This window comes from Phyllobates terribilis, unplaced genomic scaffold (assembly GCF_046119375.1).
Source record: "Phyllobates terribilis strain yellow unplaced genomic scaffold, ASM4611937v1 Scaffold_10__3_contigs__length_209671492, whole genome shotgun sequence".
NCBI classification, from domain to species: Eukaryota; Metazoa; Chordata; class Amphibia; order Anura; family Dendrobatidae; genus Phyllobates; species Phyllobates terribilis.
In genome coordinates this window covers 15881407-15953495 of record NW_027362770.1, presented here as the reverse complement: position 1 = coordinate 15953495, position 72089 = coordinate 15881407, and positions in this window count along the sequence as shown.

The following is a 72089-nucleotide window of genomic DNA, read 5'->3' as shown; positions in this document are numbered from 1 at the left end:
AAATATTTGGCCTTCTAGCAGTGTGTGGGACTTTCTCTATTAGTCCATCTATACTGACCTCCATCAGGTTGCAAATTAAAAATAATTTTTATCTGCATCTACCTCTGAAAAAATATTTGGGCTTCTAGCTGTGTGTGGGACTTGTTCTATTAGTCCATCTATACTGACCTCCATCATGTTGCAAATTGAATATAATTTTTTTCTGCATCTAGCTCTGAAAAAATATTTGGCCTTCTAGCAGGGTGTGGGACTTGTTCTATTAGTCCATCTATACTGACCTCCATCACGTTGCAAATTCAAAATAATTTTTTGTCTGCATCTAGCTCTGAAACAATATTTGGCCTTCTAGCAGTGTGTGGGACTTTCTCTATTAGTCCTTTTATACTGACCTCCATCAGGTTGCAAATTAAAAATAATTTTTATCTGCATCTACCTCTGAAAAAATATTTGGGCTTCTAGCTGTGTGTGGGACTTGTTCTATTAGTCCATCTATACTGACCTCCATCAGGTTGCAAACTGAATATAATTTTTTTCTGCATCTAGCTCTGAAAAAATATTTGGCCTTCTAGCAGTGTGTGGGACTTGTTCTATTAGTCCATCTATACTGACATCCATCAGGTTGCAAATTAAAAATAATTTTTATCTGCATCTACCTCTGAAAAAATATTTGGGCTTCTAGCTGTGTGTGGGACATGTTCTATTAGTCCATCTATACTGACCTCCATCAGGTTGCAAACAGAATATAATTTTTTGTCTGCATCTAGCTCTGAAAAAATATTTGGCCTTCTAGCTGTGTGTGGGACTTTCTCTATTAGTCCATCTATACTGACCTCCATCAGGTTGCAAGCTGAATTTATTTTTTTTCTGCATCTAACTCTGAAAAAATATTTGGGCTTCTAGCAGGGTGTGGGACTTGTTCTATTAGTCCATCTATACTGACCTCCATCAGGTTGCAAATTCAAAATAATTTTTTGTCTGCATCTAGCTCTGAAAAAATATTTGGCCTTCTAGCAGTGTGTGGGACTTTCTCTATTAATCCATCTATACTGACCTCCATCAGGTTGCAAATTAAAAATAATTTTTATCTGCATCTACCTCTGAAAAAATATTTGGGCTTCTAGCTGTGTGTGGGACTTGTTCTATTAGTCCATCTATACTGACCTCCATCAAGTTGCAAACTGAATATAATTTTTTTCTGCATCTAGCTCTGAAAAAATATTTGGCTTTCTAGCAGTGTGTGGGACTTTCTCTATTAGTCCATCTATACTGACCTCCATCAGGTTGCAAATTAAAACTAATTTTTATCTGCATCTAGCTCTGAAAAAATATTTGGCCTTCTAGCAGTGTGTGGGACTTGTTCTATTAGTCCATCTATACTGACCTCCATCACGTTGCAAATTCAAAATAATTTTTTGTCTGCATCTAGCTCTGAAAAAATATTTGGCCTTCTAGCACTGTGTGGGACTTTCTCTATTAGTCCATCTATACTGACCTCCATCATGTTGCAAATTGAATATAATTTTTTTCTGCATCTAGCTCTGAAAAAATATTTGGGCTTCTAGCAGTGTGTGGGACTTGTTCTATTAGTCCATCTATACTGACCTCCATCAGGTTGCAAACTGAATATAATTTTTTTCTGCATCTAGCTCTGAAAAAATATTTGGCCTTCTAGCAGGGTGTGGGACTTGTTCTATTAGTCCATCTATACTGACCTCCATCATGTTGCAAATTCAAAATAATTTTTTGTCTGCATCTAGCTCTGAAAAAATATTTGGCCTTCTAGCAGTGCGTGGGACTTTCTCTATTAGTCCATCTATACTGACCTCCATCACGTTGCAAATTCAAAATAATTTTTTGTCTGCATCTAGCTCTGAAAAAATATTTGGCCTTCTAGCAGTGTGTGGGACTTTCTCTATTAGTCCATCTATACTGACCTCCATCAGGTTGCAAATTAAAAATAATTTTTATCTGCATCTAGCTCTGAAAAAATATTTGGCCTTCTAGCAGTGTGTGGGACTTTCTCTATTAGTCCATCTATACTGACCTCCATCAGGTTGCAAACTGAATACAATTTTTTTCTGCATCTACCTCTGAAAAAATATTTGGGCTTCTAGCTGTGTGTGGGACTTGATCTATTAGTCCATCTATACTGACCTCCATCAGGTTGCAAATTGAATATAATTTTTTTCTGCATCTAACCCAGCCAATAGTTTTGGCCTAATACCACAGTTTGGCCACTCAGCTCTGCTCGTTTCCCATCCATTGTTTTTTTGTGCAAACAACTCCAGAGTTGTGAATTAGTTAACCACCAAAATGAGTGGAAAAAGGCCTGCTGCTGGTGGAAAGGGGAATAGGCGTGTTGGGAAGGGGAAAAAAGGTTGTGTCCGTGGGGTAGGTGTTAAAGCAACAGTAACATCTGCAGAAGAAAGACCATCTTCCAGCCAAACTAAAATGTCTACTTCTTTTAGCGGACAATGTGATAAGATCCCTTTCTTACGGCCACGCCAATCGCTACAAATTCCAGGTGAGGCACAAAAACAGCAGGTGCTTCAACGGATATCAAGTGTTCATTTAAGTGGGCTCTCCTCCACATCAACTTTAACATCACAAATACTCCAGTCCTCAAAGGTGTCACCCCAATCGCACTTGCTTCCTCACAGCTCCCAAATCTCCAGCTGCCCGTCTGAGTATGAGGTAGAACAGATGGTTGAGTCTGCAGAGCTGTTTACTCATACTATAGCCTGGGAATCAGAGGTCGACTCCAGCGCTTCTGTGAATCCAGACGAGGAAATGATCTGCACTGATGCCCAGAATCTTTATGAGTCGGATCCAGGACCAGACGCAGAAGGTTCTGACCATAATGTAGACCCTCATTCCCAAACTGTAACTCCTGTTGGTGGAGACAATGAGGAAGACGATGATGAGACTCAAATACCTGATTGGAGCGACAACTTTAGTTTTTTGTCAGGGCAGGAACAGGTTGGCTCTGAGGACGACGGGTGTGATAACGCACAGGGTGATGATGATGAGGTTGGAGATCCCACTTACTGTCAACCCACAGTCAGCCAAGAGATGAGGTCAGCAGAGGAGGTGGAGGAGGATGCTAGTGACGACAAGGTCAGGTTGCGCCTTCCTGGACAGAGACGTAGTACTGGAAGCACATCAACAACTGCATCCGCAAACACAACTCTGCCTCTCACCACAAGTCGTGGTGGCTCTTCAGGTCGCATGGGTGCTAAGCCTTGCATAGCCTGGGCATTTTTTCAGATCGATAAAGATGACCCAACTCGTGTTATCTGTAACATTTGTCAGCAAAAGCTAAGTAGAGGCCAAAAAATACATAGTTTGAGTACTTCATGCATGAACCGGCACATGGACATGAAGCATAAGTTGCAGTGGGAAGCTCACTGTGCTACAATGTGGCCTAGCCGGCCGGGCCAACCGCCGTCTGCCATATCTTGTGCATCCTCGGCCTCTTCATCCTCTGTGACTGGGGGGACAGCAGTCACACCTGTTTTGGGACGCAGACCTGCCACCTCTTTACGCGCAACAGCCAGCGTGATTGGCAGGTCATCGTTTTCTTTGGAGGTGGTAACACCAGCTGGTGTTGAGCGCTGTCCGACATCGATAGCACCACCTTTGGATCAAGGCAACCTAACATGTCCGCCTGCATCTTCCTCACAGACCGGCAGTTTGCCGGGGACACCCTTATCAACCCCGTCTAAGCACAATAGCCAGCCCTCGGTCCCTCAGATGTGGACAAGTAAAAGACCATTTCCTCCTAGCCATGAGAAAGCTAAGAGGTTGAATTTCACCATCTGCAAGCTCTTGGCTACAGAAATGCGGCCTTTCCGCCTGGTGGACACAGAGGATTTTCGAGACCTTATGTCCGTCGCAGTGCCCCAGTACCAGATGCACAGTCGGCACTACTTCTCAAAGAAAGGTGTGCCTGCGCTCCACCAGCATGTCGCACACAACATCACCGCTTCTTTGAGAAACTCTGTGTGTGACAGGGTGCATTTCACCACAGACACTTGGACGAGTAGGCATGGACAGGGGCGTTACATGTCGCTGACTGGGCACTGGGTAACTATGGTGACAGCAGGACAAGGGGCTGCTGTCCAAGTCTTGCCGTCCCCACGAGTTGTGCGTCAATCCTCTTTATCTCAAAGTTTCTCCACTGCTTCTGCCTCCTCAACCTCCTCTCGGTCCTCCACCTGCACCCAAAGCATGCCTGGTCATGCCACAAGCTTTCTAACTGCGCAGAAGGGATCCTGCTCACCTCCTTACTATGCTGGCAGTAGGGCTCAACGTCATCAGGTGGTTTTTACTTTGAAATGTCTGGGAAATGTGAGTCACACAGCTGAGGAGTTGTGGTCAGCTCTGGAGAACCAATTTCATGAATGGTTGTCTCCACTGGACCTGAAACCAGGGAAGGCCGTGTGCGACAATGCTGCAAACCTGGGTGCCAGGGCAATGTCACACACGTGCCTTGTATGGCTCACGTGTTGAACCTGCTTGTCCAGCAATTTTTAGCCCACTATCCTGGACTAGATGGCCTTCTGCAGAGGGCACGGTCGCTGTGTGCTCACTTCCGCCATTCGCATCCCGCAGCTCAGCGACTTACATCTCTACAGAAGTCGTTGGGCCTGCCACTTCACCGGCTAAAATGCGATGTGCCTACCCGGTGGAATTCAACTCTGCACATGTTGCAGCGACTGTGGCAGCACCGACAAGCCCTGGTGCAATACGTTCTGATGTATAGCCTGGGCCAACGAGATCCAGAGGTGGGGCAAATCACGCTGGAGGAGTGGTCTCAGATCAGGGACCTATGCACCCTTCTGCACAGTTTTGAAATGGCGACGAACATGTTTAGTGCTGACGATGCCATTATCAGCATGACTATTCTGGTGATTTACATGCTGGAGCACATGTTAAACAGAATTCGGAGTCAGGTGGTGGCACAAGAGGAGGTGGCGGAAGTAGAGGAGGAGGAGTTGTATGCGGAAGGGCTAACATCTGCAAGGTCCAGACGGTCGGCAGCACCAAGGCGGCAGGCATGTGAGGGTGGGGGAGATGGTTTTACCAGTGCGCATGGTAGCAGCCAAACTAGTGAGGAAGGTGCAGGAGCCCAGGAAGAAGTGGAGGACGAACTGATGGAAGACTCATCAGATGAGGGAGACCTTGATCACATTTCTGTTGTGCGAGGTTGGGGGGAGAGGACAGAGGAAGGAAGCATGATTGTTACCTCGCCACCAACACAACAGGGACTTGGTGCTCCTGGATGCGCAACACACATGAGTGCCTTCTTGCTGCACTACCTGCAACATGAACCTCGAATTGTGAGAATTAGAAATAATCCTGACTACTGGGTTGCCACACTGTTAGATCCCCGGTACAAAAGTAAATTTGCAGAAATTATTCCTGCCATAGAAAGGGATGCACGCATGCAGGAGTATCAGCAGAGACTGTTGCAGAATCTTACATGTGCTTTTCCACAAAACACCAGTGGTGCACGTAGTGAATCTCACAGTTCCAACTTGCCAACCGTGGGACCGTCGAGTGTTCAGCACTCAAACCGTAACAGAAACACAGTATCTGCTGCTAACATCAATTTTGCGGAATAATTTCACCACTTTTTTAGCCCATCCTTTGCAAGGCCACAGGAGACAAGAAGTCTGACACATAGTCAACGCCTAGAGACGATGCTACAGGAGTTTCTCCAAGTGAACATTGAAGCCATGACTGTGTCACTGGACCCTTGCTCTTTTTGGGCTTCCAATCTGGATAAATGGCCGGAGCTAGCCACTTACGCCTTGGAGATCTTGTCATGCCCCGCAGCCAGCGTTCTGTCTGAACGTGTGTTCAGCGCTGCTGGTGGTGTGCTGACAGATAAGCGCATTCGGCTCCCACTGATAATGTAGACAGACTCACGTTCATAAAGATGAACAAATCATGGATCCAAAACGACTTTTCTACCCCTGTGTCATCCTGGGGAGAGTAAAAGCTTGATGATTGGTTAAAATCACCTCACCAACCGTTTTAAGCTTTCAAATTACTAATCATGTTTATCTGTATCTTGGCTGGAAAATAATTTGGGCTTTGTAGCAGTGTGCAGCACTGATTCTATTAGGCCATCTATACTAAGCTCCACCAGATTTAAAATTACTAATCATGTTTATCTGTATCTTGGCTGGAAAATAATTTGGGCTTTGTAGCAGTGTGCAGTACTGATTCTATTAGGCCATCTATACTAAGCTCCACCAGATTTAAAATTAATAATAATTTTTAGCTGCATCTAGCCTGGAAAATAATTTTGGGGCTCCGAGATGCGCAAGACGTATAAGTGCCTTCTTGCTGCACTACCTGCAACATGACCCTCATATTGTCAGAATTCGAAGTAATCCTGACTACTGGGTTGCCACACTCTTGGATCCCCCAAACTTTTCGATCAACCTTTTCATTTTAATAAAGACCAAAAAAATGGTCATTTTTGAAATTATAAGCATTAGCAGGTTATTAGAAACTGAAATCAAACAGTTTTCAACTCAAAACTTTATTCTAGGTGATGTTACATTTTCACATAGGACCTCTAGTTCGAAAGGAGCTTCTGAACTCTCTCATCTATTGAATTTGTCAGGTTTTGGATGGTTTCTGCTTCAATTGTTTTGCATGAGGACAGAATACCCTCCCAGAGCTGTTGCTTAGATGTGAACTGCCTCCCGCCATCATAGACACTCCTTTTGATGATGCTCCAGAGGTTCTGAATGGGGTAGAGGTCATGGGAGCATGGGGGTCACACCATAAGTTTGTCCTCTTTTATGCCCATATCAGCCAGAGATGCAGATGTTTTATGTGCAGCATGAGATGGTGCATTATCATGCATAAAAATGATCTTGCTGTGGAATACACGGTTCTTCTTCTTGAACCATGGCAGGAAGTGCTGTTTGAGAAACTCCATATACATTAAGGAGTTCATCTTTACCCCTTCAGGGATCCTAAAGGGGCCGACAATCTCTCTCCCCATGATTCCAGCCCAAAACATTACTCCACCTCCTCCTTGTTGGCGCTGTAGCCGTGTTTGCGTGGGGTGTCCATCAACCTGCCATCCTCCACTCCATCCATCTGGACCATCGAGCGTTGCACGGCAGTCATCCGTGAACAAAACAGTTTGGAAATCAGTCTTCATGTAATGTTTGGCCCACTGGAGCCGTTTCTGCTTGTGTGAAGTGGATAGAGGAGGTCGACAGGATGGCGTATGCACAGCTGCAAACCTCTGAAGGACCCTGCATCTTGTTGTTCAGGGCACGTTGGAGGCACCAGCAGCTTCAAAAACTTGTCTGCTGCTATGACAAGGCTTTTTTGACGCTGCTCTTTTAACCTGACGTAATTGCCTGTAGTAAAGAGTCCTCAATTTGCCCTTATCAGCACGCACACGTGTGTACTGTGAATCAGCTACATACTTCTTGATTGCCAAGACACTTCATCCTGATCATCGCACAATGTTGATTGTAGCCATGCCTTGACCTAAACACTCCACAATTTGTTGCTTCTCAGGAGCCGAGACATCCTTTTTCTTTCCCATTTTGGCAGAAAATGTAGGCTGCTTAATAATGTGGGACAGCCTTCTTAAGTAGTCTTGCCTTTCATTGGACACACCTGCCAAACTAATTAGCACAGGTGTCTGCAATTGCTTAAAGTGATATAAAGAGCCCTGACATACATCACCATCAATGAGTTTAACTGACAAACAAACAAATTCTTCCCTTATCACTCCTAAACACTTTTTGCATAATAATTTGGAACACAGTGTACATGTGCTTTTCCACAAAACACCAGTGGTTCACGTAGTGAATCTTACAGTTCTAACTTGCCAACCGTGGTCTGTATTTAGTTGTTCAATAAAGGGCCCAAAATTAAGATAACATAGATGGGAGAGGTCTCTATGAATAGGAATTCCTAAGTATTTGATACCCTGTGAGGGCCAGGCAAAGGGAAAGTTGGACTGGATGGAATCCTGTATGGATTTGGGGAGGGAGACATCGAGGGCCTCAGACTTCGCTGCATTGATTTTAAAATTTGACCATGTAACAAAGTGATCTATTTCAGCCATAACAGCAGGGATGGATATATGTGATTGAGTGATATATACTAGGACATCATCAGCAAATGCAGAGCACTTGTACTCGGTGCCTCCCACCTCAATCCACCTAATATTGGGGTTATGGCGAATTGATGAGAGCAGGTGCTCCGTCACTAGGATGTATAAGAGAGGGGACAGAGGACATCCCTGCCTTGTCCCATTGGTGATTGTGAAAAGTGATGAAAATGTTCTGATGCACCCCCTGGGCCTTGGGACACCCAGAGCCGGACCCATTTTGGTGGATGCTGGTGGTTGTAGTCTCCGTGGCGGCGACCTGGTTCCGTGGCTCAGGGCGGTCAAACCAGTGGCGGAACTATTTATGTGGTTTTGATGTTTAAATGTCCGACTACGCCACCCGTGGATTGCGGTCAGAGTGAACCGCCGCTGCAGGGCAGACCGCTGAGGCTGGTGTTGTGGGTGCAGCAGAGCGTAGCATAACTTCCCACGGGAGGAGTACAGCCTCAGGGCAGTGTATGCGGAGGATGGGGGTGATGGTGCAGGGCAGCAGCAGTAACTACACGGAGTCAGTGATGCAGTCCAGGGAATTTACTCACAGTTCTTATTATCCAGACCACGTCTGCAGGTAACGGCTGCCCACGTCGTACTGTGCTCACCAGGTGAGGGGCTCAGACAACTCCCAGATAACTTTGGAGCGCTTCACAGGACCCCCTTTGTGTGTCCTTTGTCTGGCCTTTCTTACCAACCCTTCTGTCCGGCTGCCTCGGGCCTCCTCTTGGTAAACTTGGCGCCAGTTTCCCTGACCCTATGTGGTGCCTTCCTAGCGGGTGTAGCGAGGGGCTGCGCCACATAAAATGTCACAGCCTCCAGTTTCTAGCTGAGGGTCGTTTCCTGCCTCCACTAGTTTCGGGGACCGGTCTCCCCCTTTGGCCTGACCCCTCCACGCAGGTGGATTCCGGCGTGCGGTGGCGACTCGCCCGTCCGCACCCCTGGGATCCCTTCGTTCCTCGTTCCTGGAGCCTTCTCCGCTCCTCTTCCTTCCTTCTCCCTCTTCCAGGCCTGGGCCTCTGTTACTAGGCCCGCCTCCGGAGCAGAGCTCATGCAGAGCCCCTGCTCCCTGTCACTTCTGCTCAGACTTCTCTGCACTGAACTAAGATGGTCCCCACCTTTTATACTCCCTTCTCAATGCACCCAGGAACTGCTTCCTCCCTGCTCCTGCACTACAGGGTTCCCCTTCCTCAGTGTTCCCTCCCCCCACTCCAGCCAGGGACAGGGACTGTCGTGCCCATCTCAGGGGCATATTGGTCGCCCTGCCCCACGGCAATGTGGTGTAATGTATGCAGGTGTCGGGTCCCGATCCACACTCCATCCTTACCTGAGAGTGAGATATCACACCTCTGGGTGAGGTGCAATACCTCTGTAGCAACCGAGCCCTCAGGGTGCTACAGTTCCATTTATCTTCAGCCTAGGTGACGTATTGCAATACAGGGCCGTGATTTTGGCTATAAAAGGGTCCCCTAGACCCCTACCCCAAGCTTTTTAAGAGAATCATATATGGCGTGCCAGGAGACTCTATGGAATGCTTTCTCAGCATCCAACGAGAGTATCTAGTTACAAATGTTTAACTGCATCTAGCCCAGGAAATAAATTGTGCCTAGTAGCAGTGTCTGCTAGTCAGCGGATTATCCCGGCTGTTAAGCAAGGTACACCACCTGTAGTTTGGAAACTTAATTTTTTCAAAGGAAATGCTTCGGGACCACGGGATACTCAGTGAAGAGCATCACGAGGCACCCCAAGGCATAGGGGCTGGGACTGGCAGTAGGATGCCTTGCGGTGGACTGCCGAGCTCGATCCTTATAAAAGCTTTTTAACTGCAGCAGCTTTAGTGGACGCTACTGGAGCTGGAATTACGCGGCTGCTGGCATGAGACTTGCCCTCCAATAAATCCTTGTAAATGGATTTAAAGTGTATTCATTCAAATTAGAGAGACAATTTAAGTTCAAAAGCTTAGAGCTGCCTCCACCACAGGGGGGCTCGCTCGACCCACCAGCAGACAGGCACCAGTATTGGGAGAGGGGGGCTGGCCGTCAGGGTTCACCGCGGCTCTGGCACAAACCCGGCGACGCGGAGGTGGCACGGGCAGGAGCGGACTGGCCGTGTCGGCTTCTCACTTTTTGGATTTTAGAAGGGCATGACATGCCTATATCTGTGTCTCCCCCTCCTTTTACTCCTCCACCTCTTTTCTTTTCGCATGACTATATGTACTTGTCACTTTTCCATGTGTTAGTTGTGTCTTCTGAGCAGTTTGTCAGCTTTTGGACACCTTTGAAGGTGTTTTCTATGTGTTTCTATGTGTTTTTGTTTGCCTGCCATTGGTTTTAACGGTGTTCGAAGGTGTTCGACGAACAGTTCGACGAACAGTTCGGCGAACACACGGTTGTTCGACGAGCCGAACCGAACTCGAACACTACGGGGGTGGCTCAACACTAGTTACAACATGCAGTGTAAAAACTTGCGTGTTGTGTTGTCTAGTCCTTGGTGGCTCAAGTTTAAAAGAACAGACAAAAATAGGGGAACAGGACAATACTATTTGACTATTACACCAACAAACTACCAGGCAATTAAACATGACTGATTGCTGGATCTGCTCACATGTCCCTAAAAATCACAAAGGGATTCCTTTGATAGGGATCCCGTTGTCAATGAGTGACCTAAACCTCACTGATTATAGTTATACCATGAAATTAGAGAGAGAACATATCGAGCAAAATGCTATTTCAGTTGAGGGAGCCTTTCTGGGGATAGTTGGTATTTCAACAACACCTTCTGTATGTTTGGGACTAATGTACACTCGACCCTCAGACCATGGCAATTCCTACGCTCCTTTTCCCTCGGTGCTCCTGGGAGTGGCGGACTGTAAGAATGCTACTATATCCTTCAATATGGAACAGGAGGTAAATGCCCGTGGATCATGTGATAAGGTAAATGGGAGCTGTAACCAAAGATGTTGTTGTGCAACAATGAAAGCCAGATGTACTCCAAACTGTGCTTGCCCTAGCCAGAGTGATTCTGAATTGGAGAGTAAATCTGAAATGGACACTAATATGCGATGGTTACAACAATGGTTAGTCAGCCACGGAGGCATAGTTCCTAGAACATTAAAGCGAGGAATATATTACTTATGTGGAAATAGAGCCTACTCCTGGGTCCTTATGGGAGGATGGGGTAATTGTACCATTGGAAGGATAGTACCAGCAGTCTGGGAACGTTATGTCATTATGCCTGAGGAGATTGTTAGGAAAAAATCTGAAAAAACCCTATATTTAGAGAAAAGAGAATTATTCACAACTTCAGATAAGGCTTGGATGTGGTTTCCCACCGGGACAGGATGGGGAATTTCCCTAGCTAACAAACTAAATGAATACTCCAACATTATGGATGGGATCGTCAATGAAACAACTGGTTCTATTCATGAACTAAATAGTGAAGTAGCACAGATAAGAAAGGTGGCATTACAAAATCGAATGGCCCTTGACTATCTGCTAGCTGTAAAAGGTGGAACCTGTGCCATAATTGGAGAAGAATGTTGTAGTTGGAAAGAATATGCACATGACCCCATAGAGGCTCATATGCAGAAGGTAAAAGAACTACAGAGACAAGCTAGAGAGCTAACAAAGGATGATAGGAACCCTTTTTCTTGGATGGGATCCATAGGTAAAAGGCTGAATGATATAATCTCGAGCCTAATGAAACCTTTGTTGGCTATCATAGCATTGCTTCTGGGCTTCTTAATAATTTGGACATTAATAAAATGTTGTACCACTCGACTAAGAAAAGCATAATATCCTGTTTGTGTGTGTTATACATTATGTACTAATGTGTGGTTTCTTTAAGATATAGAGAGAAGTTGAAATCAGATGAAATCATCCTTCAGGTCTCACCTCTTGGAGCTGGATTGGGGGATGGAGGTGCCGCAGAATGCTCCAGTCTGATAACATGCAATCAGGCTGAATGAAGACCAATCTCCCTCTTGTCATTAGGATGCGGGATAGCACCCATAGAGCTCTTCTAAATTCAAGCAAGAGGAGGGAATGTGAAGGAAAAAATTATATTCTTATATTAATTGTGTGATGTGTTTGAATTATATAAGACTTTGTGCCCTGGATTAAGAAGAAATTCTGCTGCGACACACAGATATTCAAGATGGCGACTGAGAGCTTCATATAACTCTGAGGAAAACAACGATGACTTTGGATATAGTGAACTAGAGATGAAAATGGCTGCCTGCCAAAATAGTCTTATGTGTGATGCTGATAAGTAATAGATGTAATGAATCTATGGTTTTGCATAATTGAGTGTAACCAATTGAGTAAGACTAAATGGATGAATTAGGCAATTAAGTGTCTTTATAGAGGGGCCCCAATTCTGGAAACCCCCTTAGAAAACCTATAAAATACATGCTTGACCTACCCACGGGGGATACTGTTGCTGAGCATCACCAGGTTGTGGTCTCCTTTATTCCCTCACGTTGCGACGCCTGGGCGCACTGGCACCCCCTGCTGTTGGCAGATTGCCATAACAACAGCGTGAGACATGTATTGACTGACAGTCTGCTCTCCACTTGTATATGCCTCACATTGGTAATGCCCTCCTTAATTTAAAATAAGCCCTGTAGGTGGATATTAAGAGACATATATCTCCAGCCCATAGATCTTAACAGCTCATTTACATATTTAAAAAAAACATGGATTTCTGTGGAATAAGACATTGGATGGCAGATATCAATGTATCATTTTATTCAACTTCCTATGATGTGCATATTGACAGGTTAATGGGGTGGATCCTACTGACAGATTTCCCTTAAAAGAAGTGACCAATCCAACTTTCAGACGGCTTCTGCTTATCAGCCACTCACTAGTTCATTCAATACAATTTATATAAAAAAACTGTGGGGAAAAGATGTCAAAAAGATGAGTGAAGAGAAGCAAAAAATTCACTTCACAAAAAAAATAAATAAGGGAGTCTTCCTTCTGAAGAAGTAGCCGGTTTCACAGACGTCTAAAAAACGTCATGTGTATAGATGAGCGAACATTTCAATGTTTGGTTTGGAAATGTTCTCTGAATATTTAAAAATTTGCCGATTTTATTAATCGAATGTTGGTTGAACATTACCGAACGCCATAGGGGGCAATGGGGGGACAAAAAAAAAGCATATACAACACCATCAAACGGGCCCAAAAGATGCCAAAACACATCAAATTAGGGTTAGACACCTGGAAAGTGCCATCAATTGACCCAGAGTACAAGTACTATAATTATTATTATTATTATTATTATTATTATTATTACAGCAACATTTATTCTGTGGCGTGTTAAAGTGAAAAGAGGTCATCAACTGGTACAAGAGTACATGCGATTGATGAGGGGACATTAGGTCATGGTACAGTTAATCGTGCAGTGGTATGCTGGAGCGAGGTTTAACGCAGATTGTACGCTTGACACAAGAAGTGGGTCTTCAGCTTCCTTTTCGAGGTTTCTATGGCAGTCTGATGTGTTGTGGTAAAGCGCTACACAGTAGGTGAGATGCACAGGACAAATCTTGTATGTTACTGTGACAATGTAATGCACACGCCCGGACTGACTGGCGTGTGCGTGTTTATGTAGTGATTCCACTGTGCCATGAACCGGAGAGTGCCTAGAGGGGCGTAACTAAGTATCTGCCCGATCCGAATAAGGTCGCACGACGGCATACGACGCCAGTGCACCAGGGAGGAACCGAGCAGAGGAACCAGGGTCTACTCCAGGTCAGACTCCGGACACGGCTGTTGACCCACACCGGGGAATACAGGAACAGGCAGACTAGAGCACAAGCTGGGTAGGGTCCAGTACAGACTGGGAGACAAATTCGAAACCGCAGACGCGGTAGACAGAGCTGAGCAAAGCGAAAACCGCAGACGCGGTGGACAGAGCTGAGCAAAGCGAAAACCGCAGACGCGGTGGACAGAGCTGAGCAAAGCGAAAACCGCAGACGCGGTGGACAGAGCTGAGCAAAGCGAAAACCGCAGACGCGGTGGACAGAGCTGAGCAAAGCGAAAACCGCAGACGCGGTGGACAGAGCTGAGCAAAGCGAAAACCGCAGACGCGGCGGGCAGAGCTGAGCAAAGCGAAAACCGCAGACGCGGCGGACAGAGCTGAGCAAGGCGAAAACCGCAGACGCGGCGGACAGAGCTGAGCAAGGCGAAAACCGCAGACGCGGCGGACAGAGCTGAGCAAGGCGAAAACCGCAGACGCGGCGGACAGAGCTGAGCAAGGCGAAAACCGCAGACGCGGCGGACAGAGCTGAGCAAGGCGAAAACCGCAGACGCGGCGGACAGAGCTGAGCAAGGCGAAAACCGCAGACGCGGCGGACAGAGCTGAGCAAGGCGAAAACCGCAGACGCGGCGGACAGAGCTGAGCAAGGCGAAAACCGCAGACGCGGCGGACAGAGCTGAGCAAGGCGAAAACCGCAGACGCGGCGGACAGAGCTGAGCAAGGCGAAAACCGCAGACGCGGAAGGAACAGGGCTCTGTTCACACGGAACAGACTAGAAGGGAAAGGCAGAACCAGATACCCACAGGGTACTTACAGAGAAGTAGCGAGTGGACCACAAACTCACAAACGGAAGTACAGTGACAACGAGCAGGAGTAGGTACGAGTTCACACTCTGCAGAAAAAGGAAAGGAATGGACATAGAGAAAAAACAGGTAAAAGATAGGAGAGAGTTCAGACTGGAACTGAGTGTACGGAGGAGACCGACACTACAGCGGGATACAGGAGCGGGTCTGGGAATACGGCCCCCAGAGAGGCGGGACGAACAAGCAAGAAGCGTGTTCAGACTGACCTGGAAATACAGCCTCCAGGAAGGCAGAACGAACAGGCAAGGAACGAGTACAGACTGCAGGTTAAGGTACACAGATAGGACACAGTACAAACATGGGAACAGATACTGCAAGACAGGTAACATAGACAGGACCTGGCATGTCAGAAACAAAAGCCAACTGACAGGGCAAGATGCTCAGGCATGGGTTAATGGGGCAGCTGGTTTAAATACCAGGTGACAGACAGCAATAGGCTGAGGACGCACAAAGGGTGTGCCTGCAGCAGGTACAAAAACCAGGAAGTGATCGGGCGCCGCCCATAAGCAGCAGACACAGAAGCAAACAGACAGCATGGAGGGAAGCCAGAGAGACACCCTGGACTGGAGATCAAGTGCGCGCTCTTGCACAGTGGGAGATGGACCACTATGCAAGGACGCCGCCAGGTATGTTACAGTACCCCCCCCCCTTACGCCCCCTCTTCTTCAGGCCTGCCAGAATGTTCCGCAGGGAATTCGAGGGCCAATCCTTTACTTCAAGTAGATCACTTCCACTGTCCACTGGAGAAACTGGTCTCATCTGGGTAGCTAGGATGCTACCTCCTATCCAGCCATCCTCAGCAACAGACGAAACAGTTGGAGTACCAGGAACAGCACACAGGGAAGTCTTTCTCCACTTATTATCAGTTAGCACCCCAGAGGGTTCAGGAGACAACTGGAAGTCCTCCGCCGGGTTGAAGGAGTGCAGAGACTCGGGGGTAACCTCTGCTTCGGGGTACATCTTGTCAAACTCACAGGATGAAATGGGCGAGGTATCAGGTACAAGGTGTAGAAAAGTCCCTGTTACCTTGTTATCTGGTGGTACCCAGGAGGATTCAGAAAACAACTGGGAGTCCTCCACCGGGTCGGAAAAGTGCAGAGACTCGGGGGTAACCTCTGCTTCGGAGTACACTAGGTCGGACTCGCTGGATGAAGCGGGCAAGGTATCAGGTACCGAATATAGAAGAGTACCTGTCCATTCGTTATCAGGTAGCACCCCGAAGGGTTCAGGAGACAACTGGAGGTCCTCCGCCTGGTCGGAGGGGTGTAGAGACTCGGGGATAACCTCTGCTTCGAGGTACATCTTGTCAAATTCACAGGAAGAAATAGACAGGTTATCAGGTACAGGGTGAAAAAAAGTCACTGTCTCTTTGTTATCTGGTGGTACCCCGGAGGAGTCAGGAAACAACTGGAGGTCCTCTGCCGGGTCAGAAGAGTGCAGAGGCTCGGGGAAAACATCTGCTTCAGAGTACACTAGGTCGGACTCACTGGACGAAGCAGGTGAGGTATCGGGTACCGAGTATTGGAAAGTCTCTGTCCATTCACCACCAGGTGGCACCCCGAAGGGTTCTGGAGACAACTGGAGGTCCTCCGCCTGGTCAGAGGGGTGTAGAGACTCATGGGTAACCTCTGCTTCAGAGTACACTAGATCGGACTCACTGGACGAAGCAAGCGAGGTATCAGATCCAGGATATAGGAAAGTCTCTATCCATTCACCACCAGGTGGCACCCCGAAGGGTTCTGGAGACAACTGGAGGTCCTCCGCCTGGTCGGAGGGGTGTAGAGACTCGGGAGTAACCTCTGCTTCTGAGTACACTAGGTTGGACTCACTGGACGAAGCGAGCGAGGTATCAGGTACAGAGTATAGGAGAGTCTCTGTCCTTTCGCTACCAGGTAGCACCCCGAAGGGTTCTGGAGACAACTGGAGGTCCTCCGCCTGGTCGGAAGGGTGTAGAGACTCGGAGGTAACTACCACTTTGGGGTACCCATTGTCAGGCTCACAGGACGAAGCGGACAAAGTATCGAGTACTGGGTGTAGAGAAGTCTCTCTCCATTTGTCATCGAGCGGTATCCCGGAGGATTCAGGAGGCAACAGGGGGTCCTCCGCCAGGTAGTAGAGGTGCACAGACTCTAAGGTAACCACAGCTTTGGAGCATCCTTGGACATGCACACCGGTTAAAGTGGGTGAAGCATCTGATGCCGGGTGCAGGAAGTTCTCCTGTGTGCAGTCTGGATGGGCAGAAGTCTCTTCGGGCAGGAGAACTGGTGCACTACCCACGCACATTACCCGTTGGGGCTTCTCCGGGATACAGGGAGATGAAGCTTCAGTAGGGACTTCAAAGTTGGGGTCAGGAGGTCTCAGGGAGAACAGACCCTGGCGTGACGGCTTGCCTCTACGCCTAGCACGTCTGGACTGCCTCTTGAGGTTGGGAGAAGTATTCCGGAAAGCGTAGTCACCCTGTGAGGATTCTGGGTGGGCAGTAGTCTCATTGGGCTGGAGGACTATTGCGCTACCCACACACATTACCCATTGGGGCTGCTCCGGGATATTGGGAAGTGAAGCTTCAGCAGGAGCCTCCGGGTTAGGATCATCAAAGACCATTAGAAAGGCCACCAGGAAGGCCATTAGGTCCAGGAGGATCGGATCCTGTGTTTCATATAGGGGGTTGATCCATTCCAAGGCATCACCCGCCAGGTAAGACATAATGAATGCCACCTTAACCCGATCGGTGGGAAAACATAGAGGGTAGAACTTGAAGTGTAGCATGCATTGCTCCACAAATGCACGGCTTTGTCTTGGATCCCCATAGTAACGTAGCGGATCCGCAGGAACGAGAGCAGATAGATCCATCTGGATGGGTGCGTAATTCGCCTGGAACTCAGCTAAAGGGAAAAAAAAAATTTTTTTATTTATTTATTTTAATGAATGTATTCGCTGGAAAACTTCTCAGAGAGCGAAGGCCGTGGGGCTCAACGGGAACCATGGCCTGAGCATGCTGTAATGCACACGCCCGGACTGACTGGCGTGTGCGTGTTTATGTAGTGATTCCACTGTGCCATGAACCGGAGAGTGCCTAGAGGGGCGTAACTAAGTATCTGCCCGATCCGACCAAGGTCGCACGACGGCATACGACGCCAGTGCACCAGGGAGGAACCGAGCAGAGGAACCAGGGTCTACTCCAGGTCAGACTCCGGACACGGCTGTTGACCCACACCGGGGAATACAGGAACAGGCAGACTAGAGCACAAGCTGGGTAGGGTCCAGTACAGACTGGGAGACAAATTCGAAACCGCAGACGCGGTAGACAGAGCTGAGCAAAGCGAAAACCGCAGACGCGGTGGACAGAGCTGAGCAAAGCGAAAACCGCAGACGCGGTGGACAGAGCTGAGCAAAGCGAAAACCGCAGACGCGGTGGACAGAGCTGAGCAAAGCGAAAACCTCAGACGCGGTGGACAGAGCTGAGCAAAGCGAAAACCGCAGACGCGGTGGACAGAGCTGAGCAAAGCAAAAACCGCAGACGCGGCGGGCAGAGCTGAGCAAAGCGAAAACCGCAGACGCGGCGGACAGAGCTGAGCAAGGCGAAAACCGCAGACGCGGCGGACAGAGCTGAGCAAGGCGAAAACCGCAGACGCGGCGGACAGAGCTGAGCAAGGCGAAAACCGCAGACACGGCGGACAGAGCTGAGCAAGGCGAAAACCGCAGACGCGGCGGACAGAGCTGAGCAAGGCGAAAACCGCAGACGCGGCGGACAGAGCTGAGCAAGGCGAAAACCGCAGACGCGGCGGACAGAGCTGAGCAAGGCGAAAACCGCAGACGCGGCGGACAGAGCTGAGCAAGGCGAAAACCGCAGACGCGGCGGACAGAGCTGAGCAAGGCGAAAATCGCAGACGCGGCGGACAGAGCTGAGCAAGGCGAAAACCGCAGACGCGGCGGACAGAGCTGAGCAAGGCGAAAACCGCAGACGCGGAAGGAACAGGGCTCTGTTCACACGGAACAGACTAGAAGGGAAAGGCAGAACCAGATACCCACAGGGTACTTACAGAGAAGTAGCGAGTGGACCACAAACTCACAAACGGAAGTACAGTGACAACGAGCAGGAGTAGGTACGAGTTCAGACTCTGCAGAAAAAGGAAAGGAATGGACATAGAGAAAAAACAGGTAAAAGATAGGAGAGAGTTCAGACTGGAACTGAGTGTACGGAGGAGACCGACACTACAGCGGGATACAGAAGCGGGTCTGGGAATACGGCCCCCAGAGAGGCGGGACGAACAAGCAAGAAGCGTGTTCAGACTGACCTGGAAATACAGCCTCCAGGAAGGCAGAACGAACAGGCAAGGAACGAGTACAGACTGCAGGTTAAGGTACACAGATAGGACACAGTACAAACATGGGAACAGATACTGCAAGACAGGTAACATAGACAGGACCTGGCATGTCAGAAACAAAAGCCAACTGACAGGGCAAGATGCTCAGGCATGGGTTAATGGGGCAGCTGGTTTAAATACCAGGTGACAGACAGCAATAGGCTGAGGACGCACAAAGGGTGTGCCTGCAGCAGGTACAAAAACCAGGAAGTGATCGGGCGCCGCCCATAAGCAGCAGACACAGAAGCAAACAGACAGCATGGAGGGAAGCCAGAGAGACACCCTGGACTGGAGATCAAGTGCGCGCTCTTGCACAGTGGGAGATGGACCACTATGCAAGGACGCCGCCAGGTATGTTACAGACAAGAAGAGATAAGAGAGAAGTAGGGAAGGAGATCTTGGAAGGATGGGAGGTTGCGTGCAGGTAAGTAGTACAGGGAGACTAGGTCACACATATATGGAGGAGACAGGTTTTCGATGGCTTGGTATGCCAAAGTTAGGCTTTTCAACTTCAAGTCTTGCTTGGATTTGGCAGTTAGAAAGTCGTTGGTGACTTTAGTCACGCCGTTTCAGTGGAATGGTGAGGTCGGAAGTCGGATTGTAAGCGGTCAAAGAGGGAGCAGGAGGAGAGGTGGGAGGAAGGACAGTTCAAAATAGACGTGTTGATCCAGTAGTTTGGAAGCATAGGGGAGAAGTGAGTTGGGGCGATAGCTAAACATAGGATGGGTCAAGGGAGGGCTTTTGGAGGATGGGTGTGATCGAAGTATGTTTAAATCATGAGGGGAAGACGCCAGTTGTGTTTTGCCAAGTATTTAAAGGGCTCAGATACTACTTTAAAGAAGGCAATTAAAGACGATTAATTTTTATTATAATTAAATGATTACAGAAAATAGGAAATAGTGTGATATTGCGTACAATTTTGCATAATATAAATCACAAAGGTAAAGTTCTTACAGTGCACACAATACAGGAAAAACTTCACCAGTAGCAACAGACATCATCTGTCCGGGAAACATCAGCCATGAGAAGCAAAACAGCAAAGACAGAGAAAAGTCCTGGGATGAATCCACACTGCGACATCAGGGCATCCCCTTTTAGTCCACAGGTCAACAGGCTTCTGTCTTAGCTGAAAACTTTACTAGCTTATATCTTGTTTGAAAACAAATGCTTGCGTAACCAAATGTTACACAAATTCTGACAGGTTCTATTTGTTCGATTTAGTATCTTTCCTCTGAGTGGCCATCTCTTCAGATGTCAATTAACACCAAACAAATATATCAAATATATCACCAGAGATGAAACATGCCAAAGGCTCCTGGTATCAGATGTTTTACCATTCTATAAACACAGCATATTCTCACCAAATATTGCTAACGAATATAAACATGCATCGTTCTCACTAAACATTGATGAAAGAGCTATGTGGTACTGGGTGATACTATAAACTAAACATTGATAATAGAGCTCTACGGTCCAGGTGTTGGGAAAATTACAGAAAGTACAAGGCTAACAAGTTGAACTGTTACTGTGAAATATCTTAAAGGGTTCTTTAAAAACAGGCTAGCAATATGGATTCCTGATGGCCATTAACATCTTAGCACTACAATCCACCCTTGGCCATCTGGAAGCCATATATCATTTATATACAATACCATATATCAAGGGAATAGCTTCAGCAGATGCAATATTTTGAGTCTTTATAGTTATCATGTCTTCAGTAAGGAAGTCCTCTCTAGTACAGTTTATACATGCATAATATAGGTTGTAGGTATAAATCTGAATCACATCTCCTTCTTCAATCTCCTCATCTTGTACAAACCCCCCTATCAATTTTGTACACGGTTGTAAGGGGGATGGTATGGCTACCATACAAGTCTCTAGTATATTGGTAGCTGTAGTAGTTTTTGTCATACAAAAATGGCTCATGTTCATCAATTGTGCCAAGTAACTCCATAGGTTCTGTTTAATTTTCCACAATTCCACATTTTCTTTGACTGGCACTTTTTATCTTTGTTGATACAATGGTTGAGTAGTGACAGAGACCAAAAGGACCATGCCTGTAACACAGATCAGCCACCATCTCCATATTTGAATTGGACTCTAAAAAGAAAGAACAAACTTATTATTCTCTGAGATAACACCTGTTTGCTGGAACATGTTCCCATTTTTCCTGTCCTGGTTTCATCACTATTAACACATTGTTTGCCCCTCTAGAAATCACCTCTGCAGGCTCTGGGGGACCTTTATCCACAGCTTGTTTTACCCAAATTTTGCACCATCATTTAAAGAATGAGTGGAACCAAAACCTTTATCTCATCTGACAGTATTACTGTGGGGGCTGTTCCCTTGATCACCTTCATTTTCTGGATAGACACAATCAACAATTGAGCTACCCTATCTCCTTTTTGAATCACTATCCCCACTATTCAGCAGGAGTACCTTAATTTCAACTTGATAGTCCTGATCTATCACTCCTCACATCACTTGAATTCCCTTTAAGGCTAAACCTGACCTTTGAGCTTTAAGACCAAAATGCTCAGGAGGCATTTGTAATCCTATAGCAGTTCTGATTGCCTTTACAACTCCTTTCTCTAATCTGATTTCCTCATGGGAATGTAGATCTAATCCTGCAGCTTGTGCAGTGGCCCTATAGGGTCCTAGAGCTCCTGGCTCCAGTTCCCAATAGAGAACTGTCTGTTCTGTGGTAGAAGGTTTTAAGGGCATTATCTGTAAATTGGGGGTAATCATCCTCATTAATGGTGTTTCCTGATCTCCAATTGGCCTATTGTTAAGAATATTAAGCGCTATATTTAAATGTTTTCTCCACCCTTTGTAAGTTCCATCTCCCAATTTCTGTAATTGTTCTTTCAATAACCCATTCATCCGCTCTACCAATCCTGTGGCTTGGGGATAATATGGGATATGAAAGATCCACTCAATGTTATGTTCTGAGCAAAATGCTGCAACCTTCTTGTTCCTGAAGTGACTACCATTGTCACTCTGAATCTGTAACGGAATTCCGTAGTATAATACTATGGTTTCCATTGTTTTGATGGTACTGTTGGCATTGTCTGCTTTACACGGACAAGCCATCATGTACCCTGAGTATTTATCCACAGCTGTGCATACATACACACATCCGCCATGTTGTGGAAGGGGATCAATATAATCCAACTGCCAAATTTGTCCAGGCAATTTGTCTCGGGTTATATGGCCCCTAACCACATGGGGAATAGGTCACTGTTGTGAATGTTGACACACTGGACATTTCATAATTGTTTCCTTGATCACATCTAACCTGAGGTGCACCCCTCTGGTTTGTGCCCATTGATAAGTAGCTTTTTCTCCAAGATGTCCACATTTCTCATATGCCCATTGAGCCAATCCAAGTAGCTTTACAGCTGAATCAGGCTTCTCACTGGCATCAGCAACTGATATTTTGGAATGTTCATCCGCTATTGAATTGAAGAGTCTTTCCAGGTTATCTGAAGCACAAAAAGCATCAAAGTGAAATAGTCACTTTAATTCTTTGCACAATTGCCCAAATATCTTGCCACAGTTCAAGTTGGTAACTAGGTAGTCAACCCATTCGCCACAGACCATGAATCTGTATACAAATGACATTCACTCAGTGACTCCTGTCTCAAGACACTGTAGATTGCTTAAAGTTCTGCATATTGGCTACTCTTTCCCTCACCAGTGGTAACTAGCATCCTGTTGCTGGCTGGCTGATACCCCACCGCTTTCCACATTTGATTATTACCCTGATATCTGGCAGACCCATCAGCAAACCAAGCATGTTTTCGTTGTTCAGGACTCAATTGTTCAAAAGGAACCCCCCATGTTACTGGTGATTCCTTATGTGACCTTTGTAATTCTTGCTACTGAAATTCTATAGGAACTTTAGCTATTTTCTCATGCAATGATGTGACGCGCCCCCTGGGCCATGGGGTTCTCGGTGCCGGGCCGGTCGTTGCTAGGAGAGATGTCACAGTGGCGGTGACCCGGTCCATGACCCAGGGCGGTCATTAAAAGGAGATTATATTTACAGGGGATTTTTATAGTTTTTATGCATATACTGTAATTCGTGACGCCACCTGTGGTATGCGGCTATATGGAGCCGCCGCTGCGGAGCAGGTCCTATGGAGCTGGTGTGAAATGCTGCAAAGTTGGTTTAGCTCTCCACAGGTAGACCTTTGCTCCAGGGCAGTGTAGAGATGTTATAGATGTTATAGGTGATGCTGGGCATTGTAGTGCAGGGGTGATGGCGCAAATAATAATCATAGAGACAGTGGGGTGCAGTCTTCAGGGTCTTTACTCACGGTTGTTGCAATCCAAGTTACAGGTACCCATGTAACTTCCCTCGTCGTGCTGCGCTTACTCAGGGAGGGGTTCAGCCAACCCTCAGATATCTCCGGAGTACTTATCGGGACCCCCTTCTGTATGTTCTCTCTCTCTCTGGCCGTCTTCCTACACCTCACACCTAGTGTCCCAATCCAATAACTGCGGGCCTTGTCGGGCGACGTCTGTTCCGTCCCTTGGGTCCTCTATGGCTACCTTCTTGGTGAGACTGATATGGACTGTTGGCTGCAGGACTTGAAATACTGCAGCCTCCAGTTTCTAGTTGAGACATAAAGTACTCTGCTAGTTGAGGGACCGGTCCCCTTTGTGCGGCCTGACCCCTCCACCTCCTGGTAGATTCGGGCGTACGGGTGGCCTCCAGCACTGCCCATACCCCTGGTGTCCCTTCCTCGTTCCTCCTGGAGCCTTTCCTGCTCTTCTCCTTCTCCTTCAGTCCTGGGCCTCTGCTCAGGCCCTCCTCCTGAGCAGAGCACCTACAGAGCTCCTACAGAGCTCCTGCTCCCAACTCCTCTCACTGTAGACTCTTCTCTGACTGACTTCACTGAACTCACTTCCCAAGATGGTTCCCTCTTTTATATCACTTCCTTTCATGTGCTCCCCTGAACTACGTCCTCCACCCACACCCACTACATGTTTCCACCCTTCAGCTAGGGACCAGGGACAGTGCTCTCCCTTAGGAGCAATCTCGCCCTGCCCCCAATGAAGTGGAATGCGTTGAATGCAGGTGTTAGGGTCCTGAGCAGTCCTTCCTTACCTGAGAGTGAGATACCACACCTCTGGGTGAGATGCAGTACCTCTGTGGCGACCGAACCCTCAGGGACGCCACATACCCCCCTGGTAAAACACAGCACGTCTGTGGGCTGGAACAGAGTAGAAACAGGGTATTTTACAGACATGCAATTTTTAGAATGCATTCGCATATAAGATAATAAACATAACATTTCTTCCATTTATGGGAGGCACATTTCCTTGAACGTTACATTTGTTTTATCAAACATTATAAAAGCACTTTTAATAACATTTTCCTTTTCACATAAAACATTTTTAGCAGGTTACAGTACGATCTGCAACCGGGTGTCCATTCTCTTTAACAAGGTGCTACTTGGTAAACATGAGGGACCCGCCCGAAAACCCTCAACGTAGGCCCTGGGCGTGGCTGCAGGGCGTAGATGATCCAGGTGTTGGACCACGTCTTCGGCCACGCCAAATGGGTTTTTGTTCTGAGGTCAGCTTTGTATGTATAAAACCAATAAGGGGCACTTTAAGAAGTGCAACTATTTACAACGGAAAGTTCTTTGGTTATTCACCGTCCATAACCTGACAGTTCTTTTAAACGGGTAACAATAAAACTTTGAAGGCACACAAATTAACTTTTTAAACTTGCAGGGTTGTACCCTTTCAGGTAACTATAGACAGCTTCTTTAACACAGACAGTTTAACAGTGGGGCTCCCTTCCGGGGGAACTCCTGATTCCTACAGGCTGACCCAGCCGGGTCTTCAGCCTCATACTGTGGGGGCATGTCTCTCCTCCCCTTCGCCACTCGATATACCTGGAGGGCATACCACCCGCTCTCACCCTTGTGGCGAGTATAGGTAACAGTCGCGGGGTAAAGGTCTCGGCCGGGATGCCGCTGTTGGAGGTGGGGTTCTACATCCCGCCAGTTGACGAAAACGTCCCGATCGGTGTGCGGCTCTCTCACAAAGCCCCACCCGGCGTCTAGTTCAAACTTTACGACTATCCCCTCCAGACGGGACTAAGAGTGGCAGCTCTTGATTTGCGGGCCCGGGTTTTGGCTGCCATGTTCCAGGCCTCCATTTGTTCCCACCGCACCTGCCGGTCGTGATGCTCCTTCTCTAACTGCAGGAGCTCCCTCCTGCAGTGCTCTTCCCTCCGGAGGATTCACTGACTGAGGACCAAGAACTCAAAATATATTATAACCACCAACATACACAAAAAAATCACTGACTGAGATGGAATAGCAATAATTAAAAAATGATACTTTATTATAAATATTAAAATATGATGAACAAAACCACCGTACTAAATGCAGTCTATCCTGTATGTCCCCTCATTTATCACACAGGTCATACTCAGGATATTAATATTCCTTAAAACCAATCACCCAATGTGTAATACTGATGTCTAGACTACTCTCAATATATCTCTATCCTAAATTGCCAACCCTTAGACGAATATAAGTTATTTCCACAGGGGGAACATGGGATTATTATTGCACTCTGCCCTCTGCAGAATATCAGACTTTAGACCCCTTCTTATCCTGTATATAGTCGGGGTTATATGAAAATGGAGAGGTTTAAATTATTTCCACAGGGGGAGCATGGGATTATTATTGCACTTTGCCCTCTGCAAAATATCAGACTCTAGACCCCTTCTCATCCTATATATAGTCGGGGTTATATGAGACAGGAGAAATATTAATTATTTCCATAGGGGGAGCATATGATTATTATTGCACTTTGCCCTCTGCAGAAAATATAGACCCCTTCTCATCTTGTGTATTGTCGTAGTTATATGAAAAAGGATGGATTTTTTTCCCTCTCCCCCCTCTAATCTTTTTTTATATAAACTACAATCCACTAATAGAGGACACAGATAACACGATTCTATCTATATTGTGCTCTTGTCTAAAAGCAATTGGTCTGTGATATCAGTTTACTGCCTGTAAATTTATTTTGAATCACAGATGACTCAATGACAGCTCTACATCTACATAGGACACAGCTCTTTTTGTTTCACTTACAGACCTAATGAATCATCTGTCATTACGCTGTCCCTTTAAGACTTGTTGCCCCTTTATTTATAACTCAGGGTATCACAGCAGCTTCTTAGCATGTACGTTCCTATATCCACATACATGCCCCAAAACATACAAGTACGCCTCTACGCGTTTCACCCATCTAATATTTTTATGGGCACATCAGGAGGCTCAGGCACTATGTTGCTTGCTAATACATTTGCAGGAGTCTCTGCTCCCGGCTATTATGAGAGCTCTCATTTTGTGGCATGTATGTGGATATAGGGACGTACATGCTAAGAGGCTGCTGTGATACCCTGAGTTATAAATAAAGGGGCAGCAAGTCTTAAAGGGACAGCGTAATGACAGATGATTCATTAGGTCTGTAAGTGAAACAAAAAGAGCTGTGTCCTATGTAGATGGGAACATACAGTCCCCTGCGGACTGGTTATCTGCTGTAGGACATGGAATCCTCACAGCCTCAGACACCAAAGTCTGGTAGATTAGTCTCTTTGTCTTCCAGGACAGGCGCACTTCGAGTCTTGTCCCTGGCTTGTGGCTCTCCTACTGCCACACATCCTCTTAGGCTGCAACACAACTGTCTGTCCTTGCTCTGGGACACTTCTCTATCCAGAGACAGGTTGTCCAGTTCTCCCTAACCCTGCCCCCAGCTCCAGCTTTTATAGGGGCAGCCTGCTCCCCCTACTGGTCTGGGACAGGAGGTGCTGCATGCTAATGATCCTTGACTAGAGGACCTTCCCCTTGCTCTCAGACACAGCTTTATTATATTTGTGGCATCCAGGCCAGGGTGACACATTCCCCCCTAGTAAAATTTAGTACTCCGGGACTAAACAAGAAACAAGAATAACATGCATGACCATAAAACATTAGTAGACAAACGACGCACAAGTTGAGTTCTTAAGGTCACAGTGTGGTCTGTGACCAGGTGTCCATTTCACCAACACAATGGGGAGCCTTAACCAGGTGGGGGTCTGTCCTAGCCCCAAGTCCTTTACAGTCTTAGTTCATTCCTTGGTTAAGCTCCGAACGCAGTTCATACAAAGTCCCAGTTATTAAAAGTCCATAACCTTTGAGTCCGTATGGTAACTGCAAGAAACTGAAATACACAATTACTAACCATGCATGTAACTTTGCAAACATTTCAACACTTGGCAACAGGGTTATTTACAGTTTTAGTGCACCCTATATTCTCCAGCAAGCGGGTATCTGCCCCTTTGTGCTCCTGGTTGACCTCCTTAATCCACTGTCTGGTGGTGGACCAACCTGGCTTTCCCCACTACCATTAGGGGTACAACTACCAGCTTGGTGTACAGGTAGGGCAGGCAGCTGTCTGCGGGTGCTTTGGCTTACCGCAGGCATGGCAGGCTCACTGTCAGCAGAGGGTTGATTCTCCTGGGCTGCTGGTACAGGCTCTTCTGCCTCTGGAACTGCTTGCTCTTCTTCACCTTCCAGCTCTGGTGTAAGTTGTTGCTGAGCCGGTTGCAGGAAATGCAGGACGGGTACCACTATGGCATCGTTTATTCGAGTCCAGGACTGAGGAAACTCTCCGAGAACGGTGCTGATCATTTCTTCCTTGTCCTCTGCGGGTTCAAGGTCACTTTGATCCTCTTCTACACTACGGAGTTGCTTGGGGCACCTTTGTAGGTGGTCTCTGGAGACGGTACTAGTGGTTTCTCCTCCATCCTTGGTGATCACGCACACCTTCGAGTTGTCGTGCTCAGACTGCAGTACGGTGTAGGGTTCCCTTTCCCACTGGTCGTCCAACTTATGTAGCCTTCTCTTTCGCTTCAGGACCTGCTCACCAGGTTCTAGGGGACCAGCAGGGGCGTGTTGGTTGAAGAGTCTTTCTTGCCTTTCTCTCACCTGGGCCAGGCTCTTCTCCACACTCTCCTGTACCTTCTTGTACTGCAGTCGCCTCTCCGTATCCCAGTCCGCATCCGGGGAGGTGTCCTCAGGTGTTAGGACTCCCATCTCCAGATCTAGGGGCAGCTTACCTGGTCTGGCTCGCATCAGGTAAGCCGGGGTGCAGTTTGTAGCGTTCACCGGGATATGAATGTACAAGTCTATTAGGTCCGGCAGTTTTTCTGGCCACAGGTTGCGTTCCTCCAGGGGCAACGTCTTCAGGAGATCGATGACTATATTGTTCATTTTCTCACACATCCCGTTGGTTTGTGGGTGGTAAGGCGTTGTCCGAATCTTCTTACAGCCATAGAGGTTGCAGAACTCTTGGAAGATTTCGGCTTCGAACGCTGGACCCTGGTCTGTCAGGACCTGTTCAGGATACCCGTGTGGACGGCAGAAGTATTGCTGGAAGGTTCTGGCCGCCGTTTGGGCTGTCAAGTCTTTCACCGGGACCACCACTAGAAAACGGGAATAGTGGTCCACGATTGTCAGGGCATGGATGTATCCTGACCGGCTTGGAGCCAGTTTGACATGGTCCAGAGCTACCAGCTCAAGAGGCTGCTGGGTGACGATGGGCTTCAAGGGTGTCTTCTGGCTGGTGCGGTCTTTTCTCCTTTAGTTACAAGGGCCACAGTCCCTGCACCACTTCTCTACAGCACCTCTCATGCCGACCCAAAAGAACCGTCCTCTTAGCAGGAACTCCAGTTTCTTCCAACCGAAGTGCCCCGCTCTGTCATGGTAAGCCCCCAGGACCATAGCTGCATCCCGCCTTGGGACCATAACTTGCCAGGTCAGCTCGTGTGTCCGATGGTTGACAAGTCTTCGGCACAGCTTGCCTTCATAGAGGAACAGCTTGCTCTTCTCTTTCCATAGCTGCTTGGCTTCCTCTGGAGAATCCGGATCTAAGCGGGCATCTTCCTGGGTCAGCAGATTTTTCACCAGGCGGATCGCAGGATCACTATCTTGGGTCTCGGCCCAGCTGTGGTGAGGTAGGGGATTGATCATAACGGTTATTAAATCTTCCTCCTTCACGCGGTGGGAGTATTGAGCGGCCCCATAACGGTGAAACGCGGGGAGTTCTACCTCCTCCAGCTCCTCTGGGTCTTCGTCACCTTCAGGTAAATGAGGCATTCTCAACAGGGCGTCAGCGTTGGCATTGGTTTTGCCTGCCCGGTACTTGATCACGAAGTTATAATTGGAGAGACGGGCCATCCACCGCTGTTCTAGGGCACCAAGTCTTGCACTGTCTAGGTGTGTCAACGGGTTGTTGTCCATGTACACGGTGAACTTTGCAGAGGCCAGGTAATGCTTGAAGCGTTCCGTTACGGCCCACACCACTGCCAAGAATTCTAGCTTGAAGGAGCTGTAATTCTCCGGGTTCCTCTCGGTGGGCCTCAGCTTCCGGCTAGCGTATGCGATCACCCTTTCTCTGCCCTGTTGGTTTTGTGACAGTACTGCTCCCAGTCCCACATTACTGGCGTCTGTGTGGAGAATAAAAGGCTGGCCATAATCAAGGTAGGCCAGGATCTCATCCCCTGTGAGGGCCATCTTCAACTGACGGAAGGACTCCTCTTCCGGTTTATCCCACTTGAAGGGTGGCTTTTGGCTTCTGGACTTAGACTGCCCGATCAGGAGGTCCTGCATAGGAGCTGCCATCTTAGTGAACCCGGGGATGAACCTTCGGTAGTAGCCTACCAACCCGAGGAATTGCCTCACTTCCTTGATGTTCGAGGGGCTTGGCCAGCTCTTGATTGCTGTGACCTTGTCTGGGTCGGGGGCTACTCCTTCTATACTTACCACGTGCCCTAGGCACTGGACCTTTGGTTTCAACAGGTGACACTTTGATGGTTTCACCTTCAGGCCATAGCCTGCCAGGGCTTCGAACACCTCGGCGTCGTCGTCGTCCAGGTAAAGGAGGTCTGTCTCGAAGTTTCAGTGCCCTAGACAGCATTCCATCACCCTCTGGAAGGTCCCTGGAGTGTTGCTGAGCCCAAAGGGCATACAGTTGAACTCGCTCAGTCCCATCAGGGTGGTGAAGGCGGTCTTCTCCTTGTCAGCCTCTGCCACAGGAACCTGCCAGTACCCGCTAGTAAGGTCCAAAGTAGAAAAGAAGTTAGCTGATTTTAGTGCGGCTAAAGACTCCTCTATTCTAGGCAGCGGATATGCGTCTTTGTGGGTGATATGGTTGATTTGTCTATAGTCCACGCACATTCTCATGGTGCCGTCTTTCTTTTTTACCAGAACCAGGGGGCTGCCCAGGGGCTACAGCTATCTCTAATGACCCCAGCTTTTTCATTTCCTGCAGCATACCCTTGGCGTTCTGATAATGTGCAGGGGGTACAGGCCTGTGTCTCTCTTTTATTGGTGGGTGGCTCCCCGTGGGGATATGGTGTTCTATCCCTTTTACTCTGCCGAAGTCTAGCAGGTGTTTACTAAAAATTCTCTCGCACTCCTGGACCACCCGGTAGACTCCTTGTTTTTGGTGCAGGGGAGTGGAGTCAGCACCCACATGGAGTTTCTGGCACCAGTCCTCCTTTTGTTTCTGGGAGCCATTACCCTCCGCCTGTGGAGATGGAGGCAAAGGCTCCACGGCCCTGATAGCTTTGTGTTCGACAACAAACAGTTTGGCAAGTGTAGCGTACCTGGGTAAGTGTACCTCTCTCTCCCCAATGTTGAGAATGCGAACGGGTACCCTCCCATGACGGACATCAACCACCCCCCGGGCTGTCAAAATGGTGGGCCTGCTGTCTGAGTACATGGGTTCTACCATGGCTTGGTAGTCTCTACCTCTCAACCTGATTGCTGTCTGACACCAGATCATCATTTCACTTTTGGGAGGCATGGAAATGGGGAATGGGTCACTCAGTCTTACGCTACCGATCTCACCACCAGACAGTTCTACCTGCTGCCGTCTCATCAGGGCTTTTATCTCCTTGTTGAGGACTCTCTGTTGGCTGGAACTAGTGTAGCACCCTGAGGATTCGGCTGCTACAGGGGTATTGCACCTCAACCCAGAGGTGTGATATTCCACTCCCGGGTAAGGATGGAGTGTGGAACTGAGCTGGTAGGCTGCATGCACTACACACATCCCATTTCCGGGGAACAGACCGATGGTACTCCCACTAGAGAAATGTGCAGGTACGACAGTGTCTGTTCCTGGCTGGAGTGGGAGGGGGGTGGAACATCCCAGTAGTGTAGGGGCAGATAGGGGGAGCAGCCTGGGTAAAGTTAGGAGCTCATTGGGTGCTGGTCACCTGAGCTCACACATAGAGGGAGTATATAAGGTGGGCACCAGGGTCAGTCAGTCAGTCAGAGCCTGTGAGCCAGTCAGACAGTCTGTCAGAGTTGAGTCAGAGAAGCAGAGCAGAGGAGAAGAGCAGCTCCAAGGCCAAGAGAGAGAGGAGAAAGAAAGACCCAGAGGGGGAGAAAGAAGGAACTCCAAGAGCCCAAATTAGACCAGAGGGTGAAGAGTTGGCAACAGGGTACCGGATCCCAAGCTGGCAGAGGCTACAGCACACCTTAGCCAGGAACCGGAGGTCGTGGGCAGGATCGATCTGCCACGATCACCCACCAAATCCACCCGGAAGGCAGACCAGGAACAGGGTCAGGGAACCCAGAGACAAGGGTTTACCACCAAGAGGCCCGAGGGAGCCGGACATAGGTGGATCCCTGGTGGGGAAGGCCAGAAGAAGGGAGAGACAGAAAGGAGCTCAGGACCACACTCCGGAGTTGCCTGGGAGTTGACCGAGTCCAGGACCTGGTGGACGCAGCACGGCTTGGGTGGTCACTGCTGTACACAGTGACCCGAGCAACACCAGTAAGTAAAACCCTGGAACTGCATTTTATGCCTCTGAGTCTCCTTGCTGCACCTTCACAACCACCATCCTCCACGGCTGACCCCCTGAGGCTATACCCCTCCCGTTGGGGGTTATACTACCTAAGCTGCACACACATCACCAGCCTCAGTGGACCCTGCTGCAGCGGCGGCCTTTTGACCGCAAATCAACGGGTGGCGTAGTCGACACAAAAGAACATCTAGTAACATCATAAGGACTGCCACACACTGAGATTGACACCCTGGGCACGGACCGGGTCACAGCCACTCGGAGACTACAACCCCCATCTGATCCGGCTCCGGGTATCCCCAACAACACTGGCCCAGGGGGCGCGTCACTAGCATTCACCGCCTCCTGTTGTAGAATTACAATTACCTCTGAAAGACAATTTTCAATCACGTTAGTACCCACAGTTATTTTAGGGTGACTTTCACGACAGTCAATGTCCACAATAATCACTCCCTGTGCCGGTAGTTCAATTTTACCAATTTTAATGGTCATCTCCTTGAACCCCATCTGCGGCACAGGCAAGCCATTACTGGCGATGATGCTCAAGTCACTGTCTGGATACCGTGTTATATCAGCATCAGTCCAATACAGCTTAAAAAGTACATAAGGGATAGTAGTTACTTGTAACCCGGTATCCAGCAAGGCGCTCATGGGGATACCGTCCAGCACCACGGATAAAACCAGGCGCCCCCCAACGTACTTATTACGCCAATTGTAAGGGCCTGGTGATCTCATGCCTGGGGGTTGGCCCTCTGCCCCAGGTTGGACCCGTTTAAATTACAGTACCTGGAAATGTGTCCGGGCTGGTTGCATCGACGACAAATGGGCTGTCCATCCTCTGCGTAGCGATCTGTGGGCCTCCCTCGGAACGACGGGATCCTCCTCTGTCGACGCCACGGGACATCCTCCGGACTTGAGGCCAACTCGATCGGTCTTGACTGGTCCACTTGCAATGCCTGGACGGTCCTGGACAACGCCGTGACACTCCTGGTCAGCTCCTGGACTTGGTGGTGCAGATCTTTCGACAAGGCTTGGTTCAGGGCCTGTGCATCGGCCCCCACAGAGTTCATAGAGGAGGGCGCTGCCTCCTGGTGATAGGTGAAGGCAGGGCGCCGGGGGTTTATAGCGCCACTTGTTGCGGGTTCACGGAGCACCCTTATGGCCCTGTCCTTGAATTGGGCAAAGGTCAGATCAGGTTTCTGAAAGAACATGAGGCGCAGCTGGGTCCTGTGGGTGCTAGACAGCAGACCTTCTATGAACTGTTCTGTTAGGAGCTTATCCGTATCCTGCACGCTGCCAGGGTCAGCTTGTTTGACGGCTCTCAAGGCTTCCTGCTAATTTAGGGCATAGTCTCTAATGCTGTCCTGTGCCCGCTGCTTACATCCATAGAACCGCATTTTAATTTCAGCGGAGGTACGGGTCTCAAAGGTACCTCGCAGCCAGGCCAGAATGTCTTTTACAGTCCTTTTCTCCTCCGCGGGCCATGACTTTACCTCCCGCTGGGCTGCGCTAGTTAGCTGCCCTGTCAGTTTGCTAATCTTCTGTTCCTCTGTCAGAGGGTAAACTTGGAACAAACTGTACAGCCTTTCCTTAAAGTCAGTTAGGGCATGGGGCTCCCCTGAATACTTGGGCAGCCAGGCTGCTCCAGGGATGTAAGGCAGGGAAAATGGCATCACCGCTGCTGCAGAGGCACTGGTCATCTTCCTCCCCCCTAGTTAAGCGTGGCCTACCTTCCGATGATCCTCTTCTGTAGGCAGCGGCTCCGCTGGTGCTGCTCCGGACGAGGACCTTGCGTCGCGTCATGGTGACATCAGCGTCGCTCTCTCTCCCTTCTAGAACCTTGCGCAGCGTCGGTGCGTGGGGCGGAGCTTTGGGACGCGCGTGGTTTGGACGTCCACGCCCCTCTTCTTCCCGCGCGGCGTCCTGAAGATGGCGGAAACCGATGGAAGATGGCGGGAGATGGCTGGAAATGGCGGGGAACGGCTCCGGATGGCGGGAAACCTCTTTTCAGGTGCGTGTATAATCTTTTTCAGGCACACAATACCCGTTTGTGGCGGGTTGGTTACTATCCTGCCGACTACGCCAAAACTGACTCGCCCCCTGGGCCGTGGTGCACTCGGAACCGGACTTCAGGGCAGTGCTAGGAGTAGTAGTGGCGACCCGGTTCCGTGGCTCAGGGTGGTCAGACCAGTGGTAGTCTGCTATGTGCTGTAGGTAATGTCCGACTACGCCATCCGTGGATTGCGGTCAGGGCTAACCGCCGCTGCAGTGCAGACCGCTGGGGCTGATATAAATGTGCAGCACTGAATAGTTCAACTCCCCACGGGAGGAGTATGGCCCCAGGGCAGAATATATAATGGATGATGGAGGGGATGATTCCGACCGCGATTGCCAGGAAACGGAGGCCTCTTAAACAGTTCAGGGTCTTTATTAGAACAGGTAATATGACCCAGAAACAGGCCCGGCTAGGAGGGGGCCTGGATGTCTGAGAGCAAGTGGGAGGCTGGCCCTGGTCAGGGTGAGGGTGTAGGCCTACCATGCTCTCTGTGCTCCTTCTGGCTATTTCCCTCCTTGTAGTGTAACAGCCCACGTTCCCGAGCTCACCATGTCTTCTCGCCCATATGGCTTGCAACTTGGGTCCCTTTCTACTCCCGGCCTGGTACGGCTTTGCTGGTCCCTTCTGCTGTGGCGGAGCCTCCGGGCTTCTTAGGCCAAGGAACATACAGTCCCCTGCGGACTGGTTATCTGCTGTAGGACGTGGAATCCTCACAGCCTCAGACACCAAAGTCTGGTAGATTAGTCTCTTTGTCTGCCAGGACAGGCGCACTTCGCCTCTTGTCCCTGGCTCGTGGCTCTCCTACTGCCACACGTCCTCTTAGGCTGCAACACAACTGTCTGTCCCTGCTCTGGGACACTTCTCTATCCAGAGACAGGTTGTCCAGTTCTCCCTAACCCTGCCCCCAGCTCCAGCTTTTATAGGGGCAGCCTGCTCCCCCTGCTGGTCTGGGACAGGAGGTGCTGAATGCTAATGATCCTTGACTAGAGGACCTTCCCCTTGCTCTCAGACACAGCTTTATTATATTTGTGGCATCCAGGCCAGGGTGACACACAATAATAATCCCATGTTCCCCCTGTGGAAATAACTTATATTCGTCTACGGGTTGGCAATTTAGGATAGAGATATATTGAGAGTAGTCTAGACATCAGTTATTACACATTGGGTGATTGGTTTTAGGGAATATTAATATCCTGAGTATGACCCATGTGATAAAAGAGGGGACATACAGGATAGACTGCATTTAGTGCGGTGGTTTTGTTCATCATATTTTAATATTTATAATAAAGTATCATTTTTAATTATTGCTATTCCACCTCAGTCAGTGAATTATTATTTTTTTTTCTCTTCCCTCCGGAGGGCCTGGGTCTGCGTCTCCCACGGGAACCCCATGAGTAGAGATAAGCGGTGTTCGACTCGAACTGTTCGCCAATCTCAAATTCGAGCAGTTTTGGGCGGTGTTCGAGCCGTTCGACGAACTCAAATGATTTGCAAAACATTCGGCTGTTCGAGGTTATGTTCGATAACTGTTCGTGCACCAAAATCATAACTGGATTTTTTCACAGTAATACTGATAATCAATGTTAATACAGTTTGAGTGTACAGTGGGCGGGGGGAGGGGCAGGGGATGGATCTCTGCAGAAATAATGAAGATGATCTCCATTTTTTTTCTCTTTCCCGCATTTACATTGGGGCGGTGCAGTCTGTCAGCCTATCAGCAGAGCACACACGCTGCAAAGTGCTTTTTTTTCACACAAGCAAGGGCATGTGTCATTGGCAGTGTATGTCACATGTCCTTGTCCTATAAGACCCAACCATTTTCCCCGTCGTTACCATTTTCTCACTGCTGCAGCTGCGTGTTAGACGGTACCGCTGTTGCTGTGTGTGCTATACAGTATAACTGTGTGAATTGCAAGCGAATTTCCAGTTACAGTACAGACCAAAAGTTTGGACACACCTTCTCATTTAAAGATTTTTCTGTATTTTCATGACTTTGAAAAATGTACATTCACACTGAAGGCATCAAAACTATGAATTAACACATGTGGAATTATATACTTAACAAAAAAGTGTGAAACAACTGAAAATATGTCTTATATTCTAGGTTCTTCAAAGTAGCCACCTTTTGCTTTGATGACTGCTTTGCACACTCTTGGCATTCTCTTGATGAGCTTCAAGAAGTAGTCACCGGAAATGGTTCTCAATTCACAGGTGTGCCCTCTCAGGTTTAATAAGTGGGATTTCTTGCCTTATAAATGGGGTTGGGACCATCAGTTGTGTTGAGCAGAAGTCAGGTGGATACACAGCTGATAGTCCTACTGAATAGACTGTTAGATTTTGTATTATGGCAAGAAAAAATCAGCTAAGTAAAGAAAAATGAGTGCCCATCATTACTTTAAGAAATGAAGGTCAGTCAGTGCAAAAAATTGGGCAAACTTTGAAAGTGTCCCCAAGTGCAGTTGCAAAAACCATCAAGCGCTACAAAGAAACTGGCTCACATGAGGACTGCTCCAGAAAAGGAAGACCAAGAGTCACCTCTGCTTCTGAGGATAAGTTTATCCGAGTCACCAGCCTCAGAAATCGCAGGATAACAGCATCTTAGATTAGAGACCAGGTCAATGCCATACAGAGTTCTAGTAGCAGACACATCTCTTCAACAACTGTTAAGAGAAGACTTTGTGCAGCAGGCCTTCATGGTAAAATACCGGCTAGGAAATCACTTATAAGGACTGGCAACAAGCAGAAGAGACTTGTTTGGGCTAAAGAACACAAGGAATGGACATTAGACCAGTGGAAATCTGTGCTTTGGTCTGATGAGTCCAAATTTGAGATCTTTGGTTCTTACCACCGTGTCTTTGTGCGACGCAGAAAAGGTGAACGGATGGACTCTACATGCCTGGTTCCCACCGTGAAGCATGGAGGAGGAGGTGTGATGGTGTGGGGGTGCTTTGCTGGTGACACTGTTGGGGATTTATTCAAAATTAAAGGCATACTGAACCAGCATGGCTACCACAGCATCTTGCAGCGGCATGCTATTCCATCCGGTTTGCGTTTAGTTGGACCATCATTTATTTTTCAACAGGACAATGACCCCAAACATACCTCAAGGCTGTGTAAGGGCTATTTGACCAAGAAGGAGAGTGATGGGGTGCTACACCAAATGACCTGGCCTCCACAGATACCAGACCTGAACCCAAACGAGATGGTTTGGGGTGAGCTGGACCGCAGAGTGAAGGCAAAAGGGCCAACAAGTGCTAAGCATCTCTGGGAACTCCTTCAAGATTGTTGGAAGACCATTTCCGGTGACTACCTCTTGAAGCTAATCAAGAGAATGCCAAGAGTGCGCAAAGCAGTCATCAAAGCAAAAGGTAGCTACTTTGAATAACCTAGAATATAAGACATATTTTCAGTTGTTTCACACTTTTTTGTTAAGTATATAATTCCACATGTGTTAATTCATAGTTTTGATGCCTTCAGTGTGAATGTACAATTTTCATAGTCATGAAAATCATTAAATAAGAAGGTGTGTCCAAACTTTTGGTCTGTACTGTACATAGAGAGATAGGTTTAGAGAGTAGGGACTAGTTCTAATTGCAGCCCTTTTGAGGGCTAGGTTACAGCAGTTCATAGCACTTTTTGCCAGGCAGGTCTGTGCCAGTGCTGTGCAAGTGTTCTTCATAGCATTTGGCGAAATGTAGCTCAGCCTGTAGCAGTATCTGTTAGTCATTGGAGTAGCCTATCTGTGTTGCAAGCTACACCACCTGTGTATCTAATACCAATTTTTTACTGCATCTAAGCCAGCCAATCCTTTTGGGCCTGTATCAGTGTCTGGTAGTCAGTGGAGTAGCCGATCTGAAGCAAGCTACACCTCCTGTGTATCTAATAATTTTTACTGCATCTAACCCAGAAAATCCTTTTGGGCATAGTAGCAGTGTCTGGTAGTCAGCGGAGTAGCCCACCTGTGAAGGAAGCTACACCGCCTGTGTATCTAATTCTAATTTTTTACTACATCTAACCAGGATATTTTTTTGGGCCTAGTAGCAGTGTCTGGTAGTCAGCGGAGTAGCCCACCTGGGAAGGAAGCTACACCGCCTGTGTATCTAATTCTAATTTTTTACTGCATATAACCCAGGAAATCCTTTTGGGCCTAGTAGCAGTGTCTGGTAGTCAGCGGAGTAGCCTACCTGTGAAGAAAGCTACACCGCCTGTGTATCTAATTCTAATTTTTTGCTGCATCTAACCCAGGAAATCCTTTTGGGCCTAGTAGCAGTGTCTGGTAGTCAGCGGAGTAGCCTACCTGTGAAGAAAGCTACACCGCCTGTGTATCTAATTCTAATTTTTTGCTGCATCTAACCCAGGAAATCCTTTTGGGCCTAGTAGCAGTGTCTGATAGTGAGTGGAGTAGCCCATCTGAAGCAAGCTACACCACCTGTGTATATAATAACAATTTTTTACTGCATCTAACCCAGTAAATCCTTTTGGGCATAGTAGCAGTGTCTCGTAGTCAGCGGAGTAGCCCACCTGTGAAGGAAGCTACACCGCCTGTGTATCTAATTCTAATTTTTTACCTCATCTAACCCAGGAAATCCTTTTGGGCCTAGTAGCAGTGTCTGGTAGTCAGTAGAGTAGCCCATCTGAAGCAAGCTACACCACCTGTGTATCTAATAACAATAATTTTTTACTGCATCTAACCCAGTAATTCCTTTTGGGCATAGTAGCAGTGTCTCGTAGTCAGCGGAGTAGCCCACCTGTGAAGGAAGCTACACCGCCTGTGTATCTAATTCGAATTTTTTACTTCATCTAACCCAGGAAATCCTTTTGGGCCTAGTAGCAGTGTCTCGTAGTCATTGGAGTAGCCCACCTGTGAAGCAAGCTACACCGCCTGTGTATCTAATAAAATTGTTTTACTGCATCTAACCCAGCCAATCCTTTTGGGCTAGTACCACAGTTTGGCCACTCAGCTCTGCTCGGTTTCCATCCATTGTTTTTTGTGCAAACAACTACAGAGTTGCCAATTAGTTAACCACCAAAATGAGTGGCAAAAGGCCAGCTGCTGGTGAAAAGGGGAATAGGCATGTTGGAAAGGGAAAAAAAGGTTGTGTCTGTGGGGTAGGTGGTAAAGCAACAGTAACATCTGCAGAAGAAAGACCATCTTCCAGCCAAACTAAGATGTCTACTTCTTTTCGTGGACAATGTGATATGATCCCTTTCTTATGGACACGCCCATCGCTACAAATTTCAGATGAGGTACAAAAACAGCAAGTGCTTCAACGGATATCAAGTGCTCCTTCAAGTGGGCTCTCCTCCACCTCAACTTCAACATCACAACTACTCCTGCCCTCAGTGGTGTCACCCCAATTGCACTTGCTTCCTCACAGCTCCCAAGTCTCCAGCTGCCCATCTGAGTGTGGGGTAACACAGATGGTTGAGTCTGCAGAGCTGTTTACTCATACTATAGCCTGGGAATCAGATCTGCTCCAGAGCTTCTGTGAATCCAGATGAGGAAATGATCTGCACTGATGCCCAGAATGTTTATGAGTCGGATCCAGGCCCAGATGAAGAAGGTTCTGAGCATTATTTAGACCCTCGTTCCCAAACTGTAACTCCTGTTGGTGGAGACAATGAGGAAGATGATGATGAGACTCAGATACCTGATTGGAGCGACAACTTGACTTTTCAGTCAGGGCAGGAAGAGGTTGGCTCTGAGGACGATGGGTGTGAGAACACACAGGGTGATGATGACGAGGTTGGAGATCCCACTTACTGTCAACCCACAGTCAGCCAGTCAATGAGGTCAGCAGAGGAGGTGGAAGAGGATGTTATTGACGATGAGGTTAGGTTGCGCCTTCCTGGACAGAGACGGAGTACTGGAAGCACGTCAACAACAGCATCCTCAACCACAACTCTGACTCTGACCACAAGTCATGGTGGCTCTTCAGGTCAAATGGGCTCTAAGCCTTGCATAGCCTGGGCATTTTTTGAGATCGCAAAGGATGACCCAACTCATGTTATCTGTAACATTTGTCACCAAAAGCTAAGTAGAGGCTAAAAAATCCATAGTTTGAGTACTTCATGCATGAACCATCATATGGATATGAAGCATAAGTTGCAGTGGGAAGCTCACTGTGCTACAATGCGGCCTAGCGGGCCGGACCAACCACCGTCTGCCCCATCCTGTGCATCCGCGGCCTCTTCATCCTCTGTGACTGGGGGGACCGCAGTCACACATGTTTTTGGACACAGACCTGCCACCTCTTTACCCCCAACAGCCAGTGTGATTGGCAGGTCATCAGTTCATTTGGAACTGGAAACACCAGCTGGTGTTGAGCGCTCTCCGACATTGAGATCACCACCTTTGGATCAAGGCAACATAACATGTCCGCCTGCATCTTCCTCACAGATCGGCAGTTTGCCGGGGACACCCTACTCAACCCCGTCTAAGCACAACAGCCAGCCCTCGGTCCCTCAGATGTGGACAAGTAAAAGACCATTTCGTCCTAGCCATGACAAAGCTAAGAGGTTGAATTTCACCATCTGCAAGCTGTTGGCTACAGAAATGCTGCCTTTCCACCTGGTGGACACAGAGGATTTTCGATGTCCGTTGCAGTGCCCCAGTACCAGATGCCCAGTCGCCACTACTTCTCAAAGACAGCTGTGCCTGCACTACACCAGCATGTCGCACACAACATCACCGCTTCCTTGAGAAACTCTGTGTGTGACAGGGTGCATTTCACCACAGACACTTGGACGAGTAGGCATGGACAGGGGCGTTACATGTCACTGACTAGGCACTGGGTAACTGTGGTGACAGTAGGACAAGCGGCAGCTGTCCAAGTCTTGCCGTCCCCACGACTTGTGGGTCAATCCTCTTTATCTAGAACTTCCTCCACTGTTTCTGCCTCCTCAACCTCCTCTTGGTCCTCCACCTGCACCCAAAGCCTGTCTGGTAATGCCACCCGCGTTCTTACTGCGGAAAAGGAATCCTGCACACCTCCTTACTATGCTGGCAGCAGGGCTCAACAGCATCAGGCGATGTTTACTTTGAAATGTCTGTGAAATGTGAGTCACACAACTGAGGAGTTGTGGTCAGCTCTGGAGACCGAGTTTCATGAATGGTTGTCTCCACTGAACCTGCAGCCAGGGAATGCCGTGTGCGACAATGCTGCAAACCTGGGCGCGACCCTTCGCCGGGGCAATGTCACACACATGCCTTGTATGGCTCACGTGTTGAACCTGGTTGTCCAGCAATTTTTAGCCCATTATCCCAGACTAGATTACCTTCTGCAGAGAGCACGGTCGCTGTGTGCTCACTTCCGCTGTTCGCATACCGCAGCTCAACAACTTACATCTCTACAGAAGTCGTTGGGCCTGCCAGTTCACCGGCTGAAATGTGATGTGCCGACATGATGGAATTCAACTCTGCACATGTTGCAGCGACTGGGGCAGCACCGACGAGCCCTGGTGCAATACGTTATGACGTATAGCCTGTGCCAACGAGATCCAGAGGTTAGGCAAATCACGCTGCAGGAGTGGTCTCAGATCAGGGACCTATGCACCCTTCTGCACAGTTTTGAAATGGCGACGAAGATGTTTAGTGCTGACGATGCCATTATCAGGATGTCTATTCCAGTCATTTACATGCTGGAGCACACTTTAAACAGTATTCGGAGTCAGGTGGTGAGACAAGAGGAGGTGGAGGAAGTACAGGAGGAGTCGTATGCAGAAGGGATAACATCTCCAAGGTCCAGACGGTCGGCAGCACCAAGGCGGCAGGCATGGGAGAGTGGGGGAAAGAGATTAACGAGGGCGCATGGTAGCAGCCAAACTGTTGAGGAAGGTGCAGGAGCCGAGGAACAAGTGGAGGACGAACTGGCGATGGGCATGGAAGACTCATCAGATGAGGGAGACCTTGATCACATTTCTGTTGTGCGAGGTTGGGGGGAGAGGGCAGAGGAAGGAAGCATGATTCTTACCTCGCCACCAACACAACAAGGACTTGATCCTCCTGGATGTGCAAGACACATGAGTGCCTTCTTGCTGGACTACCTGCAACATGACCCTCGGATTGTCAGAATTCGAAGTAATCACGACTACTGGGTTACCACACTCTTAGATCCCCGGTACAAAAATTTGCCAAAATAATTCCTGCTATAGAAAGGGATTCACGCATGCAGGAGTATCAGCAGAGGCAGTTACAGAATCTTACATCTGCTTTTCCACAAAACACCAGTGGTGCACGTAGTGAATCTCACAGTTCTAACTTGCCAACCATGGGACTGTCGAGTCTTCATCACTCAAACCGTAACAGTAACACCGTATCTGCTGGTAAGACCAATTTTGTGGAATCGCTTCACCAATTTTTTAGACCATCCTTTGCAAGGCCACAGGAGACAAGAAGTCTGACACATAGTCAACGCCTAGAGAGGATGGTACAGGAGTATCTCCAAGTGAACATCGAAGCCATGACTGTGTCACTGGACCCTTGCTCATTTGGGCTTCCAATCTGGGAAAATGGCCTGAGCTCGCCACTCACACCTTGGAGATCTTGTCATGCCCCGCAGCCAGCGTTCTCTCTGAACGTGTGTTCAGCGCTGCTGGTGGTGTGCTGATAAGCGCACGCGGCTGTCCACTGAGAATGTAGACAGACTCACGTTCATAAAGATGAACAAATCATGGATCCGCAAGGACTTTTCTACCCCTGTGTCATCCTGGGGAGACTAAAAGCTTGAGGATTTTGGAAAATCACCTCACCAACCATTTTAAGCAACCCTGGGGTAATTGATGCCACTTAAGTGGTGTCTGTGACACAATTTTTGGAAAAAATGGAGACTCTTTTTGGAGTCCCCTTGCTCAGTTTTACATGACGTTGGCATCGTCAATTCCAGGTGGGTCGGGTCGCCCCACCCCCCTCTTTTAACCGTAAGAACCTACATACACTATGGCTTGGGGTAACACAGATGGTTGAGTCTGCAGAGCTGTTTACTTATACTATAGCCTGGGAATCAGAGGTCTGCTCCAACTCTTCAGTGTCTGCTAGTCAGAGTAGTAGCCCAGCTGTGAAGCAAGCTACACCGCCTGTGTATCTAATAACAATTTTTTACTGCATCTAACCCAGCCAATCATTTTGGGCAAGTAGCAGTGTCTCGTACACAGCGGAGTAGCCCATCTGAAGCAAGCTACACCACCTGTGTATCTAATAACAATTTTTTACTGCATCTAACCCAGGAAATCCTTTTGGGCTAGTAGCAGTGTCTCGTATTCAGCGGAGTAGCCCATCTGAAGCAAGCTACACCGCCTTTGTATCTAATAACAATTTTTAACTGCATCTAGCCCAGGCAATAGTTTGGGCATAGTAGCTGTGTCTGCTTGTCAGCGGAGTAGCCCAGCTGTTAAGCAAGCTACACCGCCTGTAGATTTAATTACAAATTTTTAACTGCATCTAGCCCAGGCAATACTTTGGGCCTAGTAGCAGTGTCTGCTAGTCAGCGGAATAGCCCAGCTGTTAAGCAAGCTACACCGCCTGTAGATCTAATTACAAATTTTTAACTGCATCTAGCCCAGGCAATACTTTGGGTCTAGTAGCAGTGTCTGCTAGTCAGCAGAGAAGGCCAGCTGTTAAGCAAGCTACACCACCTGTGCTTTGGACACTTAATTTTTTCAAAGGAAACCCTTCAGGCCCCCAGAACATCGGGGAGGCGCCCCAAGGCAAAGGGGCTGGGACTGGCGGTAGCACGCCTTGCGGCGGACTGCCAAGCTCGATCCTTATAAAAGCTTTTTAACTGCAGCAGCTTTAGTGGACGCTACTGGAGCTGGAATTACCGCGGCTGCTGGCAGCAGACTTGCCCTCCAATAGATCCTTGTAAAAGGATTTAAAGTGTACTCATTCAAATTACAGACAAAAAACTGGCCAATATCATACTAAAATATAAAACCTGGTATCCAGAGAGGTAATCCAGTACCAGGTTCTAATTGCCTACTCATATCAAATGGGAAAACACGGAGAACACAAGAGTAGTTAGCAAAAAAGGCAGAATCTTTATTAGTAATACAAAATCACAATAGTAAAAGGTCAATAGAAAAATAGCATGGCAAGGGGATACGGAAAACACAGTGCCAAAGACTGGGCCACCCCTGGCAACACAATTGCTGAGCAATCCGAAATATAAAGATACAGGGTAATCTGCAGGCATAAGGGACACTCCATATGTATATAACCTCAAGTAGAAACAATAAGTGGATAACACAGTTAACCCATTTAGAGGATAAAAATCAATGAGGCAAATATACACACTCCGGATCAATATGGAAATCGCTCCATGGTGACAGTTTATATCAATATCCAGAATAGGAGTAAGTTAAATAGTGACCCTATGCCACATAGTACTAGAAAAAATACCCGAACCTGGGTAAAAACACTTACCCAGTAAGACAGTGTCCAGGAGGTAAAACACTCGTACAGATAGCCCAATGACAGAGTGTCCAAAAAGGACGGAGAGCTCGTAAGGTGCCAGGGGAGCCAGAGAGTGTGCTGCAAATGGAGACGCGCCCCGACGCGCGTTTCGCACTTCTTTATCAAGAGGCGCTGATAAAGAAGTGCGAAACGCGCGTCGGGGCGCGTCTCCATTTGCAGCACACTCTCTGGCTCCCCTGGCACCTTACGAGCTCTCCGTCCTTTTTGGACACTCTGTCATTGGGCTATCTGTACGAGTGTTTTACCTCCTGGACACTGTCTTACTGGGTAAGTGTTTTTACCCAGGTTCGGGTATTTTTTCTAGTACTATGTGGCATAGGGTCACTATTTAACTTACTCCTATTCTGGATATTGATATAAACTGTCACCATGGAGCGATTTCCATATTGATCCGGAGTGTGTATATTTGCCTCATTGATTTTTATCCTCTAAATGGGTTAACTGTGTTATCCACTTATTGTTTCTACTTGAGGTTATATACATATGGAGTGTCCCTTATGCCTGCAGATTACCCTGTATCTTTATATTTCGGATTGCTCAGCAATTGTGTTGCCAGGGGTGGCCCAGTCTTTGGCACTGTGTTTTCCGTATCCCCTTGCCATGCTATTTTTCTATTGACCTTTTACTATTGTGATTTTGTATTACTAATAAAGATTCTGCCTTTTTTGCTAACTACTCTTGTGTTCTCCGTGTTTTCTCATTCAAATTACAGACCTAATTTAAATTACAGAGCTTAAACCTGCCTCCACCGCGGGGGGTCTCGACCCACCAGCGGACAGGCACCAGTATTGGGAGAGGGGGGCAGGCCATCAGGGTCCACCACGGCTCTGGCACAAACCCGGCGACTCAGAGGTCGCACGGGCAGGAACGGCCTGGCCATGTCGGCTTTGCACTCCAGCATAGTCCCTCTGCCCACTCGCGCCCGTAACCTCAAAGGGATGCGCAAGCGGCTTTTCTTCCCAGGGCTGTTCCCCGCCCAGCATGAACGTGGGGGAGCTCAGGTCAGCCTTCCACCGTACTCCCTTACCTTCTTCGCCCTCTTTCCTTCTTCCGTTCTCCATCTAACCCCTCAACTCTGTGGTGTCCACTCTCCCTCCAGCTCTCTCCTTCTCACAGGTGGACTACCGTGTGTATTCACACTGTGGCGAATCTTTTGGGCCCAGGCATAAGAAGTCGTCGAGGTAATGAATAATATGTGCCCCCTTAGAAACGTCCATGACGGCCCATTCGAGGAAGCAACTAAACGCCTCAAATAGTGAGAAGGATATGGAGCACCCCATTGGCAAACAGCGATCTATATAGTATGCTCCTTCCCCGAAGCAGCCCAATAGGAGGACACTATTCGGAGGCACAGGTAGTAAGTAACCGGAATGCCCCCTCAATGTCTGTTTTGGCCATTAGGGTGCCCCTTCCCAACTTCTTGACCTGCCTGATTGCCTTGCAAAGGAGGTACAGTATATACTACTGTACTAGATTCCGAATCGATGTTGTCGTTTACTGACCTGCCCCTTGGATATGACAAATGGTGGATTAGTCCGAATGTATTGGGTTCCGTTTTTGGCACGACTCCCAACGGGGATACCACTACGTCTTGTAAGGAAAGTGTTCTGAATAGAACCTCCATTCTACCTAAAGATATTTCTTTTTTTAATTTTCTTGTCACGACGTCTGGGTGTTGGTAGGCTGATTTTAGATTTTTACTCCAGTCTTTCTTGATTTTAGAAGGGCATGACATGCCTATATCTGTGTCTCCTCCTCCTTTTACTCCTCCACCTGTTTTCTTTCTATATGTACTTGTCACTTTTCCATGTGTTAGTTGTGTCTTCTGAGCAGTTTGTCAGCTTTTGGACACCTTTGAAGGTGTTTTCTATGTGTTTTCTATGTGTTTCTATGTGTTTTTGTTTGCCTGCCATTGGTTTTAACGGTGTTCAACGGTGTTCGACAAACGGTTCGACGAACCGATCGGCGAACATGCCGGTGTTCGACGAACCGAACCGAACCTGAACACTGCGGGGGTGGCACAACACTACCCATGAGGTCTCTCTCCCGTTTGTCCCACCGGAACTCATCTCCTTGTGGGCAGGTAACCGGGGGTGCAGGTGCAGGTGTCAGAGGGGGTCCTTGCTGGTCTTCATATTTAGCAGACCAGTCGTAGGCGGTGCTTCCGTAGACCCACTCGGGTGTGGGGGCAGGTGGCTTCAGTAGGGGCCCAGGAGCAGGTCGGCGGAGCAGGCGCCCGGGATCGGGGGTTCCGCCAGGGGGCCTAGGAGCCGGTCAGTGCAGCAGGTGCCCGGGATGGGAGATTCCACCTGGAGACCGGGGAGCAGATCGGCAGAGCAGGTGCCTGGGATCGGAGGTTCCGCCAGGGGGCCCAAGAGTAGGTCGGTGGAGCTGGCGCCTGGGATCGGAGGTTCCGTCAGGGAGCCCAGGAGCAGGTCAGCACTCTCAGCGCCCGGGACAGGGAGTCTCTCCTTACCTGCTCCTGCAGCCGCGCTTATGCTGTCCTCTGCCTCCTGGCTGTGTTCAGGCTCCTCCGGGGCTGGGACGCTGCTGGTGGAGTGCAGGGCTGGCTGCTGTCGGATCATAAGCTTCTCCAGCAGCTCTCCATCCTCCGGCCTAGCTCCTGGATTTCAGCCTGGAGGAACTCGGTATCCTCCAGGGATAGCTCTGCCATTGCCTCCTCCAGTGTGAGAGGCGTTGCTGACCGCTGCAGGCCTTGGACGGGAGCCGGCTCCTGACTCTCCATCTTGCCTCCATCTTGCCGTCTGTCTAGACTGCTGGAGATCCCCCCATGTCTCCCAGATTTCTTCTCTCCTCTCCCTTTTCGGCGGCGGTTCCATGGCAACCTGCTGTCAGACACACCTTGGGGCGGCCCCCCCAGCTTGATAGACACATCCACATATAAAGTCACTGTCGCTCAGGGCGAGTCTCGCTTTTGGCGCCATTCTGGAACCCGGCGCACGATGGGAGGCGGTTTCTTGCTGTCTTTTGGCTTGCACATAATGGCGCCCGCTCTTCTGGGGCGGGCGCCACATTCAATATAGAACACAGTCTTTAGGTGCAAAATACCCGGTGATAATGGGTGGGTTCATATCCTGTTCGTGACGCCAAAGATGATGCACCCCCTGGGCCATGGAGTACTTGGTGCCGGGCCGGTCGTTGCTAGGGGAGATGTCACAGTGGCGGTGACCCCGTCCGTGACCCAGGGCGGTCATTAAAAGGGAATTATATTTACAGGGGATTTTTATAGTTTTTATGCTTTTTAGTTCGTGATGCCACCTGTGGTATGCGGCTATATGGAGCTGTCGCTGGAAGCAAGTCCTCTGGAGCTGGTGTGAAATGCAGCAAAGTTGGTTTAGCTCTCCACAGGTAGAGCTTAGCTCCAGGGCAGTGTAGAGATGTCATAGATGTTATAGGTGATGCTGGGCATTGTAGTGCGGGGCTGATGGCACAGATAATATTCACAGAGACAGTGGGGTGCAGTGTTCAATGTCTTTACTCACGGTTGTTGCAATCCAAGTTACAGGTACCTGTGTAACTTCCCTCGTTGTGCTGCGCTTACGCAGGGAGGGCTTCAGCCAACCCTCAGATATCTCCGGAGTACTTAGCGGGACCCCCTTTCTGTGTGTTCTCTCTCTCTCTGGCCATCTTCCTACACCTCACACCTATTGTCCCAATCCAATAACCGCGGGCCTTGTCGGGCGACATCTGTTCCGTCCCCTGTGTCCTCTATGGCTACCTTCTTGGTGAGACTAATATGGACTGTTGGCTGCAGGACTTGAAATACTGCAGCCTCCGGTTTCTAGTTGAGACATAAAGTACTCTGCTAGTTGAGGGACCGTTCCCCTTTGTGCGGCCTGACCCCTCCACCTCCTGGTAGATTCGGGCGTACGGGTGGCCTCCAGCACTGCCCATACCCCTGGTGTCCCTTCCTCGTTCCTCCTGGAGCCTTTCCTGCTCCTCTCCTTCTCCTTCAGTCCTGGGCCTCTGCTCAGGCTCTCCTCCTGAGCAGAGCTCCTATAGGGCTCCTGCTCCCAACTCCTCTTACTGTAGACTCTTCTCTGACTGACTTAACTGAACTCACTTCCCAAGTTGTTTCCCTCTTTTATATCACTTCCTTTCATGTGCTCCCCTGAACTACGTCCTCCACCCACACTCACTACATGGTTCTACCCTTCAGCTAGGGACCAAGGACTGTGCTCTCCCTTAGGAGCAATCTCGCCCTGCCCCCACTGAAGTGGAATGTGTTGAATGCAGGTGTTAGGGTCCTGAGCAGTACTCCTTCCTTACCTGAGAGTGAGATACCACACCTCTGGGTGAGATGCAGTACCTCTGTGGCGACCGAACCCTCAGGGGCGCCACAGATGTAACCCCACTCACTCCTGGTTTTGCCCGGTCTTGAATATACTATTTCCATTTTATTACTGATGATTCCTGGGCATGCTCTATGCGATGGGTTTTTGGAGTGCTGCGTATCCACTGCATGATTGGGATCTCTGGTCTGATTGTTACCTCATGTCCTATTGTTAATTGCTCTGTATCAATTAATGCCCAGTAACATGCCAATAGCTGACATGCAAGGGCAGTATAACCCTGAGCTGCTTCAGGTAATTTTCAATTCCAAAACCCTAAGGGTACTTTGTTCCTTCCCTGTTTTGCCACAAACTCCAATTAGCATATTGTTCCTGTACATTCAGTTCCACGGGTTCATCTTCCAACACCGGCCACAAATCCAGTGCCTTTTGCACTGCTTTTTTTGCTCGTTCAACTGCCATTTGTTGCTCCTCACCTCATTCAAACTGATACTTTTTCCTAGTTACCTTGTAAAGAGGTGTGAGTATTTGGTCAAGGAGTGGAATGTGCTGTCTCCAAAACCCAAAAAGTCCAATGAACTGTTGTGTTTGCACTTTGTCTCTAGGAACAGCAAAGTCAAGAATCTTCTGCCTAGCCTTTGGTGTAATTTCTCTGTGTCCTTTGTTCCATTGGATACCAAGGAACTTCACTGTTTGTGCAGGTCCCTTCACTTTATTGAGATTGATTTCCCATCCTTTACTCCTCATATGTTCAATCAGTGCATTTAACTGCTGGGTCACTTCCTCCTCTGTTTCTCCCTGTACCATAATATCATCGATGTAATGAGATATCTGCATGTGTGATAGAAGTACAAACTCATGCAAGTGTTCTCCCACTACTCAGTGATAAATGGTTGGACTGCCTATCCACCCTTGGGGAAGACGTGTGAATGTATATTGTCTTCCCTTCCATGTCAAAGACAACTGATCCCAGTATTTCTTGTCAATTGGTATGGTGAAGAAAGCATTAGCTAAACCTATCACTCCATACCACGTTCCTTTGTGTTTCTTTATTTGCTCAATTAAAGTGATGGTATCAGGTACTGTGGCTGTGAGGGGAGGTGAGTGTTTGTTCAATCCTACTAATATTATAAATGCGAAAGTTTGTATGTATGTTTGTTACTCTTTCACGAAAAAACTACTGGACGGATTTGCATGAAACTTTACAGTAATATAGATTATACATCGGAATAACATATAGGCTACAATTTGTAATGATTTTATGTAATTTTGGTCGTAATATAACGATACATGTCAATTAAGTCGGAAAAATATCTGGCCTCTGAGAGCTATCTTGGCGTACGCTGCCTAAACCGTTGGAGTTACACAAAGATGATGTACCGTAGAATTGTTTGTCTTGAATAGTTCTAAATAAAAGTCTGCGACAGCATATATCTACCTTTTATGTGGAAGCCACTATGACCAAAATTGTGAACCATAAATTTAATTAAATTAGATACTATTTTACAATGCACATTTTAGTATATTTATCAAACTTTTTAGTATATTTATCAAACTCTTATATACACACATACACAGGTGATATTTAAATTGCTGATTTACAGCAGTCAGAAGAGATTGATAATACAATAATTTGCCCATAGTGGATCATTGTATAGTGAGGTCACAGTTGCCGCCTGTCCACAGTCAGAATACAGGGGTGATCATATACCGTGGCCAGGTACAAGTGTGGCACAGGGGGTTCACACACGACCCCCAGGGACTGACATTTCCTAGAAACTTTGGCAGCTGTCAGTCATGAGCTCACCCTGATACATTACACTCTGGAAACAGCTGAAGGGAGAAGGATAATTTATGACATTTTCTCAGACTTAAAAAAAAAAAAAAAAAAAAAAATAGCCCAGAAAACAGCCCATATGTCAGGAACAGGTTACTAGGGAACTAGAAGTCCCAGCACGGCCTGCCGGCGCCCACAGCCCGGGGGGGAGTGTGAGGCTTCCTCCTGCAGGTTGCCCGGGGGCACCGGGCCGTCATTGTCCTCACACAGGGGGTCCCCGCCGCCATTGTCCCTCCACATAACACCGTATAATAAAACATGCGCTCACCTGCGCCAGCTGCTGCAGCCGGGAAAGTTCCGAGCGCCTCACCTGGGCGGAGGAGAAGTGACTCACACACGGGGAGGGGCAGTAACCTGAGCGCGGCTCCATGGAGCATGCACACACTGCAGCCTGACAGCACCGGCAGCAGCGCTACACAAATGGCGTCCTCCCCTCCTGTGTGCAGCACAGCCCTGTGTGTGTGCAGCGCAGCATGTCACCCACAGCACCAGCAGGCTGCTCTCAGCTCCCACAGAGCACTGGGAATGGTTGCTATGGGTAACCGCGCCACAGCTGCTCCTCATAGACCAGTCATATACAACTGATATCGTCTGTACAGCGATCGTAATATAACTAATTAGATTGTTTTAGTATTTTTTTTAACTTTACTAAGTACCTATTTTGTAATTAGTACTTATAAAAATGCCGTGAAAGCGTAAGTCTAACATTTCGCAAAGCTCTAATAAAGCCCGAGCTATGAAAATAATTAGACGTGATGAGACGTCTCAACAAGCCGAGCAACGAAGGCTTGAGCAGGCGGTGCGTTGTGCGGCACATAGAGCTGCAGAGACTCCAGAACTATCCCAAGTCCGACGTGAACAGAATGCGGAGTTTTTGGCATCTCAACGGGCTGCTGAAACTCAAGAACAGTCCCAAGCCCGACGTGAACAGCGTGCGGAGTATCTGGCATCTCAACGGGCTGCTGAAACTCAAGAACAGTCCCAAGCCTGACGTGAACAGCATGCTGAGTATCTGGCGTCTCAACGGGCTGCTGAAACTCAAGAACAGTCCCAAGCCCGACGTCAGCAGCAAGCGACTTACATGGCGTCCCAAAGAGCCACTGAAACTTATGAAATGGCCGAATCTTGCAGACGCACTGTTGCTGAAAGGGCAGCACAGCGACGTCAAACATTTTCAAGAAATACATGGATATTGTTTAATAAATCTGCATTTGAGTATGAGAAAACTCTTGATTATGAAACTCACAAGCTTATAAAAATAGAAGCAATGACCATAGATTGCAAATATTGCGGAGCTCTTAAGTGGAAAGAGGAAGCAGCAGGTGTGTGTTGTTTGGGCGGGAAAGTAGCTCTTCCTTATATAGACGAGCCAGTTCAACCTTTAAAAGAGCTTTTCTCTAATGAAACTGATGAATCTCGCCTTTTTCGAAATAATATAAGAAAACACAACATGTGCTTTCATATGACGTCTTTTGGAGCAGATCAAATTGTCTCAATTCGTTTGCCCGACCTTTACAATACAAGGACAACCACAACCACAATTTTTACAAGTTTATTTCATAGGTGACGAAGAAGAACAAATCAACAGGCGTACTGAGTCCGTGCAAAGCGTAGATAGAAACATAGTTAAAAAATTACAACGAGTACTTCACGACCACAACATTTTGGTGCATAAATTTAAAACAACTAGAGACAGAATGATCCATGACGATCATTTCAAAGTAGTGATTCACCCAGACCGTGTACCACGTGGTCAACATGAGAGACAATTCAATGCCCCTACTACAAATGAAATAGCTGCTGTAATAGTTAGTAGCGAACAAACTATGTCTTTGGACATCGTTGGGCAGCCGCGCGATGGCATGCTCACTAGGGTTCCCGATACACATAGATTCACGATACACATAGGTACGCTCTCGAGTACCCAATAATTTTTTGGAAAGGACAAGAGGGGTACAGCATTGATATTCCTCAGATAAATCCAATTACCAAACAAGCAATGCCAAGCAAAAAGGTGTCCTGCAAAGATTTTTATGCCTTTCACTTGATGGTCTGTCGCAGCGATTTTAATTTGATGCTTAAGTGTAGGCTCCTACTTCATCAGTTTCTGGTCGACATGTATGTAAAGATGGAAAGTGAGCGCTTAAGGTTCATTTCTTTAAATCAAAAAAAACTGCGCACAGAAAATTATATTCACTTGCAAGATGCAATAAGAAATGATGCGGATTTGGATCCAAATAACTTAGGTCAGATGGTGATTCTCCCGTCATCATTTGTAAATAGCCCGAGATACCTACACGAATATGACGCGCCCCCTGGGCCAGTGCTGTTTGGGGAATACCCGGAGCCGGATCAGATGGGGGTTGTAGTCTCCGAGTGGCGGCGACCCGGTCCGTGCCCAGGGTGTCAAACTCAGTGTGTGGCAGTCTTGATAGATGTTATTGATGTTCTTAGTGTCGACTACGCCACCCGTTGATTTGCGGTCAAAAGGCTGCCGCTGCAGAAGGGTCCGCTGAGGCTGGTGGTATGTGTGCAGCTGTGGTAGTATAACCCCCAACGGGAGGGGTATAGCCTCAGGGGGTCAGGTGTAGAGGATGGTGGTTGTTGAGGTGCAGGATGATCAAGCAAGAAGACTCAGAGTCGGGCTGTGCAGTTCAGGGGTTTTTACTTACGGGTGTTCTTATGGTCACTCTGGCCTGGAGCGACCACCCGAGCCGTGCTGCGTCCACCAGGTCCTGGACTCGGCCAACCCCCAAGCAATTCTGGAGCGTGGTCCTGAGCTCCTTTCTGACTGTCCTTTCTACTGGCCGTTCCCACCAGGGATCCACTTATGTCCGGCTCCCTCGGGTCTCTTGTTGGTCAAGCCTCCTCTGGGCTCCCTGACCCTATGCTTGGTATGCCTTTCTAGTGGATTTGGTGAGGGTCGTGGCAGATCCTGCCCACGACCTCCGGTTCCTGGCTAAGGTGTGCTTTTCTCTCTGCCAGCTTGGGATCCGGTACCCTACGTGCCAACCCTTCACCCTGTTGCTTGTATTCTGGGGTCTTGGGGTTCCTTCTTCTTCTCTCTGGGTCCTTCTGACTCCTCTCTCTCTCTTTCAGACTTGGCCTTGGAGCTGGGCCCAGCCGGAACCACAACTTCCAGTCAGCCCTTCTGGCTGAGCTTCTCTGCTCTGCACCTCTCTCTACACAGACTGACTGACTCACTCTACAAAAGACCCTGTTCTAAGATGGTGCCCACCTTATATACTCCCTCTATGTGTGAGCTCAGGTGACCAGCACCCAATGAGCTCCTAGCCTTACCCAGACTGCTCCCCCTATCTGCCCCTACACTACTGGGATGTTCCACCCCCCTCCCACTCCAGCCAGGGACAGACACTGTCGTACCTGCACATATACCTAGTGGGAGTACCATTGATCTGTCCCCCGGAAATGGGATGTATGTAGTGTATGCAGCTATCTGAGCTCAGTTCCACACTCCATCCTGTGTGGAATATCACACCTCTGGCTTGAGGTGCAATACCCCTGTAGCAGCCGAGTCCTCAGGGTGCTACATTCCCCCCTGGTAAATCACAGGACGTCCTCGGGCTGTAAAAGAATAAAAACATCCACAAACATACAATTTTTTTCTTCAAAAACATACTAAAACATATCAAACATTATATATATATCATTAGCATAAAACTGTTCATATAAAATTTTCATAAATAACATTCTTGTTCCTCCGGCCACGGTGCAACTTGTGACCGGGTAAAGTGCAACAGTCTCTTGTAGATAAACAGTTTCCTATAAAACCAGTAGGGGGCGCCTTAGAAAGCGCAACTATTTACAAGGGGAAATGGCCGCTCTCAGTCCTCGGCCAGGTATTAGGAAAGGAATGACCGCTCTCAGTCCTCGGTCAGTGGGAATAGGGGACATACGGGTAACAGTTCAATTTGCTGGTCCCAACGGGGACTATACTTTAACTAGCAGCAACAGTTCTTATACCCTGACGGGTAACTATGTACAGTTCAGTTCACCTCTTAATGGTGACGATGCCCTCCTGCTCCTTCTTTCAAGTAGGCTTCAGACCCGTCCGGGTCCTCTTGCTCCTCCTCACACCGTAGCTCCTCCTCCGTCAGTCGGTGTACATGGAGGGCGTAGGGTCCTTTGGCACACTTGTGCCGGGTGAACGTGACCTCGTCCCCTACATATAGGTCACGACCTCTGCGTCCCTCCGGCAGATGGGACTCGACGTCTCTACGGGTGACAAAGACGTCGCCGGGGGTGTGGTGATCCCTGATGAAACCCCAACCGCGCTGCAGTTGGAATTTAATTACAGTCCCGGTGGCACGGGGACCGTGGGCTACACGGGGGTTCCTCCTGGTCCGGCTCTTCTGCTCTGCGCTCTGTTCCTGCAGCCGCTGCTCTCGGACCCGCCTCTCTCTTCGCTCCCGGTCGAAGACCTCTAACTGCTGCCGGCAGCACTCCGCACGTTCAGCTGCGGCTGCCCGAGTCTCTTGGGTGAATCCCATGAGGTCTCCTCCGGTGGGGTCCCACGCAAACTGCGCTTCCTCCAACGAGAGTGGGGTGATCTTAACGGGCTTCGGAACCGGAATCAGGGGCTCATCTAGGGGTCTTTCTTTCCGGAGTCGGGGATGGTGGTACTCCGGTGGCCACACAGAGGGCTGCCCATACGAGCACGTGTGCTGGGCAAACAAGTCTTCACCCAGGTGCGGCACGGTGGAAGTTGAGGGCGCGGTGGTGGTAGCGGCGCCCGGGTTCACTAGGCCTTGCGACCAGGCTTGGGGCACCCTGAAGGTAAAGGGCACCGTGAAGACGGCGGCGCCCGGGGTAACTTGGCCCAGCGACCAGGCCGGTGGCTCAGTGGAGGTAGAGGGCGCTGTTGGAACTGCGGCGCCCGGGGGTACTCGACCTTGCGACCAGGCCGGTGGTGTTTCCTGCTTTGCCGCGCTCAGGGTTGAGGCGCGTGACGTCACAGGGGTCGCGGCCGCGGCTTCTGCTTGAGGCCTTGTCTGGAGCGGTGACGGTGCAGCGACGGGCACGGCAGGGGGAATTTCGGGCTCTGCGACGGGGAGCTGGGGCAGGCTCACGGTTTCCCGGCTCGGGGTAGTGACGTCCCCTTTACCTGCCTCCGTCTGTTCAGCTCCCTCCTCGGCGCCGTCTCCGGCCTTCACTCCTCCTGCACCATCCTCAGAGGCGGTCTGTCTCCTCATCTCGGGTGGCGTGCTTCGCTGGCGGGTTCTTGCCTGCAGGGCCATCTCTCGGCTCCACTCCGTCAGCGTCTCTCGCTGCACCTGGGCCATCCTCCGTGCGAGGCGCTCCAGCGCGGTCTGCGCACACTCCCGGTCTTGGGGGAGCTGTGCCAGGATCTCCACCAAGCCTAGTGGGGTTGTTGCTTGCAGCAGGCTCCTGACCACAGGGTCGGTGCTGCCTGACTCTCCCTCCATCTCCGGGTACGACTTCTCTGGACTCCTCTCCAGACTTCTTATCTCTGGGTGCGCTCTCTCCAGACTCCTCCAGGCTGCACCCATCTTCGCTCTTTTGTTCTGTCTCCGCCCACATTGAGGATGGTCCCCCGGCAACTTAGTGATTGTCAGTTCCAGGGGCAGTTCTCTCACGCTGATGGACATCTCTAGCATCACAGTCTCTGTTGGTGGGGGCGGTCTCCACTTTTGGCGCCATTCCTTGACTTGGCCCACGATGGGAGGTGGCCTCTTGCCACCCTTTGGCACGCCCATAATGGCGTCTGCTCTTCCAAGGCGGGAAATCTTCTGGAAATGGCGGGAATCATCTCCCAGTGGCGGGAAACTCCGTGGATGGCGGGAAAAGGCTGCAGATGGCGGGCAACCGGCGGGAAACGATCCGTGATGGCGTCCGATGGCGGGGACCCTCTGGAATCGGCGGGAGACTTCTTTTTGAGGTAAATGTGAACTTTTCTTCAGGCACGCAGTACCCGGTGGTTGCGGGCACAAAATCCTGCCGACTACGCCAAAGTTGACGCGCCCCCTGGGCCAGTGCTGTTTGGGGGATACCCGGAGCCGGATCAGATGGGGGTTGTAGTCTCCGAGTGGCGGCGACCCGGTCCGTGCCCAGGGTGTCAAACTCAGTGTGTGGCAGTCTTGATAGATGTTATTGATGTTCTTAGTGTCGACTACGCCACCCGTTGATTTGCGGTCAAAAGGCCGCCGCTGCAGAAGGGTCCGCTGAGGCTGGTGGTATGTGTGCAGCTGTGGTAGTATAACCCCCAACGGGAGGGGTATAGCCTCAGGGGGTCAGGTGTAGAGGATGGTGGTTGTGGAGGTGCAGGATGATCAAGCAAGAAGACTCAGAGTCGGGCTGTGCAGTTCAGGGGTTTTTACTTACGGGTGTTCTTATGGTCACTCTGGCCTGGAGCGACCACCCGAGCCGTGCTGCGTCCACCAGGTCCTGGACTCGGCCAACCCCCAAGCAATTCTGGAGCGTGGTCCTGAGCTCCTTTCTGACTGTCCTTTCTACTGGCCGTTCCCACCAGGGATCCACTTATGTCCGGCTCCCTCGGGTCTCTTGTTGGTCAAGCCTCCTCTGGGCTCCCTGACCCTATGCTTGGTATGCCTTTCTAGTGGATTTGGTGAGGGTCGTGGCAGATCCTGCCCACGACCTCCGGTTCCTGGCTAAGGTGTCCTTTTCTCTCTGCCAGCTTGGGATCCGGTACCCTGCGTGCCAACCCTTCACCCTGTTGCTTGTATTCTGGGGTCTTGGGGTTCCTTCTTCTTCTCTCTGGGTCCTTCTGACTCCTCTCTCTCTCTTTCAGACTTGGCCTTGGAGCTGGGCCCAGCCGGAACCACAACTTCCAGTCAGCCCTTCTGGCTGAGCTTCTCTGCTCTGCACCTCTCTCTACACAGACTGACTGACTCACTCTACAAAAGACCCTGTTCTAAGATGGTGCCCACCTTATATACTCCCTCTATGTGTGAGCTCAGGTGACCAGCACCCAATGAGCTCCTAGCCTTACCCAGACTGCTCCCCCTATCTGCCCCTACACTACTGGGATGTTCCACCCCCCTCCCACTCCAGCCAGGGACAGACACTGTCGTACCTGCACATATACCTAGTGGGAGTACCATTGATCTGTCCCCCGGAAATGGGATGTATGTAGTGTATGCAGCTATCTGAGCTCAGTTCCACACTCCATCCTTACCCGGGAGTGGAATATCACACCTCTGGCTTGAGGTGCAATACCCCTGTAGCAGCCGAGTCCTCAGGGTGCTACAAATACACACAAGATGCGTTCACATACGTACGTAATTATGGGAGGCCTGATTTATTTATTACAATGACTTGCAACCCCGCTTGGCCAGAAATCACCAAAGAGCTTATGGCTGGTCAAAATTCAACGGACAGACATGACTTAACAGCTTGAGTATTTAGAATAAAAGTACAGAAGTTGGTAGCTCTACTTACAAAAGGTAACATATTTGGTGATATGCAATGCTTCATGTACTCGATCGAGTGGCAAAAGCGAGGTTTGCCTCATGTGCACTTACTGCTGTGGTTAAAGGAAAAATTGCATCCGAACCAAATTGACGAAATCATATGTGCTGAGATACCAAACCCAGAAACCGATCAAAAGCTCTATGATACAGTGACAAAGAATATGATTCACGGGCCATGTGGTACATTCAATTCTTCATCGCCATGCATGAAGGAAGGAAAATGTACCAAAAAATATCCGAGGTAGCTTTTAAAAGATACTCAAACCAATGACAAAGGTTATCCTTTGTACAGGTGCAGAGCACCAGAGAATGGTGGACGCACGACGATTATAAAAACCCGTAGAGGAACACAAGAAATATTGGTGGACAATAGCTGGGTGGTCCCATATTCTCCACTCTTATCAAAAATGTTTAATTCTCATTTAAATGTAGAGTTCTGTAATACGGTACAGGCGATAAAATATATTTGTAAATATATTAATAAGGGTAGCGACCAGGCTATTTTTAACATCCGCCAGCAAGGGAATGTTAACATTGACCCAAGAGATGAGGTGCAGACCTTTAGAACCGGCCGATATGTTAGTAGTAACGAAGCAGCGTGGCGGATCTTAGGTCTGCCTCTGCACGAGAGACACCCAACCGTCACTCATCTCGCGATTCATTTACCCAATGGCGAGAGGGTTTACTTTACGGAAAATAATTTTAGAGAGAGATTAGAAGCACCACCTAAAACTACACTAACTGCATTTTTCCTGTTGTGCCAAAGTGATACGTTTGCAAAAACATTACTTTACATTGACGTGCCTCGCTACTATACTTGGAATGTGGCACGGAAGCAATGGAAAGGGCGTTTACAAGGAACACCTGTCGATGGCTGGCCAGGTGTGAAGGCAAGAGACGCTCTAGGTCGCATTTACACGGTGCACGTTAGCAATTTTGAATGTTATTGCTTGCGTATGCTGCTGAATGTAATAAGGGGTCCAACCAACTTCTCGCATTTAAAAACATTTGAAGGTCAAGAACTTGCAACTTTTCGGCAGGTGTGTGAGAAGATGGGGTTGTTGGAAGATGATAACCACTGGGATACCACCTTAGAAGAGGCCGTGCTATGTCGCTCCCCGGCGCAAATAAGAGAGCTGTTTGCCATATTGATATGCACTTGCGGTTTATCCAATCCTCTACAACTCTGGCACAATTATAAACTGCGTTATCAGAGGATATCATGCACAGATTTGAAAGAATGGATCACGTTAACGATGATCTCTGTTTCAATAAGGCGTTGGGGCTTATCGAGGACAAAATATTAATAATTTCTGGAAAGAAATTGTCCGATTTTGGTCTACCCTCACCGCGGCGTAGAGGAGAGCTGTCGAACGAGTTGATAAAAGAGCTAAGCTATGATACCAACCAGTTAGACGCTCACGTTTGCGAAACTGTGCCACGTTTGCTACCTGATCAAAGAGAGATTTATCACAAAATAGTAGGACGAGTTGAGAATGGTGAAGGTGAATGGAGCAGCGCCCGTGGCCTCATGTTGCAACAGTGCAAACTAATCGTGTGGGATGAGTGCACAATGTCACACAAACGCGCCATCGAAGCTCTTGATCGTTGTCTACAAGACTTACACAGTAAATAAACAATAATGGGTGGTGTGGTTGTTTTATTGGCTGGGGACTTTAGGCAAACTTTGCCTGTCACTGCAGCAGACGAAATTAACGCATGTCTGAAATCCTCATATTTATGGACCAAAGTTGAAAAGCTGCACCTCACCACCAACATGCGTGTCCAGTTATTCAGTGATCTAGAGTCGGGCGCGTACGCTGAGAAACTGCTCGAGATCGGTGAAGGTCGAATCGAAACTGACGAAGAAGGTATGGTTCTATTCACTAACCAATTTAGTCATGTTGTGGATTCGGAGGACGCACTTATTGCTCAAGTTTTTCCAAATTTGCAACAAAACATCTACAATGAAAATTGGCTATGTGAAAGAACTATACTAGCACCAAGAAATGAAACAGTTGCGAAAATCAATAAAATTATCTTGGACCAAGTAACCAGCGATGCAACAACCTACAACTCCATCAACACAGTCATGTCATCTGAAGACTGTACAAGCTACCCCGTGGAGTTTCTTAACTCTTTGGAGCTATCCGGGTTCCCATCTCATAAGCTCGAATTAAAGGTCGGTATACCCGTTTTGTTAATGCGCAACTTGGACGCCCCGAGATTATGTAATGGCACTAGATTGCGAGTCACTGAACTAGGCAGGCACATTGTAAAGGCCACAATTTTAACTGGAGAAGCTAAGGGTGAAAATATTCTTATACCCCGCACCCCAATAATACCCAATAACTTACCCTTTAGTTTCAAACATTTGCAGTTCCCACTTAAAGTTGCATTTTCAATGACCATCAATAAATCACAAGGGCAAACTTTGAAGGTAGCGGGGATACATTTAGGCACGCCCTGTTTTTCCCACGGTCAGCTATACGTAGCTTGCTCACGTGTTTCTAAATCGCAAAATCTACCTATTTTCGCTGAACAAAAGAAATCAAATAACATAGTTTACAGGAGTATATTGCAGTAAAAACACATAGATAAATTACCTGCAGATGTCCATTATTCCAATTACATACTAATTCTTTACTAACACGAACAATATTAAACGCAAGTAACTTCAGTCCGTCCTGTTTATTAATCAGTGTTTAGTAATCCGTTTGTGATGAAATTTGATATGGATAATTTGAAGCCTGGGGAAGGACATAGGGCTACTTTTTATAAACACACCATACAGGCGAAGATTATATAAAACTGTAAACCTGATTGACTGACACACCTAGCGGTCAACGCACAGCCGAAACCACTGAACTTAGCATCTTGAAATTTGCAGATAGGTTCTATTATAGCTTAAATGAGCACTAAGAAAGGAATTTTGATAATTCCACCTTCAAGAGTTTCCCTCTTCATATTATAGGAGTTCAAAGATTGTATGGAATCCGTCAGTTTTGAAGTTAGACATCTGAAATTTTGGATGTACGAGTAACTAAATAAGATTATTTTTTTTTACTATTAAGATTATTTTTTTTTACTATTAAAATGATCTGTCACGAATAGTGTTGAGCATTCCGATACTGAAATATCGGGTATCGGCCGATATTCGCGGTATCAGAATTCTGATACTTAATTCCGATACTTTTGCAATATCGTATACCGGAATCGGAAGTTCCCATAATGCAATGAGCCATTTTCATTTTAATTCAGCCAATGAGGATCCTAAGAAGTGTGGGCACATCCTGTTAGGCATGTAGGCATCTTAACTAATGGCATGGCTGTGATTGGCTGCTGAAATGATGTCATGATGCACTATAAAAGCCGCCGCCGCCATTTTGAGCTCACTCTGCTGTGAATTCAGTTAGGGATAGTACGCTGTTGTTCTGAGGGACAGTTTTAGCTACCTATTTGGTCTATTCTGCTTTACCCAAGCTACTTTATAAATCGCTGTGCCTTGCAGTGCTAGTGCACAGTTCTCTGTGCTGTTCACCGCTTTCTGCAAGGTCTCTGTGTGTGAGTGCAGCTCACCCTGTAGTGTGTGCTTCAGCCACGTCTGGTTATAGTGCACTCAGTGTGTGTCACTGCCTCATACATTGTCCTTTTTTGCCAATTCATAATTTTTCCTGATATCTCCTATTAGTGTGGTGGTTCCATCCGTATTCAGCTAAATTGGTTCCAAACACACTATATAGGAATAGATAGAGAAATTTTTTTGGTCTTGCAGCACTAGTGCACAGTGCTCTGCATCTGTACTGTTCACCGCTGTCTGCAAGGTCTGGTGTGTGAGTGCAGCTCACCCTGTAGTGTGTGCTTCAACCACGTCTGGTTGTAGTGCACTCAGTGTGTGTCACTGCCTCATACATTGCCCTTTTTTGCCAATTCATAATTTTTCCTGATATCTCCTATTAGTGTGGTGGTTCCATCCATATTCAGCTAAATTGGTTCCAAACACACTATATAGGAGTAGTTAGAGGAGCCTTTCTGCAGCATTGGGCCCTGCAGCCCCAGCCAGATTAGTATTAGCCTATTTTTTGCAGCCTCATCTATTGCATTGTAGGTTACCTTCCTACATTGTAATAGCTACAAAAAGTTTGTGATACTATCGTTATTACATCTTTAGGCACATCCAGTGTCTTTTTGTGACAAAAAAAAACCTAAATAAAGTTCACCAAACACTCCACTTTACAGTTGTGTAGGCCACATTAGCTCATATTAAAGTCTAGTCCACACTTTATAAAATTAGTGTTTCTTATACCTGTTAGCAGCTGTTCAGGAATAAGCACACTAAGCCCTTAGTACTTTTCTGCCTATCTTTATCAGTCTACCAAGATGAAGAAGGCAGGGAGTAAGGCATGTGGTCGTGGGCGTGGGCGTGGGCGTGGAGTTTCTACAGGGAGAGGACGTGAGGATTCTGTGCCTGCAGGGAGAGGATGTGGGGATTCTGTGCCTGCTGCGGGCACCAGTGACTCAGCATCTCCCAGTTTTACCAGGGAACAGTCCTTTATGCGTTGCTTTGTAGGAGCTAGCCGTACCCCACTGCTGCGCGAGGACCAAATTGAAGCCGTTGTCGGATGGATGGCAGCTAACGCATCGACTTCAATTAGTTCCAGATCCTCTCAGGTCCTGAGCACTGAAGAGCACCCATCTGTCTCTTCACCACCTGCCAAATTGCCCAGGCAGTCAGAGAGCCCTGGACAGGAGCCATCTCTACTTCTGTTCTCTGAATCTCTTGGCTTGGAAAGAGGGGGCCAGCCAAGCAGAATTCGAGAATTTGAAGAAGAGGTAGTATGCAGTGATGCGCAACCGTTTTGTCTCTCTGAATCTGAAGAGGCGGGTGGGCCAGTGCCTATGGTCAGCAGCACACCTCAGTACGCATCTGATGATGAGACTCAGGTGCCACTTTCTGGTGCGTACTGTGCTGTCGAGACTACCCAGGAGAAGCAGTTGTTTGAAGAGGGTGGTGTAGATGATGAGGTCCTTGACCCATCATGGCGTGAGGGACAGGAAGGTGGTGGGAGCAGCCCTGAGGAAGAGATTCCCCGAACAGCCCAAAAAGGAGGGAGAGGGAGGGGGCAGACTTGGTTGCCTTTAGCCTCCACTTCGGCACCCATTAGGAGCATGGCTCTTCCAAAATCCAAAGCGGGCGCTCCCAAGACTTGCAGTGCCTGGTCCTTTTTTGACACAGTTGCAGATGACATTTGCTTTGTCAAATGCAAGCTGTGTAATCAGAAGGTGAAAAGAGGGAAAAGTGTCAGCAACCTCAATACCACAAATATGTAGAAACATGTGCAGACCAAGCACGTGGTGGAGTTACAAAAACACACTGAAGACCTAGGCCAACCTACAGCGCCACCTACCATCTCTTCAGCTCGTGTTGTAGCCTCTTCCTCCAGCTCACACACAGCTGGTTTGGCTTCCTCACAGGATCGCCATGGAAGAATCTCTGGCACTGTTGTACAGAGACACAGTGTAATTACACCCACAGCACCACTTTCCCAGTCATCCTCACACTCCCAGGCCAGTCTACAGCCATCGTTAGCACAGGCATGGGAGAAAAAGCGCCCATACTCGGCAAACCACCCCCGAGCACAGGCTCTGAATGCTGGCATTGCTAAACTACTGGCCCTTGAAATGCTATCATTCAGGCTGGTGGAGACTGACACATTCCGTAACTTTATGGCATTGGCAGTCCCACAATACAACGTGCCCAGCCGATTTTATTTCAGCAGGCAAGCCGTCCCTGCCCTGCAACATCATGTGGAGGAAAAAATTAAATATGCGCTACAAAACGCCGTCAGTAGCAAGGTCCACCTGACCACCGATGCATGGACCAGTAAGCATGGACAGGGACGATACCTTTCCCTCACTGCCCATTGGGTAAATGTTGTGGAGCCGGGTACAGATCTTGAGAGTGGCGCTGTACGTGTTCTGCCAACTCCAAGGATTGCAGGAATCCAGTCTGTACACATTGACTCCTCCTCATACTCCAGTTCCTCTGAATCAGCGCTGCAGGAGCCGTCACGGTCTACCTCCACATCGACCCGTGAACGGTTACCTGTTATGGTGACCAATATGAGCACAGCCGTGGCCAAACGTCAACAGGCCGTATTAAAATTAATTTCTTTGGGGAATCGAAGCCACACAGCGCAGGAGCTCTGGAATGCCATCAAGCAGCAGAGCGACGTGTGGTTTGTGCCAGCGAATCTCCAGCCAGGCATGGTAGTGTGTGACAATGGCCGAAATCTGGTGGCAGCTCTGGGCCTAGGCAACCTCACTCATATCCCATGTCTGGCACATGTGCTCAACTTGGTCGTGCAGAATTTTTTGAGGGACTATCCGGATCTTGATGCACTGCTTCACAAGGTCCGCATAGAGTGCGCTCACTTGCGGCGTTCCAGCAATGCAAGATCACGCATTGCAGCTCTGCAGCGCCGATTACATCTTCCGGAACATCGCATCATATGTGACCTACCCACCAGGTGGAATTTAACGTTACATATGTTGGAGAGGTTGTGTGAGCAGCAGGCAGCAGTAATGGAGTACCAGCTGCAGCAGGTGCAAACAAGTCGCAGTGCGCGCCGTTCACACTTCACCACCACTGAGTGGGCCTCTATGAAGGACATTTGCCACGTTTTGCGTGCCTTCGATTATTCCACGCGGATGGCGAGTGCAGATGATGCACTAGTCAGCATGACTATCCCCTTTATCTGCCTGCTTGAAAAAACACTGCAAGCACTAAGGGACGAGGTTTTGGAAGAGGTGGAGGATGAGGAGTCACAAATGCCATCTGCTTCTCTACAGTCTGCGCAACGTGGTTCCTCACAAAGGCCTAGGCAGGGGACACTTTGTGAGGAGGATGAGGAGGAGTCAATGGATTAGGAAGACATCTGTCCAGAGGAGGGAGGTACACAATGCTCTAGTAGTCAGTATCTAGAGCGAGGGTGGGGTGATGCAGAGCAGGCAGAGATCACGCCTCAAGTGGGGGACAGCGTTTCTTGGCCAGTTGGCAGTCTGCAGCACATGGTTGATTTCATGCCTCAGTGCCTGAGAAACGACCGCCGCATCGCCCACATTCTCAACACGGCTGATTATTGGGTGTCCACCCTCCTAGATCCTCGCTACCGGGACAACTTACAAAGCCTCATAACACCGTTGAACTGGGAGCGTAAAATGCGGGAGTACCAAGACGCACTGGTGCATTCCATCATGTTCTCCATTCCAACCGAGAGCAGTGCTGCTAGTGCTTTACAAAGCAGCTCAGTGCGTCGAGGCAGTGGAGGAAGCTCTGCACAAAGAGGGAGCAGAAGCAGCGCCTCAGCACAAGGCAAGACCAGTATGGCCGAAATGTGTCCCCGCCGCCACAAATGTCTACACCATCACAGACGGCTCCAGTCAGCAGGAGGCAACGTTTCCGTCAGATGGTGACAGACTACATGTCTTGCCCTCTTAGTGTACTCCCAGACGGCTCTTCTCCCTTCAAGTTTTGGGTCTGTAAGCTGGATACATGGCTAGAGCTTAGTCAGTATGCATTGGAGGTGCTAGCTTGCCCTGCTGCTAGTGTATTATCGGAACGCGTCTTTAGTGCCGCAGGTGGTGTACTAACAGACCGTCGCATGCGACTATCCTCCGATAACGTTGACCGGCTTACTTTTCTCAAAATGAACAAGGCCTGGATCTCTCATGAATTTGCCAGTCCTCTTCCAGAATAAATAATTGGTTGGCAACGGTATCCAAGTCTCCTGTTGTGTTCATGTTTCTACCACCTGAACTGTAATCCCTGAGCTCCAACACCGCCAGTTGGCGCTTGGAAGTGCCGTCTGCACAGTCAACACTTGCTGCCGTGTTATTGGGGTTCAGTAACGTCAGCTGTTCCCCTGCTGTGCGGACGGCAATTTCTCCTGCTCTGTCCACATTCTCACTACTACAGATTTTAAAGTTGCTCCAATTACACCTCTGGCTCCTCTGTTTTCAGTATTATCCCTGAGCTCCAACACCGCCAGTTGGCGCTCGGTAGTGCCGTCTGCACAGTCAACACTTGCTGCCGTGTTATTGGGGTTCAGTAACGTCAGCTGTTCCCCTGCTGTGCGGACGGCAATTTCTCCTGCTCTGTCCACATTCTCACTACTATAGATTTTAAAGTTGCTCCAATTACACCTCTGCCTCCCCTGTTTTCAGTATTATCCCTGAGCTCCAACACCGCCAGTTGGCGCTCGGAAGTGCCGTCTGCACAGTCAACACTTGCTGCCGTGTTATTGGGGTTCAGTAACGTCAGCTGTTCCCCTGCTGTGCGGACGGCAATTTCTCCTGCTCTGTCCACATTCTCACTACTACAGATTTTAAAGTTGCTCCAATTACACCTCTGGCTCCTCTGTTTTCAGTATTATCCCTGAGCTCCAACACCGCCAGTTGGCGCTCGGAAGTGCCGTCTGCACAGTCAACGCTTGCTCTAGTGTTATTGGGGTTCAGTAACGTCAGCTGATCCCCAGCTGTGTGTCCGGCAAATTCTCCTGCTTTGTCCACATCCACTGTACTACGGATTTAAAACCTCCTCCAAATACACCTCTGGCTCCTCTGTTTTTAGTATTTACCCTGGGCTCCAATACCGCTAGTTGCTGCTCAGAAGTGCTGTCTGCACAGTCAACGCTTGCTCCAGTGTTATTGGGGTTCAGTAACGTCAGCTGATCCCCAGCTGTGTGTCCGGAAAATTCTCCTGCTTTGTCCACATCCACTGTACTATGGATTTAAAACTTGCTCCAATTACACCTCTGGCTCCACTCTGTTTTTAGTATTTACCCTGGGTTCCAGCACCGCCAGCTGGTTCTCGGTAGTTCCATTTGCTCTTGTACCTTCTACTACCCATCCGGGTTCCAGTCCCGTCAGCTGGTTCTCGGCAGTGACTTTGGCATGGGTACTCCCTCCTGCCCAGCCTGGTTCCAGCACGCCAGCTGTTTCCGGGTAGTGTCAACGTCACTTTGCCTCCAATGCGTTGTCCTGTCGTGTTGGGGTTCGGGTTAGCCGACTCTATGGTGCCTGCAGTTTAGGTGACTCCTATGTGGGCTGTGGGATCTGGCAATGAAGGCTGGTTCCATAGTGCCAATAGGACAAGCACCCCCTGTAGGACTGTGGGTTTTGGTAACTGCGGCCGGCTCGCGGCCTTGAACTTTTTTTTTCATGGGTACCTTCTGCTACCCATCCGGGTTCCAGTACCGTCAGCTGGTTCTCGGCAGTGCCTTTGGATTAGGTGCCTCCTTTTCGGTATCCAAGTTCCACCAACGTCTGCTGGTCCTTGGTAGTGCTTTCTGGCACAGGTACCTCCTGCTTAGTAACCGAGTTCCAGTACCGTCAGCTGGTCTTCGGCAGTTCCATTGGCTCTTGTACCTTCTGCTACCCATCCGGGTTCCAGTACCGTCAGCTGGTCCTCGGTAGTTCCATTTGCTCTTGTACCTTCTACTACCCATCCGGGTTCCAGTACCGTCAGCTGGTTCTCGGCAGTGACTTTTGCACGGGTACTCCCTCCTGCCCAGCCTGGTTCCAGCACGCCAGCTGTTTCCGGGTAGTGTCAACGTCACTTTGCCTCCAATGCGTTGTCCTGTCGTGTTGCGGTCGGGTTAGCCGACTCTATGGTGCCTGCAGTTTAGGTGACTCCTATGTGGGCTGCGGGATCTGGCAATGAAGGCTGGTTCCATAGTGCCAATAGGACAAGCACCCCCTGTAGGACTGTGGGTTTTGGTAACTGCGACCGGCTCGCGGCCTTGAACTTTTTTTTACATGGGTACCTTCTGCTACCCATCCGGGTTCCAGTACCGTCAGCTGGTTCTCGGCAGTGCCTTTGGATTAGGTGCCTCCTTCTCGGTATCCAAGTTCCACCAACGTCTGCTGGTCCTTGGTAGTGATTTCTGGCACAGGTACCTCCTGCTTAGTAACCGAGTTCCAGTACCGTCAGCTGGTCTTCAGCAGTTCCATTGGCTCTTGTACCTTCTGCTACCCATCCGGGTTCCAGTACCGTCAGCTGGTCCTCGGTAGTTCCTCAGCTTTATTGTACCTTCTGCTACATTTCCAAGTTCAAGCTTTTGGAAATGGTTCTTGGTAATCACTCTAGATCTCCCTGACGAGGACCCTGAAGACGAGGACCCTGAAGACCAACCCTAAGAAGACGAGGACCCCGAAGACGACGACCCTGAAGACGAGGACCCTGAAGACCACCCCGAAGAAGACGAGGACCCTGAAGACCACCCCGAAGAAGACTAGGACCCCGAAGACGAGGACCCAGAAGACCAACCCGAAGAAGACGAGGACCCCGAAGACGAGGACCCCCGAAGACGACGACCCTGAAGACCACCCCGAAGAAGACCAAGAAGATGACCCTGAAGAAGTTGACCAAGAGGACAAAGAAGAGAAGACAAGCACCAAGATACAGAAGAACAAGAGACAGAAAACCAAGAAGCAGAAATACAAGAAGCTGCAGAACAAAAAGCGGAAGAACATTAAGCATAAGACTAAAAATCAGAGCAAAAGATAATATCTAAATTATAAGCAGAAGATGACTAAGCAGTGTATGAGGGTGAGTCCGTTCCTCCTCGTGGTGCCCCTGGAAAAGACCTGCTGCTGCAGGCCAAACTGAACGCGGACAAATCCTGTTGTAAATCTTTTGTGACGGGCAGAACGAAAGGTGTAATGTCCAACCTTTTATAGATAACAACTACAGGAATGCCTGCCACAAATAAGAATATGATGAAGAAGAAGAAGATGAAGAAGATGAAGAAGTAGAATATGAAGAATGTAAAAAAAAAGAATAATACGAAGAAGGTGAAGAAGAAGAAGATGAAGAAGGTTAAGAAGAAGTGGATGAAAAAGATGCTGAGGATGATGAAGGAGAAAGTGTGGGAGAAGTAAAAAAGAAGGTGAAGAGCATGGAAGTAGTGAAACATAAATATCTGACAAAATATAAAAATACTTAACATAGTCAATATTTCCGTAACTCAGAACGTCTTAAAAAAAAATATTAATTCCTGCTATTCCATTTGATTGGGCTAAACCTCTATGCCTTTATTGTCTCCCCCACCTCCCCCAATACATTCTACATTATTCTTAGTTGTTTTCCTTCATGTAGAATTAACCTACAAGGAAAGAAAGGGTTTATTTTCATTCCGATATTTCTGTCCCATTGACTTGCATTGGTTTCCGGTATCGGAATCGGCGATATCCGATACTTTTTCAGTATCGGTCCGATCCAATCCGATCCGATATTTCCCGATAACGGAAGGTATCGCTCAACACTACTCATCACCTATGAGCATGGAGGAAGTTCTACAGGAGGCATTTTGACTTTCCCAACCATCACCAGAGCAGCTTCAATATAGGGCTTCACTGACAGCTGGGAAGGTCTAGCTGTTACTGCGGGAGGTGCCCCAAATTGATACTTACCATCCGGTAACTGTAATGTCATCGCTTTCAGTATATCAATGCCAATTAGATACTCTGGAATAGGGACAATCATCACTTTGTACATTGCAGTAGGCAAATTCCCTATTTTTAATGATACTTTAGTTTGTACTGCTTCTATTTGTTTGCCCCATAATCCTGTGATTATTACTTTCCTTCCTTTAAATTGTTTTGGATTACCATAGATCAGGCTGGCCTCCGCCCCCATATCTACTAGGGCTTTTACACATTGCCTATTCTTATTTTTCCAATTAATAACCAAATTTACATGAGGGCGTCTATCCATGTGGAGGGCTCGGCCAAGAAGTCAATTACTCGTGTCTCCCTCTGACTGGGAAACCTGAGAGAAAAAATCAACTCCTGTCGCTGTGTTTTGACCTCCTGCAGCAAAGATTTTACTTCAGTGTAAAGATCCTCAAACCCCGGCGCTGTGGGTTTTACTGGGGATGAAGAGGGAGTGGGCCCTCTCTCCGTTTCCGACTACGCCCACGCTGTGGGGATCCAGAATCTTCCACTATCACCTTTTTATTTTGTGAACTTCCTGATTTCTTATGAAGCCCTCACTTTTGGTATCATTTCCACATTTCATGATTACGAATCCTTTCAATTTCCTCTTTGGGAACCCCATCTTTCAACAAGGCAATAAAAATATCCTTGCAAGATATGCAGGAGTCATTGTTATTGTTTTTAGATTCTCTACGCTGATCTCCGGAAACAAAATTACCACTATTCCTGGGGCCCCAATCTCCCACAGTCTTACCATCCAAGTAATCAATGATTCATTGGCTTTTTGAGAATAACGATCATGAAGATCATTAAGTTCTTGATGACTATAATCCTCCAACACATCTCTGTTGTGCACCTACAGGGGTATCTATGATCTGCCTGCGATGTATGGGATGTGCTTTTACTGAGTCAGTAGAGGGATTAACCTCTCATTCCTCATTAAAGCACTCATCCTTCTGATCAGAATCAGTGGAATCCCACACATCGCCATCCCATTGATCGGGATCCCACTGAACCCCAGCTTTGGCTATGGCCAAAGTGACCTTTTTCTTATTCACTTTACCACGTCTCTTTTTATATTTGTACTGTGCTACTCATATGGCTGCTTTTTCTGCGACATGTTGATATCCATCACATTTATCCATAAGCAGCCTGTTCTGGCATTGTGCTACTGTCAGAGTACACTGCATCTCACACACTTGCTGTTCTAATGTTTGCATTTTTTGCAACAGCTGAATGCGCTCTTCATGCTGCTTCCTATATGGATGTAACAGGATCCAACCTCTTCTGCTCACTGCATTCAGCTCCTTGTTCCTTTCAACTTTCACCCTTTGCAAACATGTCACCACATCAGCTGGTTCAGCATCTTTCATACACTTATCCCATGATTCACTTAATCCAACACATTGCAACCACTCATTGGCCAAAACACAGTAGGGAGCCTGCTCCCAGCCTGGAATATCAACAGATATATCTACAACCTCGTTTTTCTTAAAGAGAGATATGTTTTACACAATTTCACACACTTTTCCGGACTATTGGATTTCGGTCTCAAAAATCCGGATTATCGGAATTTTGCTAAAATTTTAATTTTAAGCCTTATCCGTATCCCACTTCTGACAACAAATGTTTTGCCAAGTATTTAAAGGGCTCGGATACGGCTTTAAAGAAGGCGATTAATTTTTATTATAATTAAATGATTACAGAAAATACGAAATAGTGTGATATTGCATACCCTTTTGCATAATATACAGTGCAGACCAAAAGTTTAGACACACCTTCTCATTTAAAGATTTTTCTGCATTTTCATGACTATGAAAATTGTACATTCACACTGAAGGCATCAAAACTATGAATTAACACATGTGGAATTATATACTTAACAAAAAAGTGTGAAGCAACTGAAAATATGTCTTATATTCTGGGTTCTTCAAAGTAGCCACCTTTTGCTTTGGTGACTGCTTTGCACACTCTTGGCATTCTCTTGATGAGCTTCAAGAGGTAGTCACCGGAAATGGTCTTCCAACAATATTGAAATAGTTCCCAGAGATGCTTAGCACTTGTTGGCCCTTTTGCTTTCACTCTGCGGTCCAGCTCACCCCAAACCATCTCGACTGGGTTCAGGTCTGGTGACTGTGGAGGCCAGGTCATCTGGCGTAGCACCCCATCACTCTCTTTCTTGGTCAAATAGCCCTTACACAGCCTGGAGGTGTGTTTGGGGTCATTGTCCTGTTGAAAAATAAATGATGGTCCAACTAAACGCAAACCGGATGGAATAGCATGCTGCTGCAAGATGCTGTGGTAGCCATGCTGGTTCAGTATGCCTTCAATTTTGAATAAATGCCCAACAGTGTCACCAGCAAAGCACCCCCACACCATCACACCTCCTCCTTCATGCTTCATGGTGGGAACGAGG